General features: G+C 48.2%; 1 pseudogene; it reads right to left on the reverse strand.

The window, feature by feature from the left end:
* Window positions 1–7,207: 7,207 nt before the first annotated feature.
* On the reverse strand, window positions 7,208–36,452 carry LOC147689615 (uncharacterized; annotated as a pseudogene).
* Between the last annotated feature and the right edge of the window lie 35,637 nt (window positions 36,453–72,089).

Raw genomic sequence — 72,089 nt, forward strand, 5'->3', positions numbered from 1 at the left:
ATGCTGTTGGAGGATCCATGGGACCCACAATGTCTATTCCAACTCTTTCAAAGGGTACCCCCACCACAGGTAGTGGTATCAGGGGGGCCTTTGTTGTGCCATCTGACTTACCACTGGCTTGGCAAGTGACACAGGAGCGACAAAACTCCTTGACATTTTCTGACATGTGAGGCCAGTGAAAGTGTGGAACAAGCCTGCCCCAAGTCTTATTCTGGCCTAAGTGTCCTGCAAGGGGAATATCATGGGCCAAGGTAAGAAGGAAACCCCTAAACTTCAAAGGTATAACCAACCTCCTGGTTGTGCCAGGCTTGGGGTCTCTAGCCTCTGAATAAAGGAGTCCTTCATCCCAATACACTCTATGGGTACCTTGAGCATTCCCTGCAGCCTCAGCAGCAGCTTGCTGTCTGAGGGGTTCAAGGGAAGGGCAATCTAATTGGGCCTGCCCCAGGTCTGCCCTTGAGGGTCCCCCTGTCCCCAGAAACTCAACCTGGTCAGGTTCAAGCTCCGCTGAGACAGTCTCCTCTTGGACTGCAGAATCAGTTTCCTGTGAAACTTGATCCTCAACCTGGGGCAAGTGGGAAGGCACAGCCTTAACCCTCTTGCTCCTTCTCTTGGGTTGTGGTTGGTCTATTGTTTCAAGATCCACCACTGGTTCAGGAAGGCACTTCTTAGCCTGAGACCTTGTCACTGCAAGGACATGAGCTGAAATCCCTAGCATTTCTGCATGAGTCCTGTACTCCACTTCTGACCAAACTGAGCTTTCAAGATCATTGCCTAACAGACAGTCTAATGGGAGGTCTGCACTCACAACAACTTTCTTTAGGCCATCTACCCCTCCCCAGGAGAAGTTCACAACAGCCACACTATGTGAAGTAGTGGAGTTGCTTGCATTGGTCACTAGGTAACTTTCACCTAGTACAATCTGTCCAGGGTCCACAAAGTCAGGTGTCACCATAGTGACACTGGCACAAGTGTCCCTGTAGGCCTGAGCCAGTTTCTCATTGATTAAGGGAGTCTGCCTATATTTGCCCAGGTTACTGGGGCTTACTGCAGTGGTCAAAGATAAGTCCACATCATATAGGAGAACTGCCTGTGTGGGGATTCTGACTAGGCCAGATTCCACCTCAGTACCCAAGGTTAACCCTACTAACCCCTTAGGTTGTGTACCACCACTGCTGACTGTACTAGGGGGTGCAGTTGCTTTAGGAGCTGCAGTGGTAGGAACTGGATTTTTCTTAGTGCATTCACTGCCCCAGTGTGAAACTGATTTGCAGGTATTACACCAAGGTTTCTTTGGGCCATCATTCTTCTTTTTCTTGTTTCCATTTTGGGAACCCCCCTCCTTATTGCTAGTTTGGGGGCCTGAAGACTTCTGGTCCTTTTCTTTATCTTTCTGATTCCCACCCTTCTGGTCTGTTTTCTTCTGGTCACCTTGGTTCTGGTTTTTCTGCTTAATCCTTGTTCTGACCCATTTGTCTGCCTTCTTACCCAATTCTTGGGGAGAGGTCAAATCAGAGTCAACAAGGTATTGATGCAACAGCTGGTTCTGACAGTTATTAAGGATCTGCTCTCTCATGATACGATTGTACAATCCTGTATAGTCTGAAACTTTACTTCCCTGCAGCCAACCCTCCAGAGCCTTAGTGGCACAATCAACAAAATCAGTCCAGTCCTGAGTCTGTGCTTTTTGGGTGTCTCTGAACAACAACCTGTATTGCTCAGTGGTTAGGCCAAACCCTTCAATAAGAGCACTCTTCAGGACAGAGTAGTTTTTAGCCTCCTCAGGTCTAACAGTGAGGAGTCTATCCCTCCCTTTCTCAGAAAAGGAGTACCATAAAATTGCTGCCCACTGATCCTCAGGGACCTGCTGTACCATGCAGGCCCTCTCAAGAGCAGTCATCCATTTGTGGATATCATCCCCTTCCTTGTAGGGGGGCACAATTTTTGTCAGGTTTCTATTGTCATAGGCCCTGTCTTTTTCTTTAGGAACTTTGCTGCCACCAGTGGCATCTAAGCCACAAAAATTTTCTTTCTCTTGCTAAAGCAAGTTTAGCTTGAGCCAAGGCTACCTCTTCCCTTTCTATTTGGAGTTGGACAGCCCTCATTCTGGCCCTATGCTCTTTTCTCTGGGAGGGAGTCATCCCTCTTTGAGATTCTCTTGAGGCACTAGAAAGATGAGAGTCCCCAGATTGAGATCTCACCCTCCTGTTACCTGGGAGAATTTGGTTATGAGATCTGGAGTGGTGCTGGCCCTCTCCATTCCCATGTAGGTCTAGGTTGGCCTGGTTAAGCCTGGCAACCTGTACCTGGGTCACCCTCTGATCCTGATCTTCAGGCTCATCTACATCTGAGCCTTCCTCTTCCTCTTCCTCCTTCTCTTCTTCTTCATCTGGAATATCCTCATTCTCAGGGGAGTTTATCCCTTCACCTGAATCTAAGGGAGCCTGACTCACCTTATCTAAGTCATCCTTTTCCAGGATAGCTATTAGGGAAGGAATGGTAGGGCCTCTGCCCTTTTTTAGCCCACTGGCTGTGCACAAGGCACTCAGGTCTTTGTGGCTAAGGTTGTCATATCTGGAAGTTGCCTTGGTAAGGTCAACTGCTACAGGAGCAGAGCCTGAGGCTCCACCTGTATCAGACATGACTGCTAGTGAGGTGTAAGTGATGCACTTACCTACACTAAGTGTTTTCCTACTGTACCTTGCTAGTGAGTTGTAGTCAGGGTGTGCTAATCCCTTTAATCTACAACTACTAAGTTCAGTAGAACTTAATATGCTAAGCTTTTGATTTATATGTACCTAAGGTACTTGATGTGATCTTTCAATTTGATATAAAGATTGCAATGGTAAAACAAACAGCAAGCTCAAATCCGCACCGCTGCACACCAATGTGAGAAGTTGGCCTGATATGTAGTGTTTCCAATTCTGGAACCACTTGGTATCAGTCCAAACAAACCCCAAAGATGTCTGGTTGTAAGTCAACCTTGTTAGACAAGCTATCCTAGTGGTAGCATGGACTAAGCAGCCTTAAAGGCTTAACTTAAGAGGTCGTGTTAAGCGAGCTGTTTTACCACATACAATCCTGTAATCAAATGAAAGGACACCACACAAGTATATATTATAAAAATATATGTATTTATTTCTAAATTACTCCCCAGTACTCTTTATGAGGAAAGGGGCACAAGCGTTAAATCAAAAGCACAGTATAACATACAAAGTTGCACAATTTTGGATAAGGGCCGGTGGCCACTTAAACCATATACTAAAAAAGTGGTATAAGAGATACCAATTGAACAGTGGTTAGGCCTAGGACCTAGAGAATTGCTGGGAGCAGTCAGGACTAGCAATGCTGAAGTCGGGAGTAGCCCACGGAACTCGGGTGCAGCACGGAAAGTGCGGCTTGCACCAATGCAATGTCAATGGTGCATAAAAGTTACACAAAGTGAGTTAAAAGATACTTCCGCTGAACCTAGAGGAACCAAACTCAAGACACAGACCCTAGAGGTGTGTACCAGTGTGGGAACACCGGCGTTGCAATGTTACCTCACCCACAGGCCGTGGGTGCACAGGGTCGAAGTGGCGTCGGGTTTTGACACGCAGGCTCTTGGTGCTTGGAGCTGTTGCAGCTGCAGGCGATGTGAATCAGAAGTGTCCGGTGCGATCCAAGGGTGGATCGAAGTAGAAAAGTACCTGAAAGCAGAGGGGACAGAGTCTGGGTCACTCAGCAGTGACCAGGGTGGAACCAGGACGGAACCAGGCAATGTCGGGCGCAATCAGGTGGTTGTCGATAGGCTTCTCTCCGTTGTCACGTGGGCTCTGGGGCATCTGCGACGTCCAGGAGCGGGTCACGATCTGTCCCACGTAGGTTCTCGCCGTCAGCACCGTCGGCTTCAAGATTGCAGCAAACAGCACTTGGCAAAAGCAATCCACGCGGAACCGGGAGATTGCCTATCACTCGAACCAGGAGGGTCAGAGTGGGGGCTCCTTTTTACAGGAGCTGGTGCAGATCTGGAGCAACCAGAAAAGCAAGTCGTATTCAAGTTTTCGTCGGCACAGGGGCCACAAGCCAGCTGGCAAGTGACCGGGCCAACGCGTCGAGCCAACACAAGCAGAAGGGCCCCACGCAGCACTCGTCGAGTGTGGAGGGGTGAGCTTGGGTGCAAGTGTAGCTCGGGGTGGGGGCTTCTCAAACCCCGGTGTACAGCTTCGAGGGTCACTCGTGGACTGCACGGTCAGCGTCTCGTGGCCTTTTCAAGATGGCGTGCCCCACGCTTCCGGTCGCCTCCACTGGTCTCAGCTCTGCAGGGACTGTGGATCGGGCTGGGAGAAGGCAGGCAAGCTTGATCTCGTTGATCTCTGTCGCTCGAGTTCCGGCGGGAACTGCAACAAAGCAAGGGTCGAGGGCTGGATGGTGCCTGTTTGCACAGGGTGGTCACTCCTTGACCACAAGGGAGATTCTTCCATCTTCTATGTTGAGTAGAAAGTCGAAGGGTCCAGAATTCGTTTCTTATGTTTCTTCAGGATGATCTGAGTTGCATTGGCACTGCTCCCACTCTTATTCGAATCTGGTGGGCTGGACATCCTGCTAGGTCCCCTCCTATGGGTGGGACCCAGGAAGGGGGTGGTTACACCCCTTTCCTTTGATCCAGGCCGCGCTGGGACTGGGGCTGGAAGGCCCCAGAACCGGTTTGGCCGGATTATGCAAGGGGCAGCCTTGTGCTCCCCAGGCAGTGTCTGGTTTCTTTGAAACCTCCCTGCTGCAATCCACTATCTCCTGTCTGGGGTGGTTTAACACCGCCCTGCGACAGGAAACCCTTTGTCCAGGCCACCATTTGCTGAGTTTCGGTCAGCAGCAGGAGGCCAGACCCGTGTCTGTGGCAGGGGCATCCATTTTGTGGATCTGAGGCTCATTTTAAATCAACCGCGTTTCAGTAAAGTAACATGTCTTATCCCTCTAGAAGGGTGGAATGCTACCCCCGTCGCCAGAACTGGCGAGGGGGTAGTATTCCAATTCGTATGACACCTTACACGACATGTTTTGATAAAGCCAAACCAAAGTTGCCATATAACCGCGAGGATTATAAGGCGCTTAAGAGTATATGGTATGGCATTATCCCGGATCAGCTTAGGGAGTTGTTCCCGACAGCTGCAGACAGGCTCAGCTCATGCCAGAGCTCCATCTCACATAAAACCACGCACTCTGCCTCCAGGATTGAGGAGGCCTTCCATAGGAGTGGCTTACAGGCTATATATGTGTCCAGATATAGGTTTAGATATAGGAATACTATATCTAAGCAAGGGGTGATTACACCCACTTGCCCCAGCTGAGTGATCAGCCAGTTGTGTCAATTTAAGAACCAGCCAGGGGTGGCAAAAGCTATGCTTCAGCCCCTGGTAGGCCTTGGTGGCACCTATGCCCTGAGCACCTATAGTGCATGGTACAGGGGCTGACAAGGAGTCCATTTCCAATTGTGGTATGTACCTATAGCACATGTATTATAAATTTAGAGAGAGAACAGCAGGCTGGGGGTCTGATTAGCAGGCCCACAGCCTCAGTAAGTCGAAAACCAGTGAAGCAAAAAGCAAAAATTGGGGTGACCATAGGATAGCAGACCCTACTCTCCTACAATAACCCAGGTACTTGACTGTTTGGGCAGCAAGGGTAGTCTTTGCGGGGTTAATGGTGAACCCATAAGAACCCAGGGAGGAGGCGACTTCATGCAGGTGATGTAAGTGTTGACCCCAGTCGTCACTGTAGATGATTATGTCATCCAAATAGGCCCCGGCATAACGGGAATGAGGTTGTAACACATGATTCATGGCTCTCTGGAAAGTAGCGGGAGCACCGTGAAGGCCGAAGGGCATCATGGTGAACTGATATAGTCCTTCGGGGTAGAAAATGCAGTTTTCTTTTTATCCTCATCTTTCAACGGGATCTGCCAATACCCTTTACACAGGTCAAGAGTACTGAAGTATTTGGCCTTCCCTATACGTTCGATCATCTCGTCAACACGAGGGAGGGGGTAAGTATCAAAGGAGGAGATCTTATTCACTTCTCGAAAGTCGATGCAAAATCTGATCGATCCGTCAGGCTTTGGGACTAGTACAATGGGTGAGTTCCAGCTGCTGATAGACGGCTCTATGACCCCCAGGCGCATCATCTGGACTATCTCTTCCTGGATGACGGCTCTACGGGCCTCAGGGACCCGATAGGGCCGTTGACGTACTGTTTTTCCGGGCTCTGTTATGATGGCATGTTCAATTACAGAGGTGCGGCCAGGGTAAGAGGAGAAGATCTGTTGTAGTGGACTCAAGAACTTCCGTAGTTCCTGTCTCTGCTTTTCTGTCAGATCCTGATCCATACAGACCTCATAGGACAAAACCGTTTCAGGTTCTGTATTAACTAGTACAGGACGAGGACCGACCCATGGTTTCAGTAGATTTACATGGTAAATCTGTGAGGTATGTCTGTTAGGGTCTGTTTCTACCTCGTAGGTAACCGGCGTCACTTGTCGTAAGATGGAGAAAGGGCCCTGCCACTAACCCAGTAGTTTATGGTCTGATGACGGGATCAGGAGAAGAACCAGGTCTCCTGGGACAAATGACCGTGGTTTTGTGCCCTTATCATACTGGTGTTTCTGGTTGGCTTGTGCAGTCACCATGTTCTGCCTTACGATGTCTCTTATTTGCCCCAAATGTGTCTTGAGGTTCTCTACATATTCAGGGAGGGGTCTGGTCCAGTCTGGTTCAGCCTCCCAGGCTTCTTTGGCCATGTCTAACAGGGTTCGTGGGGGTCGCCCATATAAGAGCTCATAGGGCGAATATCCTGTGCTGCTCTGAACCTTGCAGCGGATCGCAAACAGAGCTAGGGGTAGCATCTCTTCCCACCTCCTGCTCTCAAGGGCCAACAACTTTTTCAAGGTAGTCTTTAGGGTGGCGTTTTAGCACTCAACAAGCCCATCCGTTTGGGGGTGGTAGGCGGAGGTCCTTATCTGCTTAATACCTAATTGGGAACACACCTGCTTCATAAGGGCGGACACAAAGGGGTCCCCTGGTCGGTTAGGATTTTCCTAGGGAAGCCTACCCTAGAGAAGATCGAGATCAAGGCTTTGGCTATATTCTGGATTGTGGGTTGTCTTAGAGGTACGGCTTCGGGAAAGCGGGTGGCGTAATCAATCGACCAGTACTAGAGCATATCGACATCCGCTTCAGGAGGGCAACAGGGGGCCTATAATGTCCATCCCTACTCTGCTAAAGGGTATATCGATAACGGGTAGAGGCTGTAGGGGCACTCTGGGGGGTTGATACCTGCTATTCCTTTGGCATATCGGGCATGCACGACAGTACAGTTTTATTTGCTGGTAGACGCCTGGCCAATAGAATTTTTCCAGGATCGCCTGTCCTGTCTTCTCGTCGCTAAAGTGGCCCCCCAGCAGGTGACTGTGGGCGAGAAACAACACCTTGTCTCGGAAGGGTCCCGGGATTATCAACTGTGGTGTTTGTTGTGCCCCTCCCTTCCTGTATAAAAGGCCGTTCTTTCTAAAGAAATAGGGACCTACTTGTAGTGGGTCTTCATTGTCCAGGGCTCATCCCCACGCATCTTGCAGGACGGGATCCTCCTGTTGGGCGGCACGGAATTCTCTGTCGGTTTCCCAGGGGTGTTCTTCTACTCGGACGGGACATACAGTGACGTAGCTCCTCTTCTCTTTCTTCTTTTGGGTTTTTGATTTGTATGGTTTGTCTGATGTCTCTCGACATGGTTGGTCGTGTGGAAACGGGGCCTCTGACCACCATTTTTCTAAGCAGTCGGTGGTCTCATGGAGAAGACGGGGAAGTCCCGAATAGTCGCTGCCCAGTATTACTTGCTCCGGGAGGTTAGGTATAAGGCCAACGGTTAGCGTGCTTCCCTGGTCCGTAGGGTGTTGAACCTGAACCTGGGCTGTGGGGTATAGTTTTGTGTCACCATGCACACACTGTATGGCAACTGTACCGGTCATTGGTCCCACAGGGTTTGGCAACTCTTGAGAACGAAGTACGCTTTGTCTGCAGCCCGTATCAGCAAGGGCTAGAACAGGGTGTCCATCGATCCGTACCGGGCAGTGAAATCTAGGAGGGTTAGGTTCTGCAGCGAGGCATACAAAGTTCCGGGCGAGACCCACCTCCATTGGTTCTTCTTTCTGAGGGCATACTCGGGCGATGTGCCCATAACCCCCACAGTGATAGCATTGAGGACCAGGTGGGGGTGCTCGCGGAATAACAGGATATGGGAGCAGAGTGACGGGCTCCGGTTTCTTGGGTAGGGGAGGCCTCGGCGTTCGGTTCTGGTTATGAGGCTGTGGACGGTGAGAATGTTCATCTTTTGACCTCTGAAAGTCTTGTGCTCGGCTGTAGGCGCTGGCGATCTCTACCGCACTCTCTAGGGTGAGACGGGCGTGTTGGCGAACCCATTTTTGGGTAGAAGGATGCAGGGAGGCTAGAAACTGTTCCAAATATATTTTGGAGAGGATTTCTTCTTTCGTGGCGGAGGCCGATCGCAGCCAACGGTCGGCCAGATCCCTGATGCAGAAAGACAGACCTCTAGGCGTTTCTTGTGGCCCTTCTTTGGCCTGCCACAGCTTCACCCTGTAGGTTTCGTCGTCTATGCCTAGACGTTCCAGGATGCAACCTTTGATATCGGCATAAGGGGTTTGTCCCTGGATATTAGCCTGTTGATACGCAGCTTGTAATTCGCCGGTAAGTAGTGGACCTAGATAGTGTCCCCAACGTTCAGTGGGCCAGGCAGCGGCTTGGGCCAGCTGTTCTAAATTAGTAAAGAAGAAGTCCGGGTCTTCTCCCGGTACGTACTTTTGGAGAACCACTGAGGGAAGAGAAGTGACAGGTCTTTTTTGGCCTAGTACGTCGGTGAGCTTTCACATAGCTTGGTCCTGGGCTGCCCCTTGGCCCTTTATTATGTCATGCAACTGTCCCCAGTCATCCTCAGCGGTTTTTAAGAATTGCTCCATCATCTTCCCCAGCTGTTCCTGAGTCTCTGCGAGTTTTTTTACCGCGGCCTCCATGCTTCCGGACAATCCCACTTCTGACACCAACTGTAGTCGTAGGGTGTGTGCGGGCCGGAATAACAGGCGTGGAGGCCGTATATAGTGCGCTATGTCTCTTTATTTATCCGTGTACAGAGTTATTGAGAAGAAAAAAGGAAAGGGTGTAGCTCCGAGAGGGAAGGTGCTTGGCTGGAGGTCACAACGACGGTTCCTCGAAGAGGGCTTTATCTTGGCCGGACGTCGGTTGGGGCGTTGCCCACCGGGTCGAGATGGTCCTTCACCGGAGAGGTGGTTCCTCGGAGAAGGGGCAAGGAGAGAAAGAAAGAAGGGCCGTTAGTCCGTCCGCTTTTAACTGCGTTGGCACCGAATACCGTCACCGGGAGTGCGGAAGGGGAACAGACCGTGAGGGAGGTAGGGAAAGGGGTACGATGAAGATTAGGAGGAGAGAAGGGTGATGTAGTTCTGAGTCAGTGCGGGGAGTTTTACTCTAGTGCCGGTGACTGAGAGAAGTTGAGAGAAGTTACTATACAATATATACAGTGGTCGGTGAGAAAAAAGGGAAGTGGTGTCTGTTTACACTAGGGCTATTTACACGCTAGATTTACAAAGGGGTTTGTTACTCACATGCCCCCGCCGCAACTCTCCCGCGAGTTGCGGCCGCTCTCCAGCGTCCTCCACTGGACTCCACCAATCCTCTGTCCAGACTTCCTCATCTTCTCCTTCTTCACCGTTCTCCTTCACAGGGTCACCGCAAGCCGTCTCCTGCCACGAGTCAAACTCTCTGCACACCCCGCCGTCTTCGTTTCTGGCTTTTCCGTCCTCTGTCTCTGAGTAGGGGGAGGGACTTCCGGGGTTACTCGGGAGTCCTTCCGGTTTTCCGTTCTTCCTGATTGGGTCCTGTAATGAGGAAGATAAGAATGGAGTCCGGGTTGCTAGGGACGCCGATGGATCGGACTGCGAGGTCCGGGACTTTGAGGGAAGCATCGGGGTATGCGAGGTAGGGACCGTATTCTGTTCATAAGGAGTTAACTCAAGGAGGAGCGCAAGTAGAAGGTCCAGGTGGTGCCAGAAAGGTAATGGGAGAATAGGGGAGGGGTGACCCTAGGAGAGCTAGGAGGATAGGATGAGGAAGCATCAAACTAACCAGGTGCCAGACTAAGCAAGGAGATGAGGCGGGGGAGTGGCTGGGGTGAATAGGGAAAGAGAAGGAGTGGGAAAGAGGATGAAAAAGTGCGGATGATACAAAAAGTGGACTCAAGCAGAAATAAAATTAAATTTAAAAAAGTCCTTTTCCAGTTTCTATTACACAGGGACTGCTAGAGAATAGTCCTTTTACGATTTCTAGTTTGATAGGACCACCATCCTAATGACAGGTTTTCCAGCTGGGAGGGATCCTGAAATGCACCCACCAAGTTTAAAAAAAAAAGAGAGAGCTAGGGGCAGATCCAGTGAAGGGGGGTAAACTCTGAAACCTGGAGGCGTAGTAAAAATTCTGCATCCTGACAAGGCACCACCAAACGCTGCAAAAACCAGTCCGCAATCAAGCACAGTGGACCTGATGCAAATGCACCAAAATAGCCAGTCTGTACCTGCAGCGAAGCAGCGACTAGGCCGGAGACATCGGAACGGGAGCGGAACTGCAGAGAGCACAGGGCAATGTCAGGCCGTTGGAGCGGGAGCAGCAAAAGGAGGGAGCAGGGCCAAACAAGAGAAGGGCAGGAGATCACAGCACCGCCGAGAAGCCTGCAACAGCAGGAGAGTGGAACGCTGGAAGCGCAAACCTCAAGCCACGGATCAAATGTCGGGCTAGTATAGCATCGCCACTCACTTCGGCCTCATCCGTAGAGAGCGCAGTAAACAGCGACATCAGATGATCCACAGCCAATAATCTGGCAATGGAAGCGGTAAAAAAAAAAACAGCAGCGTCAGTCTGGCAACGTTTATTACATTGTAATAGCATACAATGTGAATAAATAGGGACTCTTGAGACTCAGACTGCTAGTGAGGTATACCTTGGATGTTGAGACAAATATTGGCAGCCAGGGGATCTATCACTGCACCCACCACCTGAAGTAATCATCAATTTATCAAACCAGGTTGCCCACCTCAAAAATGACCAGCTACCAATTGCCCATGTATTAGACACTTTAGAACATCGAATGAGAGGCAACAACAGTGCAAAGTGTAATAAACAACAACTCAGGCACAGTACTGAAGGAAGCAAGATGAGTGAGTCACTTCTTGTGATTTTTTTAGGTCTTGTGGCATTAACTGCGCGAAGCGCGGTCTCGCCAGAGACCTATTGTTAGCGACTCTGCTTTCCAGGAGACAAGACTGGCCACGCGCATGTGAAAGAGTCGGAATTGAGTGGGCCACGAGCACGCGAACGCGCGTTCCATTGAGCAGCTTATGGTTCCCTTCCAATGCGTGCAAATAGAGACAGTGCTTTCACTTTGTTTAAGTTTCGTATTTACTGCTGTCCAGATGCCTCTGGGAGTGCGCGGTTAGAGCGACTTTGAGCGGTTAGTGTTGCCAGGTTTCATTTTCTTTAAGTTTCGTTCTTACTGCTGTTGCGAGCTTTCATTTTCTTTAAGTTTCATTCCTACTGCTGTCCAGATGGCTCTGGGAGCTTTGTGCGCACATGAACACGCGCTCCATTGTCTAGGTGGCTTGTGAAAGCAGCGTGTACTTAAAAGCAAGTGGCGCCTTGCTGGCGGTAGTAAATGTAAATATTCATGGGTTTTTAGGGTGCTGTGAAGTGTCCGCTTAACACCATGTGAGAGGATGCTATTTGTTTACATGGTGCCGCGTGTCTACTTATTTTTTTATTTTATTGCGTGCTCGATTTGAGTAAATTGTAATTCGCGGCTTTGACTCGAAGCATTTCGATGCATTTGTAAAGGTACATTGTGTTATAAGCTGAAAATATTCGGCTTTTAGGGTTCTTTACTCCATCAGTGATGCATTTCGATAACTGCCAGGACATACACGACATGAGTGTTCTGTACTCCGTTAGTGCTGCATTTTGATACCTTCCACGACGTACAGGACATGAGCGTTTTGTACTCTGTTAGTGATTCATTTCGATACCTCCCATGACGTACAGGTGCCCGCTATTGTGGCACTATGAGAATTAGGCTTTTTGCGACGGTAATTGAAAGTGACGTGATTTAAGTATGTCCAGATGGTTCTTAGTTTTGCACACACTTGAACATGCGCTCCAATACAATTAATGTCTAGCTGTCTAGATGGGTCTGTATAAGGACAGGCTGGACAGAAATGCTGTTTTTTTTTTCTTTTCCAGCTTTCAGTTTAAGTTTCGTTCTTACTGCTGTCCAGATGGCTTTCTAGGAGACAAGACCTGTCCACGCGCATCTGCCAGGATCGGATCGGAGCGGGTGGCGCGCACAACCACGCGCTCCGATTCCGGCAGGCTGGTCACAGACACACCCACACAGAGACACGCGCACACACACACAGGCAAACACGCAGAGACATACACATACGCACACACACTAGTGCACATACACGCACGCATACACACGAGCACACAGAGACACACACCCCCCAGCGCACACACACAAGAGACTGCGCACACACACATACGAGCGCACACACACACCAGCGCACAGAGACACCCCCCTCCCCCGCCGCCCCCCCCCCACTTCAACTAAGCCCCACTCACCTCACTCTGGACTTCAGCCGCCACCGCGGGGCTCTCCCTCGGGCATGGGAGCCCCGCGTCACCACTGCTCTTCTGGCCGGGCTTCCAGCAGAAACGGAAGTCCCGCCCCCACGGCAGGTTTCGGCAGTGCACACGCACGTCTATTCCTGCTTCCGCTCATTCTGCTCTCTCCCCCTGGGGTCGCATATCTGGTATGGGTTTTACCTTTTTTTACAATAGCGATCTTTTTTTATTGTTATTGCTATTTATGTAATGCGAATTTGTATAGCGCAAACTTTACCCGAAGGTGTTGCTCGTTATTACTGGTTTGGCCCCAGAACAGCCTGATAGGGGGACATCGTTTTCCGACAGCTGTACATTGTGGGCTGAACTCTCCTCACAACCCGTGTGATGCTTCCTGAGGGCTCCTGCTGCGGGACAACAGGTGGAAGAGAGCCCGTGAGAGTGAAGCGGGGTCCGGCCTGTACTGCATGGATCCTCTCCTGAGCTTAGTCCCGAGCTTAGACTTAAACATGCAGCTGAGGCAGCAAAGTCTTTACATTGAGAAACTTCACTGCATTTATCCAGCCAGGTTGCCCCCAGTAAAAAGAAGGAAGCACCGTAACAGCTGTGAGCCCGTGCCTAAGGTGCATCATCAGAGCTGTGTGAATAATACCAGCTGTGAGCCCGTGCCTAAGGTGCATCAGAGCTGTGTAAATAATAACTGAGTCAGCCTCGTGCGTGTGGTGCATCATCAGAGCTGTGTGAATAATAACAGCTGTGAGCCCGTGACTAATGTGCATCAGAGCTGTGTAAATAATAACTGCGTCAGCCCCATGCGTGAGGTGCATCATCAGAGCTGTGTGAATAATAACAGCTGTGAGCCCTTGCCTAAGGTTCATCAACAGAGCTGTGTGAATGATAACTGCGTCAGCCCCGTGCGTGAGGTGCATCATCAGAGCTGTGTGAATAATAACAGCTGTGAGCCCGTGCCTAAGGTGCATCATAGCTGTGTAAATAATAACTGCGTCAGCCTCGTGCGTGAGGTGCATCATCAGAGCTGTGTGAATAATAACAGCTGTGAGCCCGTGCCTAAGGTGCATCATCAGAGCTGTGTGAATAATAACTGCGGCAGCTCCGTGCGTGAGGTGCATCATCAGAGCTGTGTGAATAATAGCTGTGAGCCCGTGCCGGAGGTGCATCATCAGAGCTGTGTGAATAATAACAGCTGTGAGCCAGTGCCTAAGGTGCATCAGAACTGTGCGATAACTGCGTCAGCCCTGAGCGTCAGGTGCATCATCAAAGCTGTAAGAATAATAACAGCTGTGAGCACGTGCCTAAGGTGCATCATCAGAGCTGTGTGAATAATAACAGCTGTGAGCCCGAGCCTGAGGTGCATCATCAAAGCTGTGTAAATAATAACTGTGTCAGCCCCGTGCGTGAGGTGCATCATCAGAGCTGTGTGAATAACAACTGTGAGCCCGTGCGTAAGGTGCATCATCAGAGCTGTGTGAATAATAACTGCGGCAGCCCCGTGCGCGAGGTGCATCATCCACATTGCTTAGGTCACCCAAATTCCTGCACTCTCTACCACACTGCTTTCAAAAACAGCATACTCTTGCACACACTCTCACTGCTCACCAATTCAAAGTTTTCTAAAAATGTTATGCACGGCATTGTCATACACAATGCCAATAACTCAAACTTTAATGCTGCGAGACCTATTGCATTGTAAATGCTTGTCTTTTGTATTCATTCCTTTTCTACAAGCGCCTAAACAGAGGCTTCCTCAGGGCTGCCCACATGCAAAAACTTATAAAAAACATAAGTATATTTGAAAAACAAAAACATGTGAGTTAGACAAGAAACACAAATATGTACCACATTATATCACAAGTGTTTATAACATTACAAACATTAAGTCACAGACAAATATTTAAGGGACTTAAGGAACCCATAATCACAGATACTTACACACACTTACCATGGTGTTATAAAATACATCTAAAACCTATTTTAATAAAAAGAATCTAAAAACGAATATCCGACATGTTATACATCAACAATAAACACACAACCCACATGGTCCAGTAAAGAGTGAAAGGAAAACAAACATTTGTATCCACACCCAAATAATAGGAACCACATCTTCAACCAAAGCATGTGGGTAAAAGAAAGAGGAAGAGAAGAGGCAGATGAGTGTGAAAGGCAGGCACACAACTCACAGTACTAGTTTGATGTCTCATTGTATGTTGTGATGAGACTCAATCTGGCATTGTTGAAGCGACTGGCACTTAAGGTGTCACTCCTGTCTCTTCCTTGGTCCCTTTCTATTGTTGGGATGTTCACTTCAATGTTGGACCTCTTTTTATTTTATTGTATTGTGGTAAATATTTTACCGTATACGAGTTTGCCAGATAATTTCGGATAATTAAAGAAAATAGCTCAATCAAATGAGAGGCAGAGTCCGTGGTGTCTGAGTCATAAGGGCTTTAATCAAGAATGATGACTCGAGCCATGGAAATCTATTCCATCAATACAAGGGTTCGGGCATGCAATGATGGCAGGAAAGATGTCAACGATTTATTAACAGTACATGACATATATAGTAAAATGACACAGTAGCAGTGAATACAGTAGGCGTGACAAGTGAAATGTATATGATAAGAACACATGTGCGTAGCAATAAGGCGTGAACAGGGGTGTGCACAGAGGCGTACACTAGAAACGTCACAGAAAAGTGTCACAAGTGGGTGGATGCTTAGGGAATTCTTGCAGAGTCAGCTGAAACCTGTGGCCTGAATGCGCGCGCAGCTATTATGACGTGTGATTGACGTGCATCTGGAGGAAGCTAAGGGTCTGACATTTAGCACTAGTAGAGGAGACAGAAGTCTGGCATGTCAGATCGACCTGTCCCTATAACATATCTGATATCTAATATTTGGAGAATGTTTAATCTGGAGTAAAAGGTCTCTTGGGCAGAGGATACTCTATACTGAATGTATGCGTGTCTACGTGCGGGACCATGGGCCATGGTAACGGGAACTGTAAATTACTTGCACGGAGACAGGAAGACTTGCTCTTTGCTCTGTAGTCGGGGATATGTTTACCTAAATCATTAGACAGGAATGTGTTTTCGAGGAGCTGAGCTGGCTACGCTGATAACTTGAAGGTAAAATACTGTTTTTGGCAGGCAGACCAGGCCGAGCCGGGCACCGCTCGCTTGGCAGGAAGTAAGGCAGAGGTCAGGGATTCATCTCCATGCTGCAGCTTTCAGAGGCAGAGACAGAAGTGACTTGAAGACAGAAATCAGGGCCTAGCTCGGCAGAGCCAGGAAAAACGTGAAAGTGCACCATGTAAAGACGGTGGCACGGCATACTTAGGAACTGAATTATCGATCCATTCATGGTGGATCTGATAGAGGACATGTTAACGTTGGACGCAAATGTATTTGCGTCTTCAGATTCGGTTGTGGAGGGAAATTACATGTACTTGAGACTCGTACATGGAGCCGTTGGGGTACACGTGGGGGGACACATTTGACCATAAAATTTCAATTACCTCATTCCCTCCTTGTCCCCTACGGACCCTTCAAGATATGTCGATGTTCATGAGACCATCAATCTGTTCATATAACATCATTTGCTCTTCTTTCTTTCTTCGGGAATGGGAACGTGAACTTGGATGGGGAACACAAGCTGTGGCGCACAAGCCGCAAATTGCTGGCCCACATTGCAGACATAGACAACAACTGAATACTATGGCCAATATGATTCCTAGGAATGACAGTAGCTTCCATCCCCAAGCTGTGATTGTATTCCAGAGCCAACCGGACCAAGTCCAGGAGCCTGGATTCTGGTGTATCAGATGGGCAATTTCATGAAGTCTGGTAATGGCCTTATAGACTGATGGCGCGTTATTTGGAATAAACACGCAGCAACTGGATCCGATGACTCTACAAGCTCCGCCCCTATCGGCCAGGATGACGTCAAGGACAAGGCGGTTCTGAAGAACGACAAGTCTCATAGCAGACTGCTCCTCTGTTAAGTTGCCCAAGGCAGAAGTAGTCTCATTCACTACGGCTTCAAGTATTCTGGTCAATTTGCGTATCAGTTTACTATTGGAGACAGTGCCTAGATAGGGAAAGAATCCTTTATTGAAATCTGTGTATTGTTCCCAGGTAGTTTCAGTCTGATCAACTATTGGGAGGTCTCTCTTGTGCCTGACAATATTAAGGCGGGAATTCCTGTGATAGTCAGACGGGGCTAGGAATACTGGTGGCAATAGGAATGCAATGAAACAAGTACCATCCCAGTCTGGAGGTAAACGGACATAAGCTGTCTGACCACAAATGAAATAGGAATGTCGGGAAGCTTTGAATGTAGACTTGCCTTTATCACTGAATTCGACCACAGTAGTACAGTCACTATGACCTAGATGTACTGAACCTTTCTTTCTGACACATAATACACCTTTCGCTGGTAGAACTGATATGGATGGCAAGTCTGGACTAGTCTCTGACTGAACATTTAGAATCATGAGGTTAAGTGTAAAATTACCTAATCCATACACTTCATTTTCTAGATCTGTCCCTGTCATTTGTGGAAAACCCTCCTTGTCTGGGAAACATGCTTTGTTCATGACTGTGTTCAGATTTCCCCATATCCAATTGCTTTGGGAAACTCTAGACTCGGTGTTTATAGAAGATATTAAACTAAACCATGCACCACAGGAACCATTATGTGTAAACGGGTAAGGAAAGAGGGGCAGAGCTCCCTTGTAGTTCTGATAGGGAGGGAGTCGGCCACATATCCAACAATTAGTGGCATTGTTGATCTGATGAGAATGGTGTAACATACGAATAAATGTATTGTTGCGCAGCGCAAGTCGATAAGACAATTCGTGTGGAGGAAGAGCACTAAACATGTGCTCGACAGTGTCATTAGAAAAAGAATGTGCAAGAGGAAAATATATGCATAACATCCAACTTATTGCAATAATCGCAAGACTCAGAAAAAACATAATAAGTAATGTGCAGATGCATCTGCTCCGGAGACTTTTACAATAATTTCGTTTCTTGGTCTCCTGTCTATCTCTCTCTCTATTTGGGTCTAACTTGTACATTGTCAGAAACTGCCTAACCGCTTCACCCGAGGGGGACTTAAACAATTAAACTGTCTGACTTACTAGACCTCAATTTCTGTCTGTACTCCTCTTGGGGAGTTTTCTCTAGAAGGGGGAGTTTAGTATCAGCCACTGGTATGTGGGAGTTCTGGGATTCAGTCTTTGGCGGAAGTCCATAGAATCTTTTCACGTGACTGGAGTGCACCCAACCCATGCGCCCCTCCAGTTTCACGGCAGTCCTGGTTGTTAACAAAATGATCTTCGGCTCCTTCCAGCGGGGCTCCAAAGGGCTCGATCTGTCAAAATTCCGAACGACTACAACATCACCCGGGACCAGTTCATGTGGCTTCACCTCGGTGTTGTCTGGGAAGGCTGCTGCGACCTGTGAACGACATGATTGTAGTGCAGACATCAAGGAAGCAAGGTAATCTGTCAACATAGTACTATCAACATCGGTAATTTTTCGCGGCAGAGGCATCCCCCACATATTAGGAGGCCTACCGAAGACCACCTCATACGGGGATAGCCCTGTCCTAGAGTGGGCTACCATTCTCATATAGAAAAGAGCAACTGGCAGAGCTACTATCCAATATACTCCCTTCTCTTTACACACTTTTGCAAGGCGAGTTTTCAGAGTCTGATTGTGCCGCTCCACGAGACCTGCCGCCTCAGGATGCCGGACACAGTGAAACTTCCACTGGTACCCTAATAGAAGCGAGACCTGCTTCATAAGTTCGGATGAGAATGGCTGACCGTTATCTGAATACACGACACGGGGCAAACCGTATCGAGGGAAAAACTCACGAACCAACTGCTTGGCCGTGGTCGGGGCAGTGTAATCTGGGACGGGATATGCTTCTGTCCATCGGGATAGGGCACAGACAACTACGAGGACATACTTAAATCCTCGGCATCTTTCCATCTGTATATAATCCATCTGGAGGACTTCAAAAGGATAGTCGGGAGGATGAAATCCACCTTGCTCTACGGGAACACTTTTTCCTGGGTTGAACTGACAACAGATCATGCAGGTACGCACTTTCTGTTTGGCTGCTGCTCGTAAATGCTTGTTGAACCAGAGGTTCTGTATACTGTCTAACATGGCTTTCTCTCCTAAATGTGCTGGACTATGTGCTGTGTTGATGATAACCTGAACCATAGAGTCGGGGAGAAACCACGTGGTCTTTCCCTTCGTCATCCATCCTTGATCTGTCTGGACCCCTCCTTGTTCAGCCCATTTCTTTATTTCATCTGGAGTAGCATGTGTCTGTATGTCTATGACATCTTGTGTGGGGTCCCTGACTGTCATACAATGTGTCAGTGAGGTTACATCAGTCTTTGTCATGTCAGTCGTTTGAGTATGTGTCAGTGCTGTATGTTTCGCTATTCGATCTGCAAAATCGTTGCCCTGAGAAATCTTGTCAGTGACTTTCGTATGTGCCTTGCACTTCATGATAGCTATAGCTGTAGGCAAATGTATTGCGTCTAACAGAGCTTGAATGAGGGGACCATGCTGTATCTTGGCTCCGTGAGAGGTCAAGAAACCTCTTTCTTGCCAGAGGACACCGAAGTCGTGAACGACTCCGAATGCATAACGGGAATCTGTGTATATGTTTACTTTCAAGTTCTTGGCTCGTATACAGGCTTGAGTCAGAGCAATGAGCTCTGCTGCTTGAGCTGACAGGGTGTCAATGCGATGTGCTTCTATGACTTCTGTTTCAGTGGTCACTGCATACGCGGCCACTAACTCTCATGTACTTGTTCTTAAACATGAACCATCCACATAAAGTGTCAGGTCTGGATCGGATAATGCGACATCTGTCAAGTCTTGTCTGGGTTTCGTAACTGTGTCAACTACATCTACGCAGTCATGTGGAGTAGGGTCTGTTGTGTTCGATGGTAAAAGTGTAGCAGGATTCAGTGTATTGCAGCGTCTGATTTCTATGTGTGGTTGGAATAGTGTCAATTCATAACTTGTCAGTCGTGCTATAGTCAAGTGTTGAGTCTGTGTTCTATTTAGGAGAACCTCTACAGAGTGTGGAACTTGTACTGTCAATTGATGTCCTAATACAATGGAATCACTTTGTCTGATTGCTAGAGCTGTTGCTGCAACTGACTTTAAGCACGCAGGCAGGGCCTGGGCTACTGGATCCAATGTACTCGAAAAATAAGCACACGGTTTGTGTTTGTCTGCTTGTACCTGAGTGAGAACCGACAACGCTGTGCCATCGCGTTCTGTGACAAAAAGTGTAAAAGGTTTGCTGTAACATGGTGTCGCTAAAACAGGTGCTTGACATAAGGCTTTATTTAATTCGTCAAAAGCTTGTGTATGTTCCTGAGTCCAAGGGAGGACAGTCGAAGACGCTGCCTCCTGTGTTGTCAACTGTATAAGTGTCCATTGTCCATTGTCTGCAATAGGAAGTGAGTCCAATAAAGGCTCGTACTTCTTTCTGTGTCTTGGGTTGCGGAAGATGTGCAATTAACTGAATTCGTTCAGGTGTCAGCTGCCTACCCCACTTGGACAGCAAGTGCCCAAGGTACACCACTTGCTGGGCACAGAATTGTAGCTTCGAAGGAGACACCTTGTGTCCCTTGTCTGCCAAGAAATGCAAAACCGTCAGTGATGCTTGTTCACATTCTGGTTCACTACGGGCGGTGATCAATAGATCATCGACGTATTGGAGTAGGGCAGTGTTGGCAGGCATGTGAATACTGTCAAGTTGTCGTTTTAATGCTTGGCTGTAGATGCTGGGGCTCTCTGTAAATCCTTGAGGTGTACGTGCAAATTTGAAGCTTCGGCCATTTAAACAGAATCCGAAAAGGTATTGGCTTTCCGGATCAATAGGGACACTAAAGAAGGCGTTCTTGAGGTCGATTACAGTAAAGAACGTCGCTTCAGAATCAATAGCTGTCAATAGGGATGAAATGTCTGGGACCACTGGATACTGTGGTATAATACATTTATTCAATTCGCGCAAATCGATCACTAATCGATAAACAGGAGGGGCATTTGGATCGGTACGTTTAAGAATTGGAATGATAGGGGAATTACAAACATTTGAGTCGGTTTCCACAACCACTCCTTGTGCAATGAGCTCGTCAATGATTTTCAGTAAAGTCACTACAGCATCTGGGGGTAACTTGTATTGTCGGATACGTGGTAGTACTACTCCTGGCTTGAGGGTGACACGATATGGAGTAATGTGCATACAACCTACATCAGTGGGGCCTTGTGCCCATAAATGTGCAGGAACATTCTGTAACCTGGGGTCAAAATCTCTCAATACATAATGTCCTTTGAAATCACGAAGAAACAATCTTACTCCTTCCGGAGAACAACAAATTACAGCTCCTAGAGCTTTCAGGGTCTTTATACCAAGCAAGTTTTCTGGACATGATTTCGTGAGCAATAAGTCTGTAGTACGAGATAATGGACCAACTGCTAGGGGAACAGGTTTCGATACTTCATTGACTATAGGCTTTCCTGAAAATCCAAGGGAAACATTCTGTGAGCCTGAGAGGGGTGCCCCTGGAACCTCGTCATGACTGATGGTCGTTCTGCTTGCCCCTGTGTCAATCAAAAACTTTCTATCTTTCCCTAATACCTGACTATGTACATAAGGACCTTCTTGATCTACAGGAACTTCGATAAGGGGCAAGCCAACCTCCCTCTCTAGGCTGTTTCATGTGTATTGCTGATAATCGGGATAGTCAGATTGTGCATACTGGTACATCTGCTGTGTAACATGTTGTGTTGCGGCAATGGGTTGAGGCTGTGGTACTGCTACGGTCTGTTGTGGAATCTGCATAGGCTGGACATTCTGTGGAACGTGTTGTTGGACCTGGTCCTGTCTAGGAGGACGCGGCCTCTCTTTAGTTTTACCTGTGGCTATGTTGTGTTTCAAAACTGCACAATCGTTTACATAGTGACCTGGCTGTTTACAATAGTTGCATATTCCTTTAACAGGAGCTGCTGAATTTGAATTATTGGATTGCGTCGTACCCCTTTTATGACTATCAGGTGGAACTGACTGAGCCACTAGTACTTTCATTTTCGTGTCTTTCATACGTCTCTGTTCGTGATCATGTTCCTCCCTAATTCTGTTCTGGTGGTATTGTAACATTTGTAGCATTTGGGAAGGCGTATTAGCTTGCCATGTGCTCTCGACTTTCAGTACACGGTTCTTAACCTGAGGCAGGGAATTCTCGACTAATTTGGACACAAAAAGGTGTGGGTATGACTCGCTACTTGTTTTCAGGCCACTATTAATAATAAAACATTTCTCGAATCGGGAATAAAAATCACTAGTGTCTTCGTCGTGTTTCTGTTTGCAGGCTGAGATTGCATCCCAATCCTCCTTTTTAGTTGCCAATAACCTTGGCAAGACCTGAACTAGTAATCCTGGTAGTGCTTTAGTTTTCTCCCCAAGACCTAGACCTGGGGTTCGACCGGTTTCTTCGGTTTCTAATTCAGCCCAATTAATCTTTTTGTCTCCCACCTCCCATTCTTTTTCCTTGAGTTTCTCGTAAATCCCGGCAGGCAATAACACTTTCAGTATTTTCATAATGTCTGGATAGGTATAATCTCCCATGAGTAACATGTCTTTTATTTCACGGTGGAAACCTGCAGGGTCTTTATCATGACTGGGCACTATTTTCTTCATTTCTAACAATTCCATTTTAGTTATAGGCGTGTATACAAACACGCGTTCAAGGGTATCATCGGCTTTCCTGACTGGATCTACTTCTCGTAAAGGATTCTGTTTGTCTAGGTGATATGGTTGCCTGACTGGGGGTGGAACGGAGACGAGATGTGGAGTTAAGAAGGTTCTATACTTGTGACGTTGTTCTAAGATTATTTCAATCAGATCGGTACCTAGACCTCTCCATCTTCTCATGAGTAAGTCTTGCAATAAATTATATAATGGACCTGGGTCAGATGCTTGGTTTTCATACTGTATAATGAGGTGTTGGGTCATGTATATACCAGCTAGTCGCTGCTCTTCTGGAGTAAGACTTAAAAATGTTTACACTACTGAATCGTCTTTATATATGCTGTCATCCCCGGCCCACTGTACTGCGGACCGGGTTAATTCCTGATCACGTAAGGTATTGAGTTCATGATAACCTACTCTTTCTTTCAGTACTTTATCAGTAATCTGGAATATATGTTCAAGGGAACATCGTTCTGTTATCAGACAAAGGTAACGTTTCTTGTTTTCTAGACGAATGGGTCTGTCGAAGGGCCTATCAAGAGGGTATGGTCTAGGGAGTTTCTCTCTACCTACATATGCCACCAAGTCTCCCCTCGCCTGTTGCGAGGTTTCTGCTGAATTCTCTGGTTCTTCCTCATCTGAGGTCTCTTTATCCTCTGACCCAGAATGCCTTTCAGATTCTCGTCGGGCATGTATTACTATTATTTCTTTACAGATCTTTCTAACCATAGCATGTATACTTCTCTCTCTATCATGTTTGCCCTCGGCAATATTCTGACTCCATCTTGACAATCGCCCCATCTCTTCTTGTGGAAAGCTAGGCTGATCTTGTTCCCTTATCAGACAATTAACCAAAAATCGCATTATTAAACCTTGTGTCTCAACTTTCTGACGTGACATGGCTTCACCAACACACTCGGGTCTTTCTCCTGTTCTAATAAAATGATATATATTGTCTAGATGGTCTGGCATTTCTGGTAATAACACCAAGTAATCTGTAACACGTCTTAAACGTAGGGATGCTAACATCATGGGTCCTGTTTTTCCAGGCACTGTATCATATCTGCAATCTGTAAGCTGTTCTTTAAGCTTTTCGGCTGGGGCAGCTTTAGGCGTACGCTGCATTGCTAAATCTCTCATTGTCACACGATGTAACTGTGGCGGGGTGCGATAACCTCCTGTAGCACCTCCCGGGGCGGAGGCTTGAGCATAACCTGGCTGTAGGGTCGGTATTTGTAACGGAGTTGGAACCACCTGAGCAGCGCCAGCCCCAAAGGGATTAAGCGGATGAATACCAGGGAGAACAATAGGGGAAGTGACAACAGGTGCGGGAAGTGGTGCGGGAGGGGTCTGCTGTTGCGGACCTGGGGGCAGATGATCAACAGGGGGTACAGGTACAGGTGGTACGGTTACATTGGTATATGCGGGAGCTACGTCGTCTAAATAGGAAGAAAGGAAAATATCTGCTGCGGTTTTATGACGTAATTTAGTCGGAACCAATGGAGGGGGCAGGTCTGTCGGTATTTCCGGGGTCGCCTTGGGCAGGCCCTCGGCCAGGACTGGATACAGTCCTGTCAGAATGGCATTACTCTGTCTTTCGTGTTGTTCTATTCTGACTTGCTGTCCTTCTTCTAGTAGGTCTTTTTCTTTGGCTTTTTCGGAATCCTCTCTGCTTTTCTCTACTTTTCTGAGTGCTTTCTCTGTCCGTCTATGTGATTCTTTACGCCATAGTTCAATGGCATCTTTCTGTGACTGTCTGGCTTTCCTTTTCCATAACGCTTCCTCTACTCTCATGATGCACTCGGCATCCCATGTCCCTGTCACGGGCCATTTCTGATTCTCTGCTAAGTCTTTCGTATAATCCACCCACAAGTCTAGATATAATATGGCATCTAAGCCGTGCTTGTGGTACATAAAATGTCCAGGAGTGTCCCTGGGTGGGATGGCAACTGCTTCTTCGAGTATCCCTTTCCTAGTTCCTATCTGTCGTAACTTCGAAAATAAAGGCATGGCTACCTCGATCTAGACACAAACACAGTAAGAAAATGCAAACAATCACTCATACCACGACATTAAAACACATTGAAACATTTCGAAACTAATACTGACCCAACATAAATACTGATGAATTACAGAATACTAGATGCACTGCTAAACAGTACAGATACACTGCTAAAACAGTGCAGACCGGATCTGTGTACCCAAACCCGTCTTGACCGGACACAAATTAATGCACCCGTCTTGATGCGTCCCCAGCAACGGTACTCACCGGGAAGCACGGAACGGAAGGCCTCGGAAACTCGACTGGACTGGACCGCTACGATGTCACTGCTGCTGCTGCGCACTACGCATGCGCCTCGACACTACTGGTGGGCCTCTCGATACCTCGGACACTGCTCTCTCGGCTGGGCTCTGGTCGGGATCCTCCGCACTCCTCACCGCCTCGTCTGGATGTCGACCGCAGTCTCCGTCACCTCCGTAGGCCTGAGGGAGATACAGGAAAACCTGCAGATGCGCATGGGGTCCGTCACAGCTGTAGTCGGGGGCAAAGCCTGCGACGCATCACCGGCACGTGGGGTGGGGGAGGGGTCCCTGTTCGGGCGCCAAATTATGTGGTAAATATTTTACCGTATACGAGTTTGCCAGATAATTTCGGATAATTAAAGAAAATAGCTCAATCAAATGAGAGGCAGAGTCCGTGGTGTCTGAGTCATAAGGGCTTTAATCAAGAATGATGACTCGAGCCATGGAAATCTATTCCATCAATACAAGGGTTCGGGCATGCAATGATGGCAGGAAAGATGTCAACGATTTATTAACAGTACATGACATATATAGTAAAATGACACAGTAGCAGTGAATACAGTAGGCGTGACAAGTGAAATGTATATGATAAGAACACATGTGCGTAGCAATAAGGCGTGAACAGGGGTGTGCACAGAGGCGTACACTAGAAACGTCACAGAAAAGTGTCACAAGTGGGTGGATGCTTAGGGAATTCTTGCAGAGTCAGCTGAAACCTGTGGCCTGAATGCGCGCGCAGCTATTATGACGTGTGATTGACGTGCATCTGGAGGAAGCTAAGGGTCTGACATTTAGCACTAGTAGAGGAGACAGAAGTCTGGCATGTCAGATCGACCTGTCCCTATAACATATCTGATATCTAATATTTGGAGAATGTTTAATCTGGAGTAAAAGGTCTCTTGGGCAGAGGCTACTCTATACTGAATGTATGCGTGTCTACGTGCGGGACCATGGGCCATGGTAACGGGAACTGTAAATTACTTGCACGGAGACAGGAAGACTTGCTCTTTGCTCTGTAGTCGGGGATATGTTTACCTAAATCATTAGACAGGAATGTGTTTTCGAGGAGCTGAGCTGGCTACGCTGATAACTTGAAGGTAAAATACTGTTTTTGGCAGGCAGACCAGGCCGAGCCGGGCACCGCTCGCTTGGCAGGAAGTAAGGCAGAGGTCATCTCCATGCTGCAGCTTTCAGAGGCAGAGACAGAAGTGACTTGAAGACAGAAATCAGGGCCTAGCTCGGCAGAGCCAGGAAAAACGTGAAAGTGCACCATGTAAAGACGGTGGCACGGCATACTTAGGAACTGAATTATCGATCCATTCATGGTGGATCTGATAGAGGACATGTTAACGTTGGACGCAAATGTATTTGCGTCTTCAGATTCGGTTGTGGAGGGAAATTACATGTACTTGAGACTCGTACATGGAGCCGTTGGGGTACACGTGGGGGGACACATTTGACCATAAAATTTCAATTACCTCATTATGGCTTATATGTATGACAATAGACGTGGAGTTCCTGGATGATGGATTTGCGTGCATTGTTTTGTATATGATGTGTTATGCTATAATTGGTTTTCCTGTGTCTTTAATATGAGTAGAAGTATCTGTTTTTGTGTTTTTTGTGTGCCTTGGTAACCAATGAGGGTGTTGTGCTGTGAGTTGTGCACCTGCTTTTCACATCTGTTTGTCTCTTTCCTTTCTCTTTCTTTTACCCATGTGATTTGGTTGAAGATGTGGTCCCTAGTGTTTGGGTGTGGATAAAAATTGTATTTTCCTTTCCGTCATTACTGGACCATGTGAGTTGTGTGTTTATTGTTGACGTATAATATGTTAGATATACGTTTTTAGATTCTCTTATAATAAAATAGGTATTAGATGTGTTTTTTAATATGATGGTCGGTATGTGTAAGTATTGGTGATTTAGGGCTTCCTTAAGTTCCTAGTTGTTTTTATTCAATGTTTGTTTGTGACATCGAATGTGACAATAATGTTTAAATAGTTGGAAACACTTATGATATAATGTGAAACATATTGTGTTTCTTGTCTAACTCTCATGTTTTTTGTTTTCAAATACACTTATGTTTGTTGTATGTTTTTGCATGTTTTCTGCCCAGAGGAAGCCTGTGTTTAGGTGAAAAGAGTTGGCTGCGCTTACTGAAAAGGAATGGAATAAAAAGGAAAAAACACAAACAGTGACTGACTCGTCTTCCTTCCTTCAGTACTGTGCTTAATTTGTTGTTTATTACACTTTGGACTGTTTTTGCCTCTCATTCTATGTTCTAAAATAACCTGGATGTTACCAATGGTGAATGGGGAATAATCACTATCGCTAGAGCGAGTAGAGAGTGGGACAGGGAACCTCCAAAGAAACACTAGTGCCCCTGTGTAATTGTTTGTGAACATTGTATTCTTACTTTGTGTTAATTTAGTAACAATAGAAATAAAATACTTTTCTTTTTTCATAAAAGTGAGTATCTGGCTGGACAAGGGTGTATTGCTGCTGTGGTGTTCATTTTGAGTTGTGAGCTTGTGTTCACTACCCTGTATCCAACTCTCCCCCTCCCCATGCCCTCCCCTCATCAATAGGGAGTCTTGGACTGTTCAGACGATGCTAACACTGAGAATCAAGTGCAGAAGGGGTTCTTGACCCAGTTGCTCAGAATCCATAGTAGGTCTGAGCCTTGGGAAATCAATAGTAAAAAGCCTCAATCCCCACGATTGGGCCCAGTAGCCCCTGCGTGCCCCGTGGCGGTTTGAAAGGGTTTCTGACTCCTATCTGTACAAGTTGCCAAATTATGAACTCCCTTACACCAAAGATAGGAGCAAATGAGTAACACCGTAAGTATTAGAACATGGGTTAAGAGTAGGCTATCTCAACATAGCCCCCAGAAACAATACTTTGAACACCTTTACAAAAATAAAAATACAGTAGTAAAACGGTACAAAGCAAATATTTATTTTTTATTTATTTCCGGTATTTGTAAAGCGCAACACTCATCCCATGGGATATCACGGCGCTGTAAATCGAGGGAGACTGAGGGCATTGCTGGGGGGTTATGTTTTAGGGAAGAGGTGAGTTTTTAGTTTTTGGCGAAACTGAAGATAGTTTTTGGTGTGTCTTAGGTCGGCAGGTAGATCATTCCACCTTTTGGCTGCCAGATATGAGAAGGCGCGACCTCGACCAACTGCTTTGTCTACAATGAGCGCTCTTCATCTGCTCTTAAACCACCAAGGATAACAAAGGAACTCACACATTCCACAATCAATACCTCATACACTTCAAAGAGAACCAATCCAGCCGACTCTAAACAACATGTAAAAATTGCCACCCTGCATTAGAATACATCTGATTTTTCACTCGAATATCCTCTTCTATCACTCCTTCTTGCATGTGCCTATGAATCCCTCTCCCATCACTCTGCCTAGCACGTCATCTGCCATCACTCCCCTTGCATGTGCCTATGAAACTCTTTCACTTCACTCTCCCTAACATGCAATTTGCCATCACTCTCCTCACATGTACCAATGAATCTCTCTTCCTTCTCTCTCTCCCTTTACTCTCCATGGCAATAAATGCACAGCTTCTATAAACAAAAGCTAACACGTCATTTTTGGATGCATCAGTAAAATGCTAATACACAAATAAGCAAACCTAGCTTCTATTATTCTACTTCAAATAAACCAGAGTTAATAAATGCATGAAATAATTTCTTGATAGCAGAAGACTAATTCCAATAACTAACAAAGAACTAAAAATAACATACCAACATTTTAGAACAGGTAAGTGGGAGATTTTGAAATCACAATGGGGGAATGTATTTTCCCCATTGACTTCTATTGATGCAGAGGCAATTTCAGGCCAGAGACATGTAAAATAAAGCCATTTTAAGCTTCAGAAATTGGGAGTCTCACGCCTGAAGTTGGTCTATTCACATTTATAGTATAACTACTGGATTAACTACTAAGCTTTTCTCCCTGAGTAATGTGCTACTTGCCACAAAGTACTTCACGCCTCATCAGGAATAGTAAATACTAGGCAGACCTTCCCACTTGTGAAACCTTTTCATCGTCTGAGGAGAGGACAGGGCCTTGAAAGGGCGAGGTTAGTGCCGGGCACATCCCCGAGGCACTTTTAAATTCCATGGCAGGACCCGAGGCTTTGGATTATTCTGTTTCTCTTTCCTTACTGAGAAAATGACAACAGCCAATCAAAACACTTAAAACTTTAAACTACATATCTCATGAGCCCCAACAGCCCAATGTCTCATCCAATCACAGGGGTCATGCCTCCCTATCCATATATCTTCATGACCAGATTCCAGCTTCTTTCTTTGCTGCTGCTGCAGCCTAGGTACCTGGAATTTATTCTTTATTACCAAGCGTGTGCTTTGTGTGCATTGTTTCGCTTTTATACTTTGTGGTATTTTTATTTGGCAACAGAGCGCATTCCGCTCAAAGGGGGACTTGTTGTTTTCCCCTGTCTCTTTGGCCAGAGTGGAGTGAGAGTGGAGATTTAAAGCGGTCTTGCTACTAGGAGCAAGGACAAGTCCTCTTTCAATTTCTACCTCTACTCTTGCGTGCAAGGCCAATTTGGGCACTTTGTTTGCCCAATCGGCTTCATGCACTGTGCCGAAATAATTTTTGGGGAACCTATCCCCAGTGAATGTCTGAGCGGGAGCATAAACGTGATGAGTGCTCTGCCCTAGGGATATCGGCTGGTAACTCCTTCCACATTGAATTTTATCTGGCTCGGGCAGTTTCCTGCCCCTATTTGTCCCGATAGAAACTTTGGACACCAGCTTTTTGGGGCTGTTTTCCCCCCAAACGTCTTCTAGCTCCTCACTCATTAATTAATCTTCATCAGAATGGCTTACTATGCTGAAGAGGAGGAATGCACATGGAATAACATAACATAACATAACACGTGTATTTGTAAAGCGCAGTTATCACCCATGGGTCTCAAGGTGCTAAATAACAGATGTTTATTGTTACCCAACTCAATAGTACTCATTTTACCGACCTAAGATGGATGAAAGGCTGAGTGGACCCACCGGGATTTGAACCTGTTGTTAAATATTGCAGGGATTTGTTAGCATGAGCTGAAAGCCATTTTGTATTTCTGGCAGCCATCTTGTTTGCCATGTGCTCTGTCCTCCCTCAGTGTTGACTGCTCTTGTAATCTGCCTAGAAACGAACTATATTTAGCATCTTCCACCTTTGCACATGCTCAGAAGGGCCTAGCCAGTAGAATGCCCCTGCTTCTCTAGTATAACTGTCAGGCTATTTTTGATACTGTATGGAGAAGTAACTCTCCTCCCACTTTGTTGAGCAAGCAGATCTTGCATGCCCATCTTAGGCATTTTGCATGCTTACATGAGCCAGGACTGCCCCTTGGTCTTATGCTGACTATGTAACCATAATTATATATAAGGCCCCTGTTTTCTGTACTCCTTAGACAGCCTCATTCAGTTGCTAAAGGCTTCTGTGTGACATAGTCTCCCTCATCTGAGGTGAATAAATGCATTCTTTTTATATTCCAGCTTCTGTGCCAATTTCTTCTTTGTTGGTTTGAAAGAACCAAGTATCAGTGAGACCCCTGAGAAGGTTTCTATTTTCTACACTATGACCATGAGGTTGAACACAGGCCCTTGCAGTGGATGCATTAGTGCACTAAGCCACCAGACCCGGCTTGAAATTTGAAGAAGTGCCCTATGAGTACCAAATGGAAGAGAGGATGGTGGGAGCGCTGTATAGCCACATGCAGGTTTCTGTTAATCGAGCCCTGATTAGGGCTTTGAGGTCATTTACACAACTATTTGCCCGTTAGGGGTGGCATGGGTTGGTGAGGCCTTCTGAGTAATCTCTAATGATACTGCGACCAATATCTGGGCTCTGCCCAGAGAGCTACTTTGAGAGGTTCTTCCTTGATGGAAGTCATCTCACAATGTGCCGGTTAGGTCCTGTGGGACCATGAATATGGGAGCACACCTCCTCAGGGCCCTTCTGGGATTTCCACAGTCTCAGTGCACTCAGTGGTGAATTTGTCCTCAGCATCATCTCCCACCTCATCTGATTATAAAGCTCCCCAAGGGGATCAGCAACCAGCGGCAAAACACAAGCCTAAAACACATTCTGCACCTGAAATACCAACCAATAAAAATCTAGTATATGACTCACAGAATATAGTTTATCAACGTTTCACGGAGTGGGTGCCTTGTATGGAAGTAGCACATTATGTCCAGGACAGATTGCGCAAACGTTTAGAACGTGAAGTGCGTAACACCTTGCGATCTAAATGCCCTTCGCCCTCTCTCCTTGGCAAAGTTGTGGATGCAAAAGAATTGGCGACTTTCCCTAAAACGTTTGCAAAGGACCCTAAAACAGCTCTAGATAGGGCATGGTAAGGATGCAAAGATAAACTATTGGAACTTTCCAGCCCACTTACTAAGATCCTAGATTTGGCCGTCCAGGTGAAGGGGGCAAATTTGCAGATGGATCTGGGGTAGGTCCTTGAAGGGGCTCAGCGGGAGTTGTGCCTTCTCTGCGATGCTAATTTTGCGATGTTCACAGAATGCCGCAAGTCTTTCCACATGCAGATTGACCCAAAGCTTGCAGATTTGGTCTCTACAGAGGCAGACAATATGGCTAATGGTTTACAATTCCTAGACACATTTGTAAAGAACCTCGGCCACGTTCTCCGCCTTGGATAAGGCCCAAACATCCATGAAAAAAGTATTTAACAGTGGCCTTTTTGTCAGGGATGGGCGCTTTCGAGGAAGAGCGCCAGGCTGTGGTTTCAACCAGGCTTCCCAAAGCTATTCACAAAGGGGCAGAGATGCACCCACCGGCTCCACCAACTTCTACCATAGGCACAAATGAGGACGTTGTGGCCGTGCCCAGCAATGCAGGTACAGGGGCGGAAACAATGCCGCCAATACCATTTATTGAGGTAAGATTTATCCCATCTTCAGAGGCAGTGGCGGGGAGAAGGAAATAGTTGTATGTGCACAACTGAAGGGCTTTCACACAAGATCCTCGGGTGTCACAGATGGTTAAGGAGTTCAGACTGGATTTTAGTCCCCCTCTCGACAAGAGAAGTATCCCACTGTTTTTTTTGTCCCAAGTAGAGAGCAGTTTTATAGATGACGAGATTTGTTCACTGCTCATAAAAATGAAGGTGGTAAGGTCTTCGAGAAACTGCAAGGATTTGTCAGCACAATATTCTTGGTCCAGAAGAAGGACCAGGCTTTTCGTTTGGTTCTAAATCTCAAACAGTTCAACTCTTAGATGGTGTATCGCCACTTCAAAATGGAAAGCATACACTTGCTTTGGGATCTCCTACAGGAGGGGGATTGGATGGTCGGTCTCGACCTCAAGGATGCTTACTTGGCAGTCCCCATCTTTGCTCCCCATCGGAGGTGTCTCCAGTTTTGTTGGTGCCATCACTGGTACGAGTTTACCGCCATATCATTTGGTCTTTTATCTGCTCCCCGGTGTTTCACCAGGTTGCTTCCACCTGTGGTCCAGTATCACAGGGAGCAGGAGTAAGACTTATTATATATCTGGACAATATTCTAATCTTGTGCAGAGCAGGGACAAGGTTCTCCTTCACCTCTTGGGATATCCATCTCCAACAGGATCTAGGATTTGTCATCCACTCAGAGATATTGATCTTAGTTCCTTCTTAGACTGAAATTCCTGGAGTTTCAGGTAGACTCTATCAAGGCCGAGCTCCAGTTGCTGTTGAAGAAATGGATGTCCAGCAATAAAGAGTTGAGGAGAGCCCTTGCCTCTCCGACTATATCATTGAGGATCTTGACTCGCCTAGTAGGTCTTTTGACGGCATCCATCCTGGAGCCCCTTCATATCGAGCCCTTCAAAGATTGAATATCGTACACCTTCAGAAAGGGTTGTCCTATTTGGAGTGAATAGTGTTGTCGAAGTAAGCCTGGACGGAGATGTCATGGTGGTTGCACTACATGGACCAAGCCATGTTTGCGTCGGTTCTGGAGGTAATAATAGAATCAGGTGCCAGCCGGTGGGGCCCAGTTTCACCTGGTGGAGACAGGGGCAGATTGTCCCTGGACATGTTTCATCTCCACGTCAATTGCCTCTGGCTGTTAGCAGGGGCCCCTGCAGTTCGCATTTAATCCCCATGCAAGGTGAGTTGTTTCATTGTTCTCAGACTGGACAACTTCTTTGCCGTACGGTACATCAGCCGTCTGGGCGGGACGAGATCCCGTCTTCTGGTGGAGATTGCCAAAGGTTTCTGGCATTATTGTCTCCAGCATCACATCTCAGTGACGGCGGAGAATAATCCAGGTCGGTTTAATGTGATTGAGGGCTGCCGTTCTTGTGCAATTCCAGTGATGGGAGGCTTCATCCTTCAGTTTTTCACAAGCTGAATTTGCTTTGGGGTACATGCACAATAGATCTATTTGCATCCCGCCTGTATGTACACCTTCCAATCTTTTATAGTTGGAGACCGGATCCTCTGGTGGCCAGTTCAGATCCTTTTCTCCAATCCTGGTGGAAGGGTCTTCTGTATGGGTTCCCTCCCTTTTCTTTGATCCAGAGAGTACTCTCACAGGTGAGTGAGCAGATGGCAGAGTTGGTCCTAGTCTTGGCTTCCTGTAGTGATGTCGCTGTCTTACGCACCACTGGTGCAGATTCTCTCCTTCCTGGATCTTCTCTTCGACTCAATGGGCCTCCCATACCCATTGGTGGCTCAAGAGCTCTTGTCCCTCATGGCGTGGAGACTTTCAAATGACACTGACAAGTGGCAGGAGTTTTGCACGGAACTATGTTCTTCTTGTCACACCCTTTACGCATAAATGATGTGAGACGGCCTGGTGCCGATAGGATGTGTTGGTGTAGTGAACGGATTGTGGATTCCTTGGGGGAAGGTATCCATATGATTGTCTATTTTTTATCTGACCTTGCTAGTCAAGGATTAGCTTATAAGACAATTAACAACTTCCGTTCTTCTATTACTGCTGGACATCCTCATTTGGATGGCAAACTGGTGGGTGAGCCTCCATTAGTATGCAAGTTGCTTAGGGGTATTCGGTTGATCAGTTCCCCTCAACCAAAATATTCCATGTTATGGGATGTTGATGTAGTTTTGCGCTTTCTGAGTGCTTGGCCCACAAACCAAGATCCCTCTTGCAAACAGTTGTTGGCGAAGCTGACGCTTCTTCTGTGTCTCATTTCATGTAGACGTTTTTCAGATGTGAGGGCCTTGTATTTAGCAGGTAGAGTATTTACTCAGTGGGAGTAGAGAAAGACACGCCAGTGTGTCTTTCTCTATTTCAAGGCGTACCAAAACTGCATTAGGATGTATAAATAATCCTGCTTTCCCTCATAGTTGTGTGTGGTCAAATGTCTTAAATCTTATGAGTAGTGTACACGTGAGTTACTGAGAGATTCTGCTGGGCAATTGCTCGTTTCTCTACAGAAATCTTTTCGCCTGGTTTCCTCTGCAACTTTAACCCACGGGGTTAAATGGCAGTTGGCTGAAGCTGCTATTGATGTATCCCTTTTTTTGGGCGCACTCTGTAAAAGGGACTATACCCTCTCAAGCATTTTCTGCTGGTTCTCGTTTGGAGACATTATGGCTGCGGCAGACTGATCTTCTGATTCCACTTTAAGGTGTTTTATCATAAACCTATTGTGGATGTTGCATTGATGGTGGTGGCTCAAATTTAAATTAGCATAACCCTCAGCCTCAGGTCCTGCCATAGAATAAAAAAAATTTGAACGGACGTGTCAATAATTTTAAATTCTATTAAGGGCACGGAGGCGAGGATTATTGCACCCTCAGAAATAAACTGTTTAACTGTTATTTCTACAGTATTGCTCTTTCTTGTGATGCATTAATTTATTGCTGTTACTGCTATCTCATTTTCCTACTCCTGATTGATTATGATTAGGGCTCCCAGTTTTCCATTTAAATAGATTTTTACATATAAGTACAGACGGAAAACTATATTTCCTTTGTCTGTATTAATATTTAGAAACGGCAAAGTACTAGCAAATGTTCCCGCACTGCCGTGCTCTAGTGCAGAGTTTCCTTGCCATGCCACTATTAACGGAAATTCCTTTCAATCCCTTCCAATCAGGGTCTTTTAGTGCCCTTATGCGGACCTATTGGCTCAGGGTCTTTCAGTGCCCCTCAGCCAGTCCTGGTCAGATCCAAGCATCACTGTGTGGGTGTGCCATCACCTCCGAATCCGCCCTCATAACTTTTGCCCTTTATTTTGGTGGGATTACCTGCCTATTTTTCCTGTTTGCCTGCACTACGGACCACTGTTTGCCTGCACTATGGACCACAAGATTTGAAGACGCCTTCCTCTTGCCGCCATCAGCTTTAGCTCTGCGCCAGCCCGCTGCCATTCTTACTTGCAAGGTAAGTGTATCTCCCCTATGTCTGATCATGGTGGCCTCACAGCGACCCTGGATCTACCCCTTGAAAGCTGTTCCTGTCTGTCCCGCTGCAGCCTCGGGCTCCTGCCCCCCGTATGAACCAGAAGCACCAGGGGATCGTATCCTCCGTCCTCATGAGGGTTGGGGGGGGGGCGGCTTGTTGTCATTCTTTTTAATTAGTGTGTGTTGTGTTGCCATTTTTAGTTTGTTCCCTCTGCACTTCTGTCCATGTACAAGCAGTTGCACATGTGTTTTTGGGGCGTGTTTGTGCTGGAGTCTTCCCTTTGTTCCGGAAGCTGTCCCGCTGCAGCATCGGGCTCCTGCCCCCCCCCATATGAACCGGCTATCCCCTTCTATTGGACTGGTAGTTGGTGCATAAGGTCTGCTTGTGTGTGTATTTCTCATCGCCAAGCTGCGGGCAGACATCGATCACAGGTGAGAAGAGGACTTCGTGGTTGGCAGAGGTTTTTGATGTTGCCAGACTAGAGATGTTTAGGGGTCAGTAGTTATTGATTGATGCAGATGTCACTTGAGGACTACAGGCTGAGTGCGGTGGAGTTGATGGGATGTATACAATCGATTCGTTGATTGGTCTTCCTGTACATGGTTTGCTACCTGTAGTTCTGCACGTAGATTTGATATAGATGGGTTGAGGCGCGTGCTTGCATGGTATCTGGTGGTTTTAGATTCGATGTGACATGGCCTGTGACATGCTAGCTTACTAAGCTTGCATGTCGTACGGTTAGCTTACTGTGCGGGTTTGGCATCAATCCCGGAAGGATGCGTTAATGGGTTTCACCCCCCCATCTCTCCCATCTGGGCTTAGACTCTGACCGGGCCTTTCAGTAAAATACTACTGAAGACAATGGGTCAGCATGGGTGGTAGCAGTTATACAGACCCCCCAGGATATAGCGGCATGGATTAGCAAGTTTGGCGGCACAAATATGGAAATTTAGCGACACAAATATGGAAATTTAGCAGCATTTTTGCAGCACCATATTTTACTCATAATCATTCATTTTCAGCTTTAAAACAATAGAAACTGTTTTAGAAGAGTGTTCCACCTTGAAATAGGCCCTGATGTGATGTCATTTCCTGTGATGTCCCTTCCACTACCCCAAGCATTTTAGTGAAATAACGCCCATGCTCTAGTTGGCCATGTTACTCCCTCACCTTCCATGTCCAATGTGCCTGCATTTAATATATATCTTGATGCGTTGAGACAACCCATACTTTCATATATTAAAGCAACTTCTGAATGTGAAAGTAAACAACTAAAACATTGCACACAAGGGTACCATTTACTAGGGGCTGACGGGGGGGCCAGAGATGCCAATTGGGTTTTCAGTTTTAGCACAGTTTTAGGGAAGGAACACAGGCCCTGGGTACCTGGCTGGCAGGAACCCAGGACACACTCAGTCAAAGCACATCAGCAGTTCAGAAAAAAGTGGGGGCATACCAAGGCAAGAAAGATGGCACTCTCAGACAACCCCCCCCCCCCCTGACCCCCCAAAACGAAAGGTGTTGAGACTAACCTTGCCCTAAGGAGTCCATCTGCATTGGCATGGGCAGTCCCTGGTCGGTGTTCCACTTCAAAGTCCATATCCTGTAGGGAGATGGACCATCTCAGTAGTTTTGGATTTTCCCCTTTTATCTGCATTAGCCATCTGAGAGGTCTGTGGTCAGTTTGAACCAGGAAGTGAGTTCTAAACAAGTAGGGCCTCAACTTCTTCAGGGACCAAACCACAGCAAAGGCCTCCCTCTCAATGGCACTCCAACGCTGCTCTCTGGGGAGTAACCTCCTGCTTATAAAAGTAACAGGTTGGTCTCGGCCTGCCTCATTGATCTGAGATAGGACCGCTCCTATCCCCAGCTCTGAGGCACCAGTCTGCACTATGAACTGCTTGGAGTGGTCTGGTGCTTTTAGAATGGGTGCTGAGCACATTGCTTCTTTCAGGGTGTCAATAGCCTTTTGATAGCTAACAGTCCTGTTTACTTTCTTGAGCATTTTATTGGATGTGAGTTCTGTGAGGGGAGTCACAATGGACCCATATCCCTTCACACATTTTCTGTAGTATCCAGTCAAGCCAAGGAATGCCCTGAATTGGGTCTGGGTGGTTGGAGCTGCCCAGTCCAGGATGCTCTGGATCTTGGGCTGTAAGGGCTGGACCTGGCCACCACCAACAAGGTGGCCCAAGTACAGCACAGTGCCCTGCCCATCTGGCATATGGATGCCTTGATAGTCAGTCCTGCAGATTACAGGGCTTGTAGAACCTTCCCAGGGTGGATCAGGTGAACCTGCCAGGTGGAGCTAAAGACAGAAATGTTATCAAGATAAGCTGCACTAAAGGACTCCAATCCAGTCAGGACTTGGTGCACCAGCCTCTGGAAGGTGGCAGGGGCATTCTTTAACCCAAAAGGCATTACCGTGAACTGATAGTGCCCATTAGGGGTGGAGAATGCTGTCTTTTCTTTGGCTCCTGGGGCCATGCTAATCTGCCAATACCCTGCAGTTAAGTCAAAGGTGCTGAGGAATTTGGCTGCCCCTAGCTTGTCTATCAACTCATCTGCTCTTGGAATGGGGTGAGCATCTGTCTTAGTGACAGAGTTGATCCCTCTATAGTCCACACAGAACCTCATCTCTCGCTTTCCACCCTGTTGATGAGGTTTGGGGACCAGAACCACTGGGCTAGCCTAGGGGCTCTCAGAGGGTTCAATCACCTCTAGCTCCAGCATCTTGCTTACTTCAGCGTTGATGCTTTCCTTGACTTGGTCTGATTGTCGATAGATTTTGTTTTTGACAGGCTTACTGTCACCAGTGTCAACATCATGGGTACACCAGCTGGTCAGGCCAGGGGTCAAGGAAAAGATGCTAGGAAACTGTTGCAAGACTTGCTTGCAGTCAGTCTGCTGTTGGGGAGAGAGGGTGTCTGAAAATACCACTTCATCTACTGACCCGTCTGTTGGGCTGGAAGAGAGGAGATCAGGGAGAGGTTCACTCTCTGCTTCCTGTTCCTCATCAGTCACCATCAGCATGGTGAGGTCATCCCTGTCATTGTAGAGTTTCAGGCGGTTCACATGGATAACCCTTTTGGGTGTCCTACTGGTGCCCAGGTCCACTAAGTAAGTGACCTCGCTCTTTTTCTCCAGGGTAGGGTAAGGGCCACTCCATCTGTCTTGGAGAGCCCTTGGTGCCACTGGCTCCAAAACCCACACCTGTTGCCCAGGTTGAAATTCAACCATGGCAGCTTTTTCGTCATACCAGTGCTTCTGCAGCTCCTGGCTGGCCTCAAGATTCTTGGAAGCCTTTTCATGTACTCAGTCATTGTGGACCTTAGGCCAAGCACATAGTCCACAATGTCTTGTTTGGGTTCTTGGAGAGGCCTCTCCCAACCCTCTTTCACCAGACAAATTGGTCCCCTTACAGGATGACCAAACAGAAGTTCAAATGGTGAAAACCCCACTCCCTTCTGTGGCACTTCCCTATAAGCGAAACGCAGGCATGGCAACAGGACATCCCATCTCCTTTTGAGTTTTTCAGAGAGTCCCATCATCATACCTTTCAAGGTCTTGTTGAATTTCTTCACAAGACCATTGGTTTGTGGGTGGTATTGGTAGTGAACTTGTACTGTACCCCACACTCCTTCCACATGTTTCAGGTAAGCAGACATGAGGTTGGTACCTCTGTCTGAAACCACCTCCTTAGGAAACCCTACCCTGGTGAAGACACCCAGGAGAGCCTTGGCTACTGCAGGAGCTGTAGTAACCCTAACAGGAATTGCTTCAGGGTACCTAGTAGCATGATCCACTACTACTAGAATGAATGTGTTCCCTGAGGCTGTGGGAGGCTCATGTCGAGCCACAATGTCCACACCTACCCTTTCAAAGGGTACCCCCACCACTGGCAGTGGTATCAGGGGGGCCTTTGGTTTGCCACCTGTCTTGCCACTGGCATGACAGGTAACACAGGAGCTCACATACTCCTTCACCTTTTGGTTCATCTGGGGCCAGTAGAATTGGCTAACCAGCCTTTCCCAAGTTTTGGTTTGCCCCAGGTGTCCAGCTAGGGGGATGTCATGAGCTAAAGTTAGGAGGAACTCCCTGTACTTCTGTGGCACTACCACTCTCCTGGTAGCTCCAGGATTGGGGTTTCTTGCCTCAGCATACAGTAATCCCTCTTCCCAATGAACTCTGTGGGTACCACTGACATCTCCCTTTGCTTCTGCAGCAGCTTGCTGCCTCGGGCTTTCAAGAGTGGGGCAGTCTTGCTGACCCTGGCACAGCTCTTCCCTAGTGGGTCCCCCTGGGCCCAGGAGTCCAGTCTGGTAAGGCTCAAGCTCCATGGGCTCCTTTCCCTCTAGGGTTTCCAAGTCCTCTCCTTGAGGAGAGGGGTCCTGAGAGGCTGGCTGTGTGGAAGCTGGTTCCCCAGTCTTCTTGCTTTTTCTCTTGGTTGGTTGGGCCATTCTTTCAGGCTCCAAACCTACTTGTTCACCCTTCTTTTTGCTCTGTGCTCTGGTTTGCACACACACCAGTCTATGGATACCCAGCATGGCTACATGGGTTACTTGCTCAACCTCAGCCCAGTCTGAGGTTTCCAGGTTATTTCCAAGCAGGCAGTCAGCTGGCAATTGTGGAGAGACAACTACCAGTTTCAGGCCAGAAACCCCCCACCCTACCCTAATGTCACCATAGCCAGAGGGCGTTGGGTGGTAATGCTGTCAGCATTGGTGACTGGGTAAGTTTTCCCAACCAGGTATTGCTCTGGGGAAACCAGCTTTTCCTTTACCATAGTGATGCTGGCACCTGTATCCCTCAGGGCTTCTACTCTAGTTCCATTAATGGAGGGGGATTGCAGATACTTGTTACAGTTGGGTGGCCAACCAGCTACATTGGCAACCTCCATTTCCCCCAAGGAGACTGGACTAGCTTGAGTGTATTCCCAGATTTGCTCTGGGCACTCCTCTGATCCCATCTGTAGATTTACTGACCCTAGAGTAGCTTTATTGGGTGCCTTAGGAGCTTTATTGTAGGGGCAGTTTCTGTCTACAGGTAAATGTCCCAACTTTGTACAGTTGTTACAATAGGCCTTGATAGGATCAAAGTTTCTTCCCCTATAGGGCTGAGGCGCATAGGGAGTAGTTTGGGACCCACCTACCTATACAGGTTTTTGGGGCCCTTTGGAAGACTCAGACTTTTTATCTTGGGGATTCTCACCACCTTTCCCCTGGGGAGGTTTTGTGACCACCTTCTTTTGGTCACCCCCAGTGGCTGTCCTTGTCACCCTAGTCTTGACGCAGTGGTCTGCCTTCTTTCCCAATTCTTGGAGAGAAATTAGACCTAGGTCTACCAAATGCTGATGCAACTTTTCATTTGTGCAATTACTCAAAATGTGTTCCTTCATAAACAAATTATAAAGTCCAGTAAAATCATGCACACTGTGTCCAGTTAACCAACCATCCAGTGTCTTTACTGAGTAGTCTACAAAATCTATCCAGGATTGGGTCTGGGTTTTGTGAGCCCCCCTGAACCTAATTCTGTACTCCTCAGTAGTGAGTCCAAACCCCTCAATCTCCAAACCCCTCAATCAGAGTTTTCTTCATGAGGTCATAAGACCCTGCATCTGGCCCAGAGAGGGTCAGAAGCCTGTCTCTGCAGTTACCAGGGAACAGTTCCCACAGGAGTGCCCCCCAGAGAGGTTTCTTTAATCTTCTGATATCACAAGCCCTCTCAAAGGCTGAGAAACACTTGGTGATGTCATCACCTTCCTCAAATTTAGGGACAATCCCTTTGGGGATTTTAGGATCATAAGATTGCTCTTTATCCTTATTATTGGTATTGCTGCCACCAGAGATGGGGGCTAAGCCCATCTCTTTCCTTTCTTTTTCTAGAGCCAGGAGTCTGGTCTCTAGGTCTAATCTCTTGGCCAACTTTGCTAAGAAGTTGTCCTCTTCATTGGGGCTTTCCCCAATGTGTTCTCTGGGGCCCAGTCCACCTGTGTGGTTCTCAGGCTCCCAGAGGTTGACTCTTGGAGTTAAGGGTACAGAGACCCCTTCCTTCCTAGGGATGGTTAAGGGGACCATTATCCTTCTCCTCTTCCACCCCTTCTTCCTCTGCCTGGGTGTCACCCTGCTCAGAGGAGTGGTCCTTTGCATACTCAGCCAGGAGCTCCTGGAGCCCTTGTTTGGTTGGATGCAGACCTACACCTATTTTTTTAACTTTACACAGGGTCCTCAGTTCTTTGAAGTCCAAGTGCAAGTGAAGTGTGAGGTCGAGTTCCTCCACCAGGTCCACATTATCTTCACTAACAGCTGGGTTCTTTTGAGACATTCTAACCTGACAGTTCTTACCCTCTATCCTAGCTCATAGTGACTTTTATTTTTGAAAAATTCTAATGGGACTTAAGAAAGTCCCTACCAGACTTTTAGTATTTTAGGAAAAGACCAATTTCAGAATTCTAAAGGCAATTTATGAGTTCTGTTGTGTGATCAGATGGTAACCAAGTAGTCCAACAAATGCAAGTTTGTATCCCACCGCTGATCCATCAGCGTTGAGAGAGAGATGACCTGCTGTTGCTGATTGTTGGTGGGGATCCCCGTCCCGTGGACCCGGTATAGATTCCTGCCGGGGTTCGGCGGGTCGGGACCCCGGCCTGCGGTGTTGCGCCGGGTTAACGCGGCTGTGGATAATGACGGGTGGCCGTCCAGGCTTGCCCTTTCGTGATCCTGTTCGTTCCCCCCGAAAATGCCAGATTCACCCGGGGAGTTGATTGTGACTGGTACCGAACTTGATTCCATGGATCGAACGGCGTCTGGGCTAACGCTGAGATCAATATTGGCAGAACTTTGGGCGTTTCACTCGCAAGTGGATGTGTTAATGACTAAAATGGATGCACGTCTTACTGGGATTCTGTCCGAGGTACCGGATCCGGCCCCACGGTTGAACCAGCAAACTACAGCCATTCAAGCCGCGGCCATTTTGACTTTGTGCGAGGACCCCGCGAGGGACCAAGTATTGAAGCGAATATCGAAACCAATGGATGGCGCCCTGGAAGATGGTGTCCCCGTGGCCTTGAGTGTATCACCGTACCTTTCATCACCATTGACTTTGGAGGTATCGAATGGCGTTCCCCCTCCAGAAACCTGTGTTGTAAACTCTTCTCTCATCTTGTGGTTGTATCTCCCTTTTCTGGAGATTTTACGATCCCGGGGCAAGAAACATCGGGACAGTCCAGCTAGGAGAGGGAAACTTTCGGCACTTGAAGTTCTCGTGGAGTTACTAGCTACATGGGGTAATGGATTGACTTTCGATGCTTTCCCTCTCATCTATGACTTGTTTGTGTGCTCATGGGTTTCGCTAGGGAGGGTTCGTGTGCTGGTTCGAAAGGGTCAAGGTTAAGTCAATTGAATCGGGATGGTTTGGAACAATTGTTATAGATGCTTGAACTGTAACTGTTTGATTAAAGAGGCTGGGCGGTGTATCACGGTGCCCCCTACTGTCTTTTGAAAGAGTAGCTCCACATCCGTCTTTTGCGACAGGGGGTGTCTGTTTTTGGCGGGGGGGCCAATGGGCCGGGAACATCGTACGACTATGCCCTCCTCCATTCTTCTTCTTCTTCCTTCCTTTAGGGTTTAGGTTAATGGGGCGACAGGCACGCTACTAGTGGGGTTAGGCTATAGCCATCGGCAGGGGTGCAGGGTGGGGGGTTGGAGGTTTTTGTTTTTTTTTTACCTTTTTTATTTTCTATGGCCTTTTTCTCCCTTCCCTTTATTCCTTTAGGATCAGTATGGTCTGTGCTTTATTTTGATTTCATTGTGATCTGAAATTTAGTGCCCATGCTTCTTACGTTAGTCGAACCTCTGGGTGGGCAGGCCCTGAGAACTGGCGTTCACGAAAATGTATATTGTCTTGTTGTTTATTCTGATTCATAAGCATTAACGCCAGAGTCCCACGAATGGCTGTTTCTATATGTATATCCTGTTTTCTTGGCCTGTCCCCCGTATCCTATTGTTAGATTGTATGGCACCTGATCCGCTCATTTAAATAATATAAAATAAGACCTTTATTATATCCTGTGATCTATCAATGCGTTCTAATACAAGATCCATCCTGAATCGCGGCCGGACCTCAGGGTTGTCGGCTGAAGAGCTGTGCTGTATCATGATAAATCGGGTTTTACTTCTGTTTAGCGGCCGGCCCCTGCTGTTGTTGGCCCATACTTGTACTTTATGAATGCTGCAATAAAGGTTTTAAAAAAAAAAAATAATAATGAAGTGCAGTGTGTATAGAGTACACCAACCCCAAAGATATAACAGAGGTTAAAGTCAGGACTGACCTTACTCTCAAAAGTGGTAGCTTGGTCGAGCAGTAAGGCAGTACCAGGGGGCAGTGCAAAGACTTTGTTGTACACACTCAGTCAGCAAAGGATTTTACACACTCAAAGACTGAACTCCAGGCGAATGGGTTTTATATCCAAAGATATAGTTGTTTTATTTTTAGAACCAACAGGCATAAAAATATACTTTGCTAGATATGAGAACTCTCATGTAATTACTTTGCAAGGAAGCAATAAAGTTGGTGACCACAATAGGTACAGTAGTTGCTGAAGGCAACCCAAGTCTAGACACACTTTAGCATTGAGCTCAATGAATTGTTACCATAAAAGTACAGTTGATTACAGTACAGAATACTTTAGTAGTTCCAGGACTAAATCCTAGATTCAGTCCTGGGGTCTAACCTGAAACCAAGTTAGCAAAAACGTTTTAGTTACTGTGGTGAATTTTCATGAATATAAAGCTGTTTTAAAAGTTCACACTTAGAAACTTTTCAGTGACAATCTAGCAATGTTCTTCAACGGGAGAAAATTCAGGTTGCAGGTAAAGTATGATCGCGTTACTTTTGTAATCCAGTACTGGGCTCCTAGGTCCAGCACTGGGATCTGAACTTAAGACAGGTAAGTAATTACGTTTCAGTATTTTGTACGATTTTTAAAGAATATTTCAAGTTTTCAAAAGTAGGCACTTAGAAGAAATTTCATAGAAAAACAGACAATGGGTTCCTACGGAGAAAATACAGATTACTAGTAAACCCGGTAAGGATTACTTTTGCGGTTCAGTACTGGGATGCAAGGTACAGTACTGGCTTCTCGCCTGATGGCAGGTGAGTACTTCGGAATTCGGCTGATTTTATATGAATATTTGCCGTTTTCAAAACTTCACACTTAGAACATTTTCGAGTCAAAATGGATCAATGTTATCCAATGGCAGGTAAGTGAGTTACCGGTTTCCAGGTGAGTACTTGGCTGGTGGAGTTAAGGTTCCGGGGGTAGACTCAGGGGTCCCCCAGGGTCAGGTAAGTACAGTCAGTTCCGCCCCAGCAGTGCAGGGCCGGCCGGGTGCAGAGGTAGGTAGGCTTAATGATATCCAACTAGGAAAAGGGGGCCTTTGGTTGGTGGCTGCTGGCTAACAGGCCACGTGGCTGTGGGAGCTGGGCTCCTGGTCACTTGCTCAGGGCAAGGGGGGTAGTAGGATAGGACAAAGGTGGCACAGCCAGTGGCACTCGGGCGGCTGGGTGCGTGGAGCTCTTGAGCCGTCGGGCGCTCAATGTTATCCAATGAAAAAGGTCAGAAAGGAACAAAGGATGCAGGCTCGGGACGGAGACTCTCCAGGGGCGACCAGCACTTAAAGAGGTAAGTTGGGATCTTGGAGCACAGGTAGGTACCCCAAAGGGAGACACAGGGGGCTGTGAGCGCCGGGTGCAGGGGTGTCTTTTGGTGTTGGAAAAGCTTTCCCTCGGCTGGTCGCGGTTGGGGTCGCCCTTGGTTCTGAGTCTGCAGGCGTCGGCTGGTTCGTCGAGGAGGGTCTTTGGACACTGGACTTTGGATCCCAGTCACTGGGGGGATGTCCTCGTGGTCTTGGTTTGGTTGGGCCTGGCCCGGGCTCAGCGGGTGCAGAGTGGGCTGGTCCAGAGCTTCCTGGTTGGCACCAGGTGGATTGTTGTAGCAGAGCCTCTGCTGATGGGAGTCCCAGTCTTTAAGAGGCTCAAGGCAGGCAGGTCCTCCGGGTGTCCCAAGGTTGCAGTCCGCAGGAGTCGCTGGGATTAGGCAGGAGCAGGTTCTAGGATCGACAGGCCGGTAGGGCTGGGGCCAAGTCGTTGTTGTCGTCCTGATGTTAGCAGCTGCACGGCGGGTCTTCTTCTTGATCTTCTTTCTTCTTTTCGGATCGGGATCTGAGGAAGAAAGGTTCAGGGAGCCCCTAAATACTGAATTTAGGGGCATTACAGGTAGGGCTAGGACAGGGAGCAATGGGTCCCTGTCCTGGGGTAAGTACACCCCCTACCCTGCTCCTTTCCTGTGGGAGGGGGGCAGGAGCCTAGCTGGGATTGGGCAGGGCTCCCCATCTACAAGATGGCCAGAGCCCGTGGTCGTGCTTCACCTCGTCTCCCCCACATGAGGGATGGGGTTGGCACAGGCTGGCACACCCCCCTTCCTGATGTACTTTTTCCCGCCAGTCTTCCCGCCAGAGTGGGGGTTAGAACTGGTGGGGGCCAGTTGCTGGGTACAGCAAATGGTCTGGAGAAGCTCACAGAGGCGGCATGCCTTTTAAGCTTCCCCCTGCCCATCCTGGGGGAGGAGACCTAGCACTTTGCCCAGGATGTGCATTGTTGCAGGCCCAGGAGAGCGGGGGCTCTCCACCCAGGTGTCCAGCAACATGTCTGCTATGTGTCAGCCTCTGCAGCCACTCAGCCCAGACGTGGATTGTAGGTTAGGGTTTCAGAGGGCATCTCTAAGATGTCCTCTGGTGCATTTTACATTAAATCCCACACTGGCATCAGTGCGGGTTTAATGTGCTGAGAAGTTTGGTACCAAACTTGTCAGTCTTCAGTGTAGCCATTATGATGCTGTGGAGTTCGTAATGACAACCTCCCAGCACCATATACTCTTAATGGCATCACTGCACTTACAGCGGCCAGGAATGACCGTGGGTACTGTGAGGGCACAGGGCTCCTACACCTGTGCCCACACCTCTGGCATAGGGCACCGAGCTAGAGGGGTGACTGAAGTATGCTAGGGCAGTGGGTTCTGTGGGCATGGCACACAGGGATGTGTCATTATCAAGGGGGGTCGCTGTGCACACCTGTTAATCCACATCATTTGTTTTCTTCAACTATAAAGTTTATTTTCGTGCATCTTGGGTACCGTAATCTACTCGGGGTCACGGTGCAAAGTTAGACATCCAAACAGAAGCGGGTTCTCACTCCTGACCCAGAGCACAGCTTGTAGGAATGTTTTAATCACTTATAGGCACCAGAAGCTGTATAAAAACACATTCATCTTATGTGTTTATTCACAACAAAGAATCAAGAAATAAAATAATGGAGCGCCAATTTTTGGCAGTACATGGATTATTGATGTTGATAATGGATAAGCCTATAAGTGATTGAAACATTCCTACAAGCTGTGCTCTGGGTCAGGAGTGAGAACCCGCTTCTGTTTGGATCTCTAACACAAGGATGACTCTTGGTTTAGTTCTGTACTTAGGCACTCAGCCTGCAAAGGCAGTGTGTGGGTGCCAGGGTACAGGGCCCCTGAGGGTGGCACAATAAGTGCTGCAGCCCTCAGGGGTCTTCTCTGGTCACCAAGCCCTGGGTACCTAGGGTACCATTTACTAGGGGCTGACAGGGAGCCAGAGATGGGTTGGGTTTTAAAACTTTTAGCACAGTTTTAGGGAAGGAACACAGGCCCTGGGTACCTGGTTGGCAGGAACCCAGGGCACACTCAGTCAAAGCACATCAGCAGTTCAGAAAAAGGTGGGGGCATACCAAGGCAAGAAAGATGGCACTTTCTCACACTCAATAAAAGTAAAATAAAGTCCCATTGGCGCAGATTCCTTTTAGGGCCGAGGTGTATTTTGAGATTTTACAAGAGGGATGTGCATGGTACTTTAAGCTGGCGCCCCTGTGCCAGCCTTCATATGTGAACTCTGTTGGCATCGGTCACGGTTTATTACACCCCCCCCCCACCCCCCCCCCGTCTGGTACACTTCTGGCCCTTCTGGTGTTCCTGCTGTTGTTGGCGCTAGGAGATTTCGTGAAGCGCAATTGCTGGTTTTGTGACGGTATGGTGTTTTTAGGAGGTCACTCTGCACTATATGTGAGGGGTCTGTGTTCACTTTGTGTGTCTTGCTTTCAGTGAGTTGCACTCTGCTGACTCATCTGCTGCTGCAAGGTACTGACATAACTTCCTGTTTAACACTTATTAAGGTACGCCTGTTAAGTTTAGGGTTCAATACTTCCTTGAGGTGCCCCCTTTACCTTTGCACTTCCATGTAATTATTATCACACTGTTTAAAAGAGAGGTTGTCACTATGACTTCACCCCTGATCTTAGAGTGAACTCCGTCATACTGCCCCTCCATGGTCCAGCTGAGCGGACTAATATAGAGTCAGCGCAACTGTGTGCAACCTTATGGTCACAGTTTCGAATCTGGTGGGCCCACTCAGCCTTTCATCCTTATCAGGTTGATAAAATGCCTAGTTTTAAGTCAGTATGGTGTACGCCTACAGTTAGGGTAACTCTTCAGAGCAAAAGCACATCATAAAACAAAAAAACAAAAAAAACACTTATCCAACTCTGTCTCCCCACTGGAAACACTAGAATTTGAAACCTTAAATAAAGCTTTTTTTTAACAAAACAATAAGGCAGCCACTGCTGTGAGTATTCCTGCCCTAAAGGGCCAATTTATAAAGGTATTCTTTTTCATAGTTTGGCCATGATGTCCTTTTGCATCATTTATTTTTGTGAAATGACAGATAGATTACCAATATCAAAAAAGATTGCAGAAGTCAGATTACATTGCACATCACCATCGCCTCCATCTCACTCGCCCACACTCCCCGTATCAGCAGAAGCACGAGTGGAGGATACTTCTTCTACTATCTCACAGCGAAGACATGGAACAACCTCTCCCTCCAACTCCAGACTGCCCCATCTGTTCTGGAATTTCAAAATGATCTTAAGACCTGGCTATTTAAATGAGTCTCTTGGACCCTGCAAGTGCCTTGACCTCCTCTCGGGTGATTAGCTGATCTCTATAAATCTACTTATTGAGTGCCTGTGTGAATATATCAATGAAGAAACTATTGGTATATGTGAACATATTATTGGCAACTGCAATTGTACTGAGGTGGCTTCTCTCTGCTCCTCGAAAACCTGAAAACTAATTGGTTACCTTGAAAGGCATGGACATATTTTGATAAAGAAGAAATTATTTGCAACCAAAAATGAACAAGCTAAGGTCAACAAGAAACATTGATGGGTTTGAATGTCTTTGGGGTAAAATTCCTACCTATCCAATTCTGCAGTGCAGATAATGGCTGAGTGTTTTGTCCTGATCACATAGAGTATTTTAAACATCAAATCAATGGCTGCTTAATTGTTGATTCCTTACTTTATAGAGATGAGCCACAAATGCAAGGACATTGATGTTTACGTACAGGAGTATGCAGAATTTGAAGCTGTATCCCTAAAAGGGAAAACGGAAAGTCCTCATATTAGGTTCATCCCCCTCCGCCTGGGACGACTATGGTGGCCACCGGCCCTGGGAAACGCACCCATACCTACGGACCACGCACGTAACCTGGGCTTCATCCTGGACTCCTCCCTCTCGATGACCAGACAAGTCAACGCCGTCTCATCATCATGCTTCAACATCCTACGTATGCTCAAAAAAACCTTCCGTTGGATCCCCATCGAAACAAGAAAGACGGTCACCCACGCACTGGTCACAAGCCGACTAGACTACGGAAACACCCTTTACGCCGGAACCACAGCCAAACTACAGAAAAAACTCCAACGCATCCAAAACGCCTCAGCCGTCTCATACTAGACATCCCCCGCCAAGCTCACATTTCGGGTCACCTGAAAGACCTCCACTGGCTCCCCGTCAATAAGAGAATAACGTTCCGTCTCCTCACCCACGCACACAAAGCCCTCTACGACCTAGGACCCGAATGCCTCAACACGCGCCTGTCCTTTTACACCCCCACCCGCCAACTACGATCGTCCAATCAAGCCCTCGCTGCAATTCCACGCATCCATAGATCCACCATGGGGGGAAGATCCTTCTCCTACTTTGCGGCCAAATCCTGGAATTCTCTCCCCACCCACCTCCGCCTTACACAGAACCACCTCTCCTTCAGAAAACAACTAAAAACTTGGAGATTCGACAAATAAAATACCCCCTTCCCTCAAGCGCCTTGAGACCCTTTGGGTGAGTAGTGCGCTATACAAATGTTAAACTTGACTTGACTTGACTTGACATGTCGAATAACTGTTGACATTGAAAACAGGGCAGCAGGTAATATCAAAGTCTACCTCAGGAGCAAAACCCATGAGAGACTTTCTTCTCCAGTCGTAAAGAAGGCCTGTACGGAGCAAATGACCATGGAGCAATGCACAACTCGTGCACGCCAAAATATTGAAGAGGCTGCGGATATCCCGCACAAGTTTGTCTAAGCTCTGTGTGAAGGTGGTATTCCACTTCACCAGACTGATGGTCCAATTGGAGAGCTGATTAGGCTGCTGTGCCCAGCAGCAAGGACAATGTGAAAATCCAGCCTAATGTATGAAAAATATCTCCCCGAAGTGTTTGAAGCACAGCTTGGAAACACACGTCAAGCTCTAGCAAATGTCCCTATATCTTTAACAATTAACAAAACCACAGAGGTGCATGGTGCGCCAGCCTTTGGAACATTGGTCACATATTACTGTGATGATGAAGAAAAGGGTTGTCGCTCAGCCTTAGTTGACATCACTGTATCTGATGAGTGTAACTCTGCTAAAATTGCCTTTATTGTATAAAATGTGCTTAAAAGGTTAGGTAAATCATGGCATGATCTTGTTCCAATATGTTCTGATTCTGCGTCTTATATGACAAAGGAAGTAACTGGTTTGCGCGCTGCTCAGAGGATTAATTCCATTCATATAAAAGATCCATGTCATCTTATACATGCTGCTGTTTCCTATACTCTGTCTCAGGCTGAGAACCGGAACATGTATGATTTTGTTATGAAGGCTGGAGCAGTATTTAAGTATATGCAAAACTTAAAACGCATTTATTTGCAAGGAAAAATAAACGGGAGAATGAGATATCCAAGGGCGGTTGTTGTGATCCGTTGGCTCAGCTGGTATGAAGGAGCAGTAGGATTTTTGGAAATATGGCACTACTTCCTAGCTTTTGTAAACAATGAAGAAGCCACTGGATCCAAAATTGATCATCTATGTAAACTGCTCGGCCCCAACAGTGCAAACCACCAATCTTTCTATGTAAAGTTGCATTTCATTGTTAAAACTCTCACTAGTATCATCAACATTCAGAAGAAGCTCGAGTCATAAGAAACACATGCCCACCAAATATATTCTTTACATGGAAATAGTGTCTTGAACCGTTTTTAGGACTAAATATTGATTGCCCCTGGTTCAGGTGTGCAGGGCTGCCCCTTTTGTTGATAATAATCACCAAATATACTCAGCCATATATGTTGACATGGCTTTGACACTGGAGCAAGACTATACGCAAGACCCAATGATCACCAGTCTATTGCAAATGTTACCACAAAAAAAGGCAAATGCCCTAATAAAAGAGATGATTACTTTTAAAGATGCACTGAAAAACAAGTGGTATGCTGTCCTAGCTCATAACATAACCGGGCAAATGAGTTACAGCTCTTTTTGGAAGCAGGTTACAATCTGGGACCCATTCAAGAAAGATCAGGTTAGTCAGGATTTCAATGATTAGAAAGATTTATTCTTGTTGGTTGGAGCTTATGATGACCTAATGAATGTTGTTGAAGAAGAATTCAAGAAATATTTAATGCACCTATGCCACAAAAAGACATCAGTGGACTGACATACTGGCGTTCTCAGAAGCACGAAAGGCCAACACTGTGTAATCTTTCTTTGAATCTTTTGGCCATTCCGGTATTATCAGCAAATATTGAACGGGTTTTCAGTGGTCTTCATTTCATTAACAAACCAGAAAGAGCCTCAATGTCTTAGTACTCTGCTTTTACCCCTTTCTTTCCTGTCTCTTTCTTTCTATCACCCTATCCCCTTTTTTTCCTGTAAGCCACGTAGAGGGGTTTAGCTAAGCAAATACCCATGTACATGTAATGATCGTAACACATGCTAAGTTTGGCTAACCCAGTGACAGTAATGCTAATGTACCTGTTAATTAAAATCAATAAAATACTTTGAAATAAAAAAAAGCCTCTTGAAATGCACATGTGCTTGCACGACAATGGCAAAGTTTTCAGATGAATGCATTGTGTTGACCAATGACAACCAAGCACATGAGTGCATTGTCAATTTAAAGAAATGTGGAAAAATACTAGCTGTAGTGTCGTTTTTTGCTTGTAGCAAAAATAAATGTGGATAAATACAGAAAAAAATGCCCAAAAATAAATATGGATAAATACAGATAGAAATGGCAAAAAAAGAAATACCATAAAACTTGGAGCCCTAATTATTATATCTTTAAGGCAGGGGTCTTCAAACTGTGGGGCGCGACCCCCATTGGGGCCGTGGAGCGATGCAAAGGGGGTCGCGCCTTCACAGTGTCACTTCTGCCCTGGCCTCAAGGGCTTCAGCCCCCCTCCTCCCCATCCTGTGTCTTAGCCCGGGCTGCTGCAGTGCAGCTCGCGCTCCTGGGGCCTCGGCTGGGCAGTGTCTGGAGTCTTATCTCCGGCCCGAGTTTTTCACAGGTCATTAAAGACCATTAGCATATTTACATGCCTTTGTTAACTGATTACCAAAGCTTAGTTTTTTATGGTTCCAGTACCCCCTGGGCCACCACTCTGCCTATTCATTACATTTGTATTTTTACACTTACTGCTGTAGTGTGAGAATGCACTTAATGAAAAGAAATATAAAGTTGTGTTGCCAAAAGAAACATGCCTGCTATGTGTTGTTTAAAGATCCTGCAGAGACCTGCTCTTGACACTAAATTGAGTTATAAAAAAAAGTATGTATTAATTAGTTATGTGACTTTTCTGTCTTTATTCTCTTTAATTATTAGTCATGGATCATTGAGGCATCCCTACAACACAATTAAAAGTGCTTTCTATTCATATTTGCTGTTCTAAGTATTCACAGATAAGTGCAAAAAATGCAGCTGTAGGTGACTGCTTATTTCTGGGCCATCAAAATAATGAGCTGGTAACCCTAATCATTAGACTGGAAGTTTGTTGCAGGATCAGCACATTATTTATTTCCTACACCCTCGAATCCTGATTAATGCCATTATAGCAATAGTTTAACTTATATCTGAAACCCTACGCTTCAAGTTTCTGGGAATGCACCCTGCTTTCAGACTACTCACTTCTCATTCTTGCCTTCACTTTCACGTTCACCCTGCACTCCCAGCGATCACAATATCACAATGCACTCACACTGATCACCATGCACTCATAGCGATCACCATGCACTCATAGCGATCAAAATGCACTCATAGCGATCACCATGCACTCATAGCGATCACCATGCACTCATAGCGATCACCATGCACTCATAGACATCACCATGCACTCATAGACATCACCATGCACTCATAGACATCACCATGCACTTATAGACATCACAATGCACTCACACTGATCACAATGCACTCACACTGATCACAATGCACTCACACCATTCACCCGCTCATCCTGCACTCACAGTGATCACAATGCACTCACACTGATCACAGTGCACTCACTCTGATCACCATGAACTCACAACATTCACCCAATCACCCTGCACCTACAGTGATCACAATGCACTCACACTGATCACCATGCACTCACACTGATCACAATGCACTCACACTGATCACAATGCACTCACACTGATCACAATGCACTCACACCATTTACCCACTCACCCTGCACTCACACCAATCACCATGCACTCACACCATTCACCCGCTCACCCTGCACTCACAGTGATCACAATGCACTCACATTGATCACAGTGCACTCACACTGATCACCATGCACTCACACTGATCACCATGCACACACACTGATCACCATGCACACACACTGATCACCATGCACTCACACCATTCACCCGCTCACCCTGCACTCACAGTGATCACAATGCACTCACATTGATCACAGTGCACTCACACTGATCACCATGCACTTACACTGATCACCATGCACTCACACCAATCACCATGCACTCACACCATTCACCCGCTCACCCTGCACTCTCAGTGATCATAATGCACTCACACTGATCACCATGCACTCACACTGATCACAATGCACTCACACTGATCACAATGCACTCACACTGATCACAATGCACTCACACCATTTACCCACTCACCCTGCACTCACACCAATCACCATGCACTCACACCATTCACCCACTCACCCTGCACTCACAGTAATCACAATGCACTCACACTGATCACCGTGCACTCACACTGATCACCATGCACACACACTGATCACCATGCACACACACCGATCACCATGCACACACACTGATCACCATGCACACACACCATTCACCCACTCACCCTGCACTCTCAGTGATCATAATGTACTCACAGTGATCACAATGCACTCATACTGATCACCATGCACACACACTGATCACCATGCACTCACACCAATCACCATGCACTCACACCATTCACCCGCTCACCCTGCACTCAGTGATCATAATGTACTCACAGTGATCACCATGCACTCACACCATTCACCCGCTCACCCTGCTGTCACAGTGATCACTCTGCACTAAAAACTCGCTTGCATTGTTCACTCTGTACCTCACCCTGCAGTCACACGAGCACATTTCTCACCCTGCACTCATGTGACACTCCACTCACCTGTCCCCCCCCCTTACTGCTCAATCTGTGGCTCACTCAACACTAACCATGCACTAATTCGTCCCACTCTGTACTTACAGCCGAACCCAAATTTATATGGTCACCTCACTGACCCTGCAGTCACTCCTTTTACCCTACTCTCACACTGTTGCATTGCTCACCGTGCAGTCACATGGGCACTCTTGTCACCCACACAGTGCAGAAGGTTAAAGTGCCTGGTACAAAGAAGATGTACCATGCACATCACAGAACTGAGTGTGAGTAAACTATGAGTAACGCTATAAAAAAATGAAATGTTTGTCAGACAGGTGCTATAGAGAGATGAGGTGTATTGTTGGTGAGTGGTAGTGAGGGAATTCATGGAGAAGGTGGAAAGACTTTTGCACCGTGTGCGACCAGTGCTTGGACAAGCCCTGGCTGGGAGTGTTAACATCCCCCCCTCCCCCCGAAGTTCGGGTCTAGTGGATCCCCTGCTTCTGCCTATTATTTACATTTGTAGTGCGCTACTGTTACCAAAAGGTGTCCTGGGGCTAATAACCATCTGCCTGCAATGTGAGAGAGGGATCCGGGGTTGAGAGAGGAGAGAAGAGAGGGATGGAAGGAAGGGGGTGAGAGGAAAGGGGCATGGGTAAACTGTTTAACTCTGCACAAGACCGCCACGGTTTGAATGCACCCTTGCTGCTCCCGGCCATGGACAGGTGAGATTCTAATGTGGCAGCGCGTATTCCTGCGGATTGGGAGGCCCTTCACAGAGGTTGACTAGACATCTTTCTGATGTTAATTGCTGTATTTTGGTTATAAACTGGTACTGATGGGGTGAAATCTTTCCTCAGTATTACTGTGTTAAAAGAAATTCTAAATAATAAAGCAATGCTATCCCAAAATACGCAGCATCACAGAACATTATTTACATTTTCTACTCACACAATTTACGCAAGCCTGTTGCATAATTTGGTCCTCACCTTCCTCATAACAGAGGTTTAGAAATTTTTGTCAGGAGGGGGTCCTTACGTTTGAAAATGTTGACAGGAGGGTCTCGGCATCCAAAAGTTTGAAGACCTCTGCTTTAAGGGATTCAATATTATCAATATTTTCTTTTCAGGAAGAGATGACCCCTATGCTTGGATGAGACATTGGGCTGTTGGGTTCATGGGATATGTAGTTTAAAGTTTTACGTGTTTTGATTGGCTGCTGTGATTTTCTCAGCAAAGAAAGAGAAGCATAATCCTCACCTCTGGGTCCTTAATAGCTAGAACATTTTTTATTCAATGCCAACCCCCCCCCCAAACAAACACTGCACCTCCAGCCAACACCAAAACTAAGTTTTGGGGTGGTTGTCGTACGCTGGGTAGGTTTTCTCATATTGGACATCGACTGAGCAGAGCCTCCAAACAACTAGCTGGAAATCTGCTCTCTGCAAAGAATTCCAGCTAATTGTGAGCACACCGTGTGATATCGACTCCTCACCGGACGACCGTGTGATGAGAGCTGATATCGTGTGGCGCACAGTGATACCATGTGAGTTGGAAGTACTATGTACATGCTATTAAAATAAAAAAGGTAAGCTAATAAGAGGCACTAAGCTTGGGCTGCTGTGAGTGTCAAAGAAAGACAATCATTGAAATTTCTGTAAACATTATAAGGTATTGTGATGGACTTCATTGGTGGACCTTAACCATGTGAGCTGTAGTTTTACACCTATGGTTTTATGATTAGTGAATAGTAGAAAGAGTTGAGAAGCATAATCAGAGCCTCTGGTCGTGACGTGGAATTGCAAATCTTTGTTCTAATTATCTATTGTCAGCCCTGCCAAGTATCACGCATCAGGCGTTAGACTGACGCATTTCAGTGCGGTGGTCCGCATCACCGCACTTAAATGCATTGTCATGCATGTAGCATCTACTCAGCTCACTTAAGCTAAAGCACCAGACAGTGACAATTTTATCAGCAAGCAGCGCGCGTTGCAGTAGCAGGCTTGGGGGCTGGCTGAGACAACTCCCTCTGGCCAGGGATGGCTGCAATGTTTTAATCACCGCCCTTGCGCAAAGTTGCTGACCTCATGGTCATGTCGGGACTGAGGTTTAATTTGACCAATCCTAAATAGGGCCTGGGTGGGGCCACGTTTGCAGCTAGTAGCACAACTGGGAGAACGCAGCTGAGCTCACACCTCGGGGCCCACCCCCACCGGAGCGCATCAAGTATCGGAGTGGGTCCACACAGTTTCTGCGGCCAGGAGAGTGGTGGTGCAGCTATGAGTGGAGTGAAATCACAGTCCTGGTCGGAGGATCCCCAGTGAAGGTCAGACAGGCTAACAGGACATAAGGACGCACGCTGGGTCAAGTAAGTATCACAATATTTACGAGGCCAGGTGTAATGGTTCTTCTTATATTAATATTTTGTAGTATGTCTTCCGTGTTCTTAGGATTCTGTTTTAGAGTATGTACGCAATTTAATTCCAGTGCGGCATGCACTGGAGGAAGATTGCATACTTTTAAAGTTCCGTTGTTGCTCGCACTCTCCTCCACGAAGTACGAGATCCGAGCAACAGCCATTGCCGCTTTGTACTTCACTTAGGCGAGATTCCTGCTTTAATCTTGAAAAAGCTACTCTAAATCCTGCAACAGCTTTTCCATAATTTTCTACATGATATGCACAACTTTATACCGGGCCGCCAGGCTCTCTGCTTTCCCCTGCTGCACTGCATGAAGGCCCAATCATTCTCATTGAGCATGGGCGGGGGAGGGGGCGGTGCTTGCGCTGTAAGCCGTCAAGGCAGTGATTTAGATGATCATGACACTTTTACTGAGCCCTTGCCACTCTCCACAATTGTGGCGGGGGCACCAGCCTTTTTGCACGCCGCACACATCTGTGCCCTCCCCAGGCTGGCTCCATCGTAGGTCAAAGTCAGCTGGTCCTTGTGGCTAGGCCTCCCCCTCTGGGGTGCTTTCACTGAGGTGGTTCTAATCTTGCAGCATGTTTGACTCCATATATGTTTACAAGCGAGGTACCTGTTTATTTATGTGATGGTGTTGCTCAAACTAGTTACTTCCTTTGACATCAAAGCAGAACCATCAAGTATATAACTTGCTGATCCTTGTCACATGTCATTTAAATCACTGTGACAGTTATATGCTGTTAGACCTGTCAGCCCTAGGGTGGTCTTTCCCTGTAATTTTTTGCCCTTGCCTCATTTTTTCCACCAACTTTCTGTTGGCTTTAGGACTCTGGGCACCCTCCCATTGCTAATCAATGCCAGGGTGCAGGTGCTCTCTTCCCCCAACATGGCTGCCACTGACCCCTGCTACTGCAGCGTGGTCTGTACAGGCGCACTCTAGTAGCCAGGAGCTGGCTGGGACCCTTAAACAATGTTGCCATACCAGCCTGCCAGCCTGCCCCTAGCTAGAATAAGGGAAGCTCCTGGAACCTTCCAGAACAGGGGAGGTGACACCAACTGCCACTGCCAACTGCCAACTGCCAACTGACGCTATATAAGGAAAGGGAGGGAAACTTTCTAGTCAGTTGGGGCATCACTGACCTGGGGAACCCACGCAGGAGTTTTAGGCAGGAGGGCCTAGTTAGGAACCTATGCTACTGGGAGTGACAGGATTTAGGTGCTGCCTCTTAAGCTGGGTGAGGTGTCCTAAGCTAGCCCCCTGATCTGGCCCAGTGGTAGGGAACCCCAGGGTCCATCTGCAGTGACTGAGGAAAAACTCTTCAAGCCTTCAACTCATCACCCCCCCCCCCCTTCCACTTCAAGAAACAACCATCTAAGGGCGCAGAACCATCCCAGCGCCAAGGAAACTGCTTTCCTGTGACCAGAGACTGCTGGGGGATCGACTGGGTACTGGACTGTGCTGCCCTGCGCACCCCCTGCCTGCAGTGGGCCCTCCTTGCCTCACTTGTCTCCCCCCATGACTGAACTGTTTGCCTACCCTCCTGCCAGCACTGTCTGCTGTTTATTTGGCCACGCGCTGTATACTGTGGCCCTGCACAGCGCCGAGAAGCATCTCCCCCAAAGCGCTGGGCTGCCCTGCACCAAGCGCTCTCCTGAGCCGTCTGATTTGCCCCCCGAGCAAGCGCTGCGGTGCCTGGGCCCTGCCTTCACGAGGCTCTAGCATCCCCCCACTCACCGCCACGGCCCGGAGCCGTCTGCGCCCTCCTGAGGCATCAAGGAATCTCCTCAGAGGACGCGGGAACTCCCCCCTCAGCGGCCCCCATATGCCAGGAGAGGGCCGCCGGAAACCCTGAGAGGCCGCGCTGGGCCGGAAATTATCCTCGTTCGACTGTCCCGGCGCTCTGGTGAATGGACGCGTCATTGATCCCCCCTCGGCGGCCCCCGGTGTCAGGAGAGGGCCGCCGCATCGTAATCACCAGGCCGCACTAGGCCTGAAGCCTCCCCCTGCCTGCAGTACGTGACGGGGGACTCCGGCCTCGTCATTGGCCACGCCCCGCCAAGCCGCGCAGCCATTGGCTGCCCAGAACAAACCTTCTGCCTCGAGGCCCGGCACCTGGGGAAGCGCCGACTCTTCCCGGAGGGGGTCGTGGAGCCCTGGAGCCCCCCTCCGACCGGCCGCCCCCGAGCGCCGCTGCCCCACAGCTGTCCGCTCTCCCAGCACCGGGGCCGAGTGAGGCTACGGGAGGGACGAAGCCCCTCTCGCCTGCAGCAGCATCTTTGCAAGGGCCCGGGAGGGTCGAAGAAGAGAGGTAACCCCCTGGGGAGGAGGGCGGTAGGCCGAGTTGGCCCGAGGTCGCCCCTCCCCCGGGGTTAACTGAGACTGGGCCCTGTTGGCCCCCTGCTAATGTGCCTCAAGAGTTTGGAGGATTAAACACTTTCCATTCTGCACCATATTTTCAAGCCTGAAATGTTCATAGTGCACCATATTTACAAGCCTGAAATGTTCATAGTGCACCATATTTAAAAGCCTGAAATGTTCATAGCGCTGTAGAGGGAGATTCTCTGTCAAACTTCTGCCGCCATTCCCCACGCCAAGCCACGGGACACACCCACTTGCGAGGCCACACCCCCCGTACCCGCCCTCTGCCCATAAACATGTGCATTTACCGGAAGCGCAGCGGACGAGCGCAGTGGACGCGACGATTGCGCGCCGAAGGCGCGCTTAAGGCAAGCTCGTCTGCGCTCGTCCGCGCCGAGTCCGGGCCAAGGGCCATACCCCCAATACCTCAGTTACAAGAGCCTAGGTATTACAGTGCTGAAACTCTTCACAGCTTTAGGCCCCCTGACACGAACTGCCTATTGCACCCCTATCATGCTGAAGATAGTCTGCAAACCTGTCCAAAATGCAAATTAGCCCTCAAACCTAAGTCGGCCCCAGACCTGATACACGACTACCGCATGTTTATGTTAAATTGTAGATCTCTACCGAAACACAGAGTGGAAATTGCTTTGCTATTAGAAGATCGCTTGCTGGATATAGTATTCCTGACGGAAACATGGCTCACCAAAGACCCTGCACTAGTAACTGCTCTCCCTCCAGGCTTCCAAATCACTCGGCAGGACTGACCTGAGGGGAAAGGAGGCGGCCTAGCAATCATTTATAAGGAACAGTTTCACTGTTGAGTTATTCCTGAAACTATTCCTGACTGTGAGAGCCTGGCCTTCAGTCTCGAACTCTCCCCCAATAACTGCTTCTCAGGAACACTCATCTACCGCCCCCCAGGCCCTCCCAAGCAGTTCCACACTCAGCTCCCTTCAATCGTGGCGGAACTCGTCAGTACCACATCTAATTTTACTTTGTTAGGTGATCTCAACCTTCATTTCGATGCTGCACTGGATCACACAGTCACTACGCTGGTAGAGGACCTAGCTGCTTTGCAACTAACCCAACATGTTAAGATGCCAACTCATGTTAAGGGCCATTTGTTGGACCCGGTGTTCAGCAACTGTGTAGACCTTGAAGCCGGACTCCCAATCCCTCTCCCATGGACGGACTATCTACTGATCCCCTTCACTTGGACCACACTTAAGCTTCATACGAAGGGACCCACGACAAGATTCACCAGAGCCTGGTCGCGCCTCCCAGTCGACGAATGGTCCACCAAGCTTGCCAGCAACCAACCTGTCTACAACAAGGATCCATGTCTAGCCAATCAGGCTTACGAAGACTGGATCATACAATCTCTTGAGGACACCCTTCCAAAAAGTAAAACCACGCTGAAACGCTCCCATAAAACTGCCCCTTGGTACTCAGAGACTCTCAGGGAAAAGAAACGCCAATGTAGAAAAATCGAAAGACGATGGCGTCTAGACTATTCTCCAGGAAATAAAATTCGCTTCCGAGAGTCAATCAATAACTACAAAGCAGAAGTCAAAGCTGCCCAAGCTGCATATTTTTCTAACCGAATCCTCCTAGCAAAATCAAAACCAAAAGAAATCTTCCAAATTGTAAAAAAACTCACCAAACCCCCCTCTAGCCCGCACGAAACAAATTCTACAGCCCAATGCAATAACGTAGCAGAATTTTTTCACCAAAAAGTTAACAAAATCTATTCCTCCTTCCCTCCCATTGTTACCACTCCCTTAGCCCGGACCAATATAACCATGGATACCCCCCTCCTTCAGCCTCAACCTACTTTGGATCACTTCCCCCTCCTGGATCTCGTATCCCTAGAATCTATGGCTCGGAAGGTAAAATCCGGTTCCCCTGACGACCCAGCTCCACCAGATATCTTAATGTCAGCATCCCAGATTACACTGCCAACCATCAAGGATGTCCTGAACGCATCCATTACCCCCGGTACTGTCCCCCCTGTCTGGAAAACGGGCCACGGTCCGAGCATTACTAAAGAAACCCAATCCGGACCCCTCAGATTTTAGTAACTACCGGCCTATCTCCCTGCTCCCGTGGGTAAGTAAAATCCTGGAAAGATACATTAATTTACATCTGGTGAATTTCCTAGAAAACTACCAACTGTTAGACCCCACTCAGAAGGGTTTCAGACCTAAACACGGTACCGAGTCCGCCCTCCTCATGGTCACTGAGGAATCCAGAAAAATCCTGGATCAGGGAGGATCAGTGGCAGTGATCCTCCTTGACCTCAGCGCGGCATTCGACGCGGTCAGCCACGACACCCTGCTGTACCGTCTGGCAAATGCTTCCTGGAGGACAGATCCTTTTGAGTATTCGATGGTGAGTCTGTGTCCACCAGTAGACCACTAAGGTACGGAGTCCCTCAAGGCTCCTCTCTAAGCCCTGCCCTTTTCAACGGTCGTCCGTCCGTTTGGGGTTAAGATCATCTCTTACGCGGACGACACCCAGCTGGTGGTCTCACTGGCGCAGGAGGCCAGCACGCCAAAGTCTGGCGGACTTGGAGAGTGCCTACAGGAAGTAAAGAGCTGGATGTCTTCTTCATCCCTCAAATTAAATGGCGACAAAACGGAGCTGATGCTCCTCGGCCCCTCCGATCCCAGCTTCTTCAACTCTTTGTGGCCCCCTGTCTAGGCACCCCCCAACACCCAAGGACAACATCAAGAGTCTGGGAGTGTGGCTGGATAGATCCCTCTCCTTCAATACCCAGGCCGCAAAACTCTCGGCTACCTGTTTTGGCCTCCTCAGGATGTTAAAGAAAATCCTCCCCCTTCTACCTATGGAAGCTAAGCAGGTAGCCATTCAGGGCTTAATACAGTCCCGCCTAGATTTTAACAACGTGCTATACCTTGGCGCCCCTGATTATACTTTACGCAGACAGTTCAGAGCTGTGCGGCTCGCACACTGCTTGAGCTCCCTCGCAGGCAATCAGTGAGAGCCGGTCTGGTCAGCCTTCACTGGTTACCAGTGCACCAGAGAATTCTCTTCAAGGCCATGTGCTTTACCCATCAGGCCTTTTGGGACACAGGTCCTATGATTACCCGTGATTTAGTCTCCCACTACCAACCTAGTAGAAACCTCCGCTCAAGCCAGACCTTTATGGCCACGGTCCCAAGAATAAAAAAGTCTAGGTCTGGCGGCAGGACGTTCTCCTACAATGCCTCCAAGACCTGGAACACTCTTCCCCTTCAGCTTAGAAGCAACCCCAACCTTTCCTCATTCCGCAAGCAGTTAAAAACATTTCTATTCAACCTTCCTCATTGATCCTCCGCTAGCCACTCTACGAGGTCTCCTCTGTTATTACCAGCGCTTGGACGCCCCTGGGCAGCAATTCGCGCTCTATAAATTCACTTCCATTTCCATTTCCATTTCCACCATATTTACAAGCCTGAAATGTTTATAGTGCACCATATTTAAAAGCCTGAAATGTTCATAGTGCACCATATTTACAAGCCTGAAAGGAGAGGGAGATTCACTTCACTGTACTGAATTTTCTTACAGGGGTGGACTTCTATAGTATTCTGATGATCTGATCTGGGTCGCAAAATTATCAGTATTTACAAGAAGAAAGGCTTGTGGTTGATGACTAAAGGCTGTGTTCTTTGAAGTTCTTTGTTATACTGAAAAGTACTTGCTGAAATGTTTTATTACTATGTGGTACTTTAATGCAATACTATAGTTGCTTCTTGTAGGATCCTCCAGGTTATTTAATGTTGCACGGCTTAAATGAGCTGATTATTATTTTAAGGATAAGTCTTTCTGCAACTGCCTAAGGAAATGCTTACCTGAAATGCTAATGAATTACCAATGCATTGCTCTAATTGAAAGCCTATATAAAAGATCTTGATTTTTCAAATACAACTACTGGTGTGGTCTCCATTATTGCTCCACTGTGTGTTTCATTGGATGTGTGTGTTAAGTGGCTGCTTTACACGCAAGCCCCTGGCTGCCTTCCTGCTCAAGCCATGCTACCCCCTGGAGAGCTGGCGGTCCCAGTTCTTACATTGGTGGCGAGAGGTGGGATCCAGGACCTGTAGCTACTTAACACCCTCCAGTGGGACAGAGTGTGTTGCAATTAATTGGACACCTATCGTGCTCCAAGCCAACCTAATTGCCCACCACTGTCTAATTCTGCAAAGTGTGCAGGAACCGGTGTTGACCCAGCATTGTTGCCTACGTCCAGATTTTTTCTTTCAGGTTGTCTGGGTCCCCACCTGACAGAATGGAGTTCCAGCTGGCTGACCTTGATAGGTACACGGTAGTGCAGTTAAGGGAGTTTTGTCAGGGGATGGGGGTGCCTGTGGGGACGAGAGCTGTTAAAGAAGAGCTCCGTACCACCTTGAGGGGATGGGTAAGGGCCCACCCAGAAGAGGAGGAAGAGGATGGGGAACAGGTCAAACACGGGGAGGCGGACACTCAGGAAGACCCAGGCCTACTCAACATTGACACGTCAGACAATGTGTTGCCAGGAAGACGTTCCGGGCGGGGAGTAGTGTATCTAGGGGGAGTGCATCGTCGCAGGAGTATGAGGACAGGAAGGAGGAGAGGCGATTAAGGTGGGAGCTTGCCAAGTTATAGCACGAAAGGGAGAGAGAGAGAGAAGATAAGCAGTTTGCTATGGAGGAAAGGAAGCTGGCGCATGAGCTTCAGCTCAATGAAATAGAGCTGAGAGCATTGCAGTTGAGTGCGCCAGGGAGTCCTAATGGTGGCAGCGTACCAGGGGCTCAGCAGGAGCCCAGATTCTGGTTACCTAAAGAGGTGATAGCGAGCTACACCAAGGGGATGACATTGCCAGGTGGTTGGAGGCGTATGAAGTGGCCTTGACTGCCCATGGGGTGCCCGAGAAACACTGGGGAGGTGGTTTGTACGGATGTATGGCGTTACAACGCATACTTTTACCACGCATACCATTACAAAGCGGTATTTACAACGCATACCGTTACAACGCATAGCGCTTAGAGGTGCTGGATAGTGGTAAGTATAATTTTATATTCCAACTCCAGTCCCCGTGGACACTAGGGAAGGTGTTGGATATAAAATTATACTTATTCCCTATCCTAGAGCGCCCCCCAGCGCAATGCGTTGTAATGGTATGCGTGGTAATGCCTGTGTTGTAATGGTAGTGCGTGGTAAAAACTTCGTTGTAACAGTTGTATACCGGTTTGTACTGGTATATACCTCCTGACGTCAGGGACACCCTCCTGTATTTGGAAAAGGCAGACCAGTTTAGGTACACCCCCATGAAGGAGGCGCTTATCAAACATTTTGGCCTCAACCCTGAAAGGTATTGCCAGAGGTTTCGTGGTAGCCATAAGCTGTCCACGCAGAATTGGGTGGATTTTTTTGAGTATGCCCGAAAGGCTCTGGATGGTTGGGTGCGTGGCAGCGAGGTGCGTGATTTTGAGGGTCTGCATAACCTTTTTACGCCAACATCTGGTGGACCGCAAGCTTACTGATCCCCGTGAGCTTGTGAAGGAGGCAGATACTTGGGTTAGCACCCGGGTGTCACACAAGGGCCCCGGGGGAGATGGCCCGAAAGGCGGACAGGGCGCCCCTCAGAAGAAAGAGGGTGGAGATAAAAGACCGGAGTTCTCACGAGGCCCACAAACTAGACAGTTTGGGAAAGGAGTAGGTACCCCACCTCAGAGGAATTCCCCAAAACCCACTTACCCTGACAAGAGTCAGCAGCCAAAAGTGGTCCGGTGCTATGAGTGCGGAGAGGTCGGACACTACAAGGGAGACCCCCAGTGTCGCAAACGACCCCCAGCCCCCACTGGTGGCAAGAGTCCCAGATAGCTAGTGTAACGCTTGGGTTGGAGCTGCCCCTAGATAGGGAAGGGGAGTGGACAGGCCTGACCCTGGTTTCACTCGGGGATAGAGAGATGGTCGCAGTGACGCCCTTACCATCGAGTACCAGCAGAGGGTGAAGGTCAATGGGGAGGAGGTGGACCCTCTGAGGGACGCAGGAGCTAGCATGACCACTGTAGTGAGGCGGCTGGTGTCCCCTGAGCAGGTTGTTCCTGATGTGTTAATCAACAACACCAGTCCTAGTTCTTGTGGCAATATTTAATTATTGGTCTGTAAACATTAGCGGTGGACATACGTCACCCGAGGGAATCCTTTCAATATAAAGATAGTCCAAATGTTTCAGTCTATTGCCTCTTTAAAAAACACCCTCTCTGATCTATACATATAGGACAGCACAAACAAAAAATGTGAGAAAAGCGAGATGGCACCTCACGGGCGAACCACCAATGGGTCTGGTATGAGAGGCAAAACTGCTTGAAGGCATTCGAGAATCAGTGTCTCTTGCAGTGGCATTTAAAGTGAGTTGCCCTGAAGAAATTGCCTGATAGAAACCAAGGCAATGAAACATGTCGGCTGTAAGTAGGGTGTGAATCGATAGGTAGTATTCACACCCTCCTTTTTTACTGTATATGTGTTCACTGTTTGCAACAAAGAAAGGAACATAAGGAAAGTTGATGGTCCTAGTTGCGCAGTGACTTATATGTTAAATGTTCAATGTTGTTAGTTGTGTTACATATAAGTTGTGTTCACTGCACCATCCACTGTCTTTTTATTTTTTTGGGGTCTCAGACACGTTTACGTTATAGCTTGATGGCACCAATGATGAGAACAGGGCCAACCTGGTGAGTACCAGCCAGGGGTCCCATTGGTGGTTCGCCCGTGAGGTGCCATCTCGCTTTTCTCACATTTTTTGTTTGTGCTGTCCTATATGTATAGATCAGAGAGGTTGTTTTTTTAAAGAGGCAATAGACTGAAACATTTGGACTATCTTTATATTGAAAGGATTCCCTCGGGTGACGTATGTCCACCGCTAATGTTTACAGACCAATAATTAAATATTGCCACAAGAACTAGGACTGGTGTTGTGATTAGCTTACAGAGTGGAGGGCGTCCTAGTTCTATTTGTCTTTCCCTCTAGACTCCCATTTTGTAGTGTTCCTGATGTGTACCATCCGGCTGTTTTGGCTGACGGCAGTATGAGCTACTATCCTGTGGCTCAAGTTCCCTTTGAATGGGGAGGAGTGTCAGGTCCCTTGAGAGTTGCGATCAGCCCTGCCTTGCCTGTGGACTGTCTACTCGGTAATGACCTCGAACATACCGCCTGGAAGGAAGTGGAGTTTAAGGCCCACACTGAGATGCTGGGATTACCAGGGTGGACTTGCGTAGTCACGCGGTCCATGGCTGCCCGGCAAGAGGCTCAACCCGGGTTGGAGCCTGAAACAATGGCCCAACCCACTGTCGGTCCAGAGGAGAGTGTTGTGGAGGACACACCCCGTGTGATGGATGGGGAGCCCGCGGAGGTAACCCCGGAGTCCGTGGAGGTGGATGTCGTTCCTGTGGGGGACCTGCCGACCCTTGCAGAGTGGCATGTGGAAGGAGGGCATACCCGGGAGGAATTCTGTTGGGCGCAGAGGGAGTGCCCCACGCTTGAAGGCACGCGGCAAGAGGCCAAAGCCCAAGCAGTCAACCGAGAGACCGGCAGTTACCACGTGTATTGGGAGGATGGCCTCCTATACAGTGAGCCAAGGGTTCCGGTGCATGGATCATCGAGGGCCTTAGTGGTCCCCCAGTGCTACCTGGCCTTTTTGATGGAACTGGCGCATGAGATACCCTTAGCTGGACACCTGGGCCAGGACAAGACCTTTGCGAGGCTCGTCCCACATTTTTATTGGCCTAGGAGGAGAGTTGCCTCTGACACCTATTGCAAGACCTGCAAGACTTGCCAGGCCAGTGGCAAGACGGGGACCAAATTGAAGGCCCCATTGGAACCACTCCTGGTGGTCGGGACCCCTTTCGAGCGGGTCGGAATCGACATCGTTGGGCCGTTGGACCCTCCGACCTCTGCGGGACATTGGTTCATTCTGGTGTTGGTGGACCACGCCACACGGTACCTGGAGGCCATCCCTCTGAGGACCGTTACTGCACCTGTGGTGGCGCGGGCCCTGATGGGGATATTTACCCGAGTGGGATTCCCCAAGGTCGTGGTGTCGGACAGGGGCACAAATTTCATGTCGGCCTACATGCAGGCCATGTGGAAGGAGTGTGGAGTGACCTATCCGTTCTCCACTCCTTACCACCCCCAGACTATCGGACACGTAGAGCGCTTCAACAAGACCTTGAAGGGGATGATCCGGAGTCTGCCAGAAGACCTGAGGCGAAAATGGGACATCCTCCTCCCTTGCTTGCTGTTCTCGTACCGCGAGGTACCCCAGAAGGGAGTCGGGTTCAGCCCCTTCGAATTGCTCTATGGCCATCCCGTTAGGGGACCCCTCAGTCTGGTCAAAGAGGGTTGGGAGAAGACTTCAAAGAAGCTTCCCCATGATGTTGTCAGCTACATGCTGGCATTCCGCAGCCAGATGGCCAAGCTGTAGAAGGAGGCTTCAGACAATCTGGAGGCTAGCCAAGCTGTCATGAAGGAGTGGTATGACCGCAACGCTCGGACGGTAGAGTTGGACGCTGGACAGAAGGTGTGGGTCATGGAGCCTGGGGAGCTTAGTGCCCTCCAGGACCGGGAGACTGGTCCGTACGAGATTGTGGAGCGTCGAGGCCAGACCACCTACCTAGTTGACTTGAAGACCCCCCGTCAGCCCCATCGGGTGCTCCACGTCAACCGCCTGAAGCCTCACCATGAGCGATCGGAGCTTGCTCTCCTCATGGTGAGGGATGGGAGCGAGGAGGAGGAAAGTGAGCCTCTTTCTGACCTTACAGCGGCTCAGGAAAAGGATGGTTCAGTGGAGGGAGTTGTCCTCTCCCCATCCTTGACCCCAGGACAACAGAGGGACTGCCGCCAGGTCTTGGCGCAGCACGCCTCGTTGTTCTTCCTCACACCTGGAATCACCCATCTGTGTACCCATGATGTGGACACAGGGGACAGTGCGCCAGTAAAAACCAAGTCTTACCGACTGTCCGATAAAGTGAAGAACAGCATTCAGGGTGAGGTGACCAAGATGCTGGAGCTGGGAGTGATCGAACCCTCCAGCAGCCCGTGGGCTAGTCCGGTTGTGCTGGTGCCGAAAGCGGCTCCACCGGGCACCACACCAGAACTTCGGTTCTGTGTGGACTATCGGGGGTTGAACTCTGTCACCAAGACAGATGCTCACCCGATACCACGGGCAGATGAGCTGATTGACCGGCTGGGAGCAGCCAAGTACCTCAGCACCATCGACTTGACATCAGGGTACTGGCAGATTGCCATGGCCGACGGAGCGAAGGGGAAGACAGCGTTCTCCACCCCCCGAGGGCCACTTCCAATTTCGAGTGATGCCCTTCGGGCTCAAGAATGCTCCGGCCACCTTCCAGTGGTTGGTGATCCAGGTGTTATCTGGCCTGGAGTCCTTCTCAGCGGCGTACCTGGATGACATAGCTGTCTTCAGTAGCACCTGGGAGGACCATCTGCAGCATCTCCAGGAGGTGCTGTGGGCGTTACAACGTGCTGGCTTGACCATCAAGGCTAGCAAGTGCCAGATTGGACAGGGTTCTGTCGTGTACCTGGGACACGTGGTGGGCGAAGGTAAGGTGCAACCCCTCCAGGCCAAAATTGAGACCATCATGGCCTGGGAGCCCTCCCAAAACTCAGACTGAGGTCCGAGCTTTCCTCGGCCTCACTGGCTACTACCGCAGGTTCGTCAAGGGTTATGGCACCATCGTGGCCCCCTTGACCGAGTTGACGTCCAAAAAGCAGCCACGCAAGGTCATCTGGACGGCTGCTTGCCAGGAGGCATTTGAAACACTGAAGCGCGCGATGGGCACCGCTCCGGACTTCCAAAAAGAATTCATCGTGCAGCCAGATGCCTCAGAGCATGGCGTAGGCGCCGTGCTGTCGCAACTCAACGATGATGGCCAAGACCAACCTGTGGCCTTCATCTCCAGAAGACTCCTCCCTCGGGAACAGCGATGGAGTACCATTGAGCGAGAAGCCTTCACTGTGGTCTGGGCTTTAAAGAAGTTGAGGCCATACCTTTTTGGCTCTTGTTAGAACTGGCTATTTCTGGTAGGCTAAGGCTGACGCCAAAGCCAGGCAGAAACCACCATTCTAGTCAGGGCAAGGAAGTCACACGCCAAGATAACCTCTGCTCACCCCCTTGGTAGCTTGGCTCAAGCAGTAAGGCTAAACTCGGAGGCAATGTGTAAAGCATTTGCGCCAGCGCACAACAGCAACAACATACTAGGCACACCACAGAAGAGACTCCACACAAGGTTATTATAAAAATAACTTTTGTATTGTAAAAACACATCAGATAAAATCACACATATACATGGTGCCAACTGGCACGGGCAATATTCACAGGGATTGTGTACACAAGACAGGGCCACAAGGGCCACTGTCATATTCAGATATAGCACTTCTAGATAAAATGTAGAATATCAAATCACTTCTAGAATAAAAAATAAATGTAACATAAAATAATAATCAAAGATAACAACCAGTAACCACTGGTAACAGGAACCAGGACCTTACTAGGACCACCTGTACTAAGAAAAGAAGAACCACCTAAGTATCACACAGCATTTAGGGGTCTAAGAAAGAATACATTACTCATGATGCAATAAACCTACATTCAGAGGAGTAGAAAAGACAACCACCTAAGTATCACTCAGCATTTAGGGGTCTAGGAAAAGGACACATTACCCATGATGCACTAACCTACATTCAGAGGAGTAAGAATAGAGCACATGATGCAATAAAATACATTCAGGGGTGCAGCGCAAGAAGACACATGATGACTAACCATTCAGAGGTGCAGCGCATGGAAAATAAGACACATGATGCAGTAACACCTTCAGAGGTGCATAACATAAGTCAATAGCGCAAAAACACACAGTAGGCAATTACTATTTAAAAGCATAGAAATCACATTGCGCCTACACTACATAAGCCACTACCTGTGGCAGTCCCTAGGCCAACTGGCCTTGATGGGGCAAGGATGCCCTGGGTCCAAAGTCAGGGCGCGCTGCCATGCAGCGCCAGTCTCAAAGTACAAAAAGCCTAAACGTGGCAGTTGCCCACAAAGTGCTGGGCAACTGGGGAATCATCAAAACTGTGGCAGGGCCTTCCCTAGCCCTTGAGCATAAAACTGCGCCACACGAAGCCACACAGGCTCTGAGAATTACTCTGCCCCCTTTAGCCTCTCGGGGGCTCGAGATCAATGGCCTTCCAGACGTACATAGTCCCACTGAGCCACACAGGCTCTCTACATAATTATGGCCCCGTCGTTGGAGTCCCTCGGAGGGGACTCGAAATGCACTGGTGCCCCGGAGCCTTCCACTAGGCTCAAAGACAATCATTCCCAATCGATGGAGTCCCTCGGGACTCTGCGCACCAATGCAAGGGGCCCGGGAGTCTCGGAGCGGCCCGCGGTCAACTGGGGCCGCTCTGAGCTAAACAACACGGCACCCGCACTCACCATTGACGGCGGGGCTCTTCTCGTGCTGCTCCGCTCTGGGTCCTGTCCGCGCTGAGGCGGGAGCAGGCACTGCACTATGCCTCGCGCCCCTCCTCTCTCCATCTGCACCACGGAGTCCCCTCAGGCCCGGCTCCACTTACCGGGCGACTTCTTCTGCACTCGCGGTGGGGGCAGGCACCGGCAATGTGCCTCGCGCCCCCGCCGCATATCTCCGCCTCTCTCCTCAAATGCCGCCGGGCTCCCTCAGCTCACGGGAGCCCGGCTGACCTGCGGCCATGCAGCGCCATCTTCTCTCCTCTCCCCGGGCCCGGCGGTGATCCCGGCCATCTTCAAAACACGCCCGGGAGCCAGCCAATGACAGCGCGGCTCCCGGGACCAGCCCCTGGGAGATGCCGAGCCGTCAGCCAATCAGGGCGCGGCCTCGGCGGCGCTGGGCCAATCCCAGCGCGGCGTTACTGGAGGGGCTCGTCTCGCTGGGCCAATAGGAGCGCGGCGGCTTCGATCTTCGCTACCGCAGCTCCTGGTCCTCGTCCTGGCCCCGGGCAGCGGCAATCACGGCGTGGGCAGCCAAAGTCAGACAAAATTAACGATAAGCGAGGTGGGCACTCGCCAGGGCGGCCAAAGCGCTCCTCAGCGCTATAATCCAAATACAGCTCTCTATAGCGCCAGAAAAAAGGCAGAGCGCTCCCAGGCGCTCCGGGGGAAGCACAGCGCTTCCTGCAGGCAAATGCAGCTCCTCCATGCTGCAACGAGGTCCCAGAGATTCCAAGGGGCAAGCAAAGTCCCCCCCCTCAGCCCAGCAAGGCAGAGGGGTCCCCCAGGAGTCCAGGAATGTCCATCAGAGGTCCAGGAGCTGGGCAGGACCCAGGGATTCCCCTGAGCCCCAGCAGCAGCATGCCCCTGGCAGATTCAAGTCAGAAACAAGAACATTTTGGAAGGGGATACAACCCCTTCTTATACAGTGCAAAACCTTTGAAGTTCTTTGAAGTCCTTTGAAGCAGGCAGTGTGAGAACCAGCTGGACTGGTTTAGAGGGAAGTCCCCTTCAGTATCAGGGACAGAGGTGTCAGTCGCCCAGCGGGAGGTGGAGCCAGCTTTGTAGTTACACAGGAACAGCCCTTCACTATCAGGTGCCATCTCCTCCCACTTCCCTGGCAGCAGATGCTGCCTTTCATCCATGGGCTGACTTCAGACAACCTCCTGGGCTCTCCAGCCCCTGTCATCCTCAAACCAGACAGTCAATCCACAAGCAGGCCCATGCACTCTGGGCCAGGCTCACCAGCCAATCACACGCTAGCACCAACTTACACAAATATTCCAACTTCCAAAAGTAGTACTTCTAGACTAGACACAGTCATGCTGCATACATCATTTTGCAGCATTCATTCTCACGAGTTCTCTCATACCAAACTCGCCCCTGCACTCCCCACGCATCAGGAACTACCATGGGCATACATATTCCCCATTCATTCCTATGGGAGGGCAGGTCACTCACCATTCATCCACAGAGAGCTCAAGCACTTTACACTGTACCACAGTGAAAAAGTGCGCAGAGGCCTAAAATCACCAACACCAGGTTCCATAAATAGGCTAGGAAAACGCAAAAAGTCTAGGGGGGAACCTGCCTAATGGGCCGGGTCCAACACAACCCCCTTCCAGCCAAAACGCAGGGTAGACCAATCA

Source organism: Lissotriton vulgaris, chromosome 9 (assembly GCF_964263255.1).
Source record: "Lissotriton vulgaris chromosome 9, aLisVul1.2, whole genome shotgun sequence".
Classification (NCBI taxonomy): domain Eukaryota; kingdom Metazoa; phylum Chordata; class Amphibia; order Caudata; family Salamandridae; genus Lissotriton; species Lissotriton vulgaris.